This window comes from Lycium barbarum, chromosome 1 (assembly GCF_019175385.1).
Source record: "Lycium barbarum isolate Lr01 chromosome 1, ASM1917538v2, whole genome shotgun sequence".
In the NCBI taxonomy this organism is placed as follows: domain Eukaryota; kingdom Viridiplantae; phylum Streptophyta; class Magnoliopsida; order Solanales; family Solanaceae; genus Lycium; species Lycium barbarum.
In genome coordinates, this window is record NC_083337.1 from 143,936,174 (window position 1) to 144,008,262 (window position 72,089).

Sequence of the window (72,089 nt, forward strand, 5' to 3'; positions counted from 1 at the left end):
CTTTGGGAAAATTAAAGTTAAAATTAAAGATATAATTGTCATCCATGAATGGAAATTTTTGTTTTTTGTTTTTTCACTAAGAAGGGAAAAAGGGTACATAAGAGTAATACTTTTAGATTATTCCCAAGACTATATGCGGAGAGGTTTGACTGGTGCAGTTGATTGGTGCGCTCATTAGCAACGTACAAATAATTTATACTCCATAATTGGTCTCAATTATTTATAATGGGAATCAAATAAGATATAATTCAAAAGAACTTATTCTCCGTCTACAACAATGGATGAGAATTGAAGAAATGCATGTGAAGAATTTTTTCCTTCCATCTTTTGATCTAAAGGTTCTCTTTTAAAGAGAGAATTTAAATATATTATTTTATTTTTCAATTGCTTTACTACTACTATAAAAATGTTAGTTCATTGCTCGAATTGAACATCACAAACTCTTCAAACTCATAACAATATTGTTCCTGCTCTATTTCGTTTATAAATTCTTGTTAATTCCTTCGTATAAGGAATTTGAATTGCATTTGTTTCCTCAATTCGGGAAGAAGTTCCTAAGGGAGGAAAGAAATTAAATTATGACGGTAAGAAATTTGTTTTTTTTCTTCTTGTTGTTGGTATTCTTTGGTCTTTCAAGACTTTCTTTCATTCTATTTATTAGTCTACTCGCGGTACACAATATGTTTCATTTAAAACAGTCATTTCTACTAAGGTTACTAGCTACTTATTTTATTCGAATTTTTTTGGTCTAAGTTGATTACACTAGTGACTAGTCAAATATTTACTTAAACGAAATAATCATTGGGTTTCACATGCATGATCCTTCTAACTTACAGTAGTTGTTAAATTAGGTTAAAAACCAAACCAACGAACATCCACAACTAGCACTTAGGGTCGTTGATTGGGAAGACAATTATTCATGCATTGGAACTTGTATAATTAATACCATGCTTCTTATTTTTTTAGTTGCTTTTTGTTAAATTTAGTACACCAAGTGTGGTGTGATTAACACTTTATAATCCCACATAAATAAACAGATCTACATCACTAAGACCTATATATTTCTAACCAGCTATCAGACCACCTACTAGCTCATCACTCATTTACCTTTTCTTTATCCCCGGACCCAAAAGTATAACAAATAGGCCAAAAAAAATAAAATGGAAAAAGGAATTTTTTTGAATTAGCTACTTTGAATTCTTCTTAAAGATCACGATCTTTTATGACTATGATATTATTTCACTTTGAACTATCAATAGATATTTGTTGATAGTGAAAGGGGTGAAAGTTGGGGGAAAATAGGCCAATGTAGGGAGAAACTTTAGGCCATGATTCTGTGCTGGAGAATAATACTTACCTAAACACGAAGTATATACTGAATTGATAGTTGCAAGATATAATGTCTTTTAAATAAAATTTATTCTTTAATCATGGTTAAATAATACTAGTAATTATTTTTACCTTTATTTATTACAACGTATTTAATTATAATAACTTATCATGATCTTATACATATGCAGGTCGGATCAAATTTAAAATATAACTACGTCTATTATGTTGGATTGTATATTATTGAAATTATCCCTTTTTTTAGAGGTATCTAAAAAAAAAAAAGGATGATATTTAGAGGTCCAAATCGAGTCAACCTAACTGAGGTAGGTGGGAACGTTTTTGGTAGTACATAGGTCCGATATCTCCAAGAGATCGTTGACTAACGCGTCTCCTGTTTTTTGTTTTGTTTTCTTTTTCTATCACGTGGCTTACCTCTATAATGTTCCTTTTTTTTTTTTTTTTGGTTTACACTTTTAAAGTTTATATTCTTCAATTTGTGAGAATAATGGTCATGGATCGGAGTATTAAAGTTTTTAACAAGTACTTTAAGGAATGAGATTATACTTTATAGAATCTGATTAGTTGTTGGATTTTCGCTGTTTACTCCAAGTAAAGTTAGTCTATAAACTTTTTTTTTAGTCTAACGGTGATATTAACTTTTACCTAATCTTTTTCCATTAATATTTTAAGAACAAAGAAATCCGTAATTAATTTCTTGAAAAGGAGGTTACGTGATAAAAGTTTTGTGCAAACATATGTCATGTATGTATTAACTTGGTATATACACAAAATATAAATAAACTTTTCATGTAAGTTTGACAAGACCACTCAAATGAAAGGTGAAAATCTTTTCTAATGATAAGAAAATGAATGAAAAATGAAGCGAGCTAACTTACGGATATTCTGCTTTGTAGTACTCACTACGTTTGTATTTATGTGATACTTTTCATTTTTCAAAAGTCGATTTGATTTAATTTTAAAACTAAATTAGATTAGATTAACTAAATATTGTAAGATTAAAATTTATATATTGGAAAACTACATGAAATACTATGATAAGTTGTAACTTTTCTCATATCAATTTGGTGAAAAATAAAATTTAAAATGTTGATCAAAGTTCATGCCGTTTAAATCTCGAAAAGTGAAAAGTGTCACATAAATTTTTAAGCTAAAGAAAATCACTTACACCATTTTCCAGCCTATCAGAATAAAATAGAGAATTTTCTTGAAAATAAAACCAGTTAAACAAAAAAAAAAAAAAAAAAAAAAAGGAATATTTTTTAAATTTCTCCAATAATAGAGTTTATGGCCTACTTCCCCACTTGCTTGTGTAAGTTGTGTAAAACGCGCGTGAACCATCACTGCCTCCTATTTATAGCCCCCTGCTTGCATGTCTCTCATTCAAACACATAAAACTCTGTTATCTACTTTTCAAGTTCTTCTCAGAATACTCCATAACCAAATCATTAAAACCCCCATTCCTTTTTCGTGTTTCACGTTATAAAGAAAAAATATTCCACTCGGGTATTTGTAAAGTCTTTGAGAAGTGTGAAAATTAAGTTACTCTCTTGCTCTGTTCTTATGCAGTAGTTTAAAGTCACTGTTATAATCAGTTCGAGTTAGAAGTCAGTTTGTGGTCCAAAAAGAACCATTTTTTGGTAAAACATTAGAAGAAGACTAATTAAATTTCTGTTTCTTGAAAAAGATGACAGACAAAGGACACCAAGTATTTGATGTTTCCCTCAATGTCTATGGTGAATCCAAATGTTTTGATGATGATGGTCGTCTCAAAAGAACTGGTAAGTTCCAAACTTAATTACTGGGCTGTTGCTCAAATATATGAAACCTATACGGCTATACTGATATGTATATTTAAGCATAAATATACAAAGCCTCTATATTTGCTGGCTATTTTGTAAACTAGATAACCGAAGTGTATTGAGCTGTAATTTTCCTTTTTTGATTGAAAATTAGTTCTTTTTTTTTTGGAATTTTGGGCTGATTTTTTTTTTTGTTGGATTAATTTTCAGGGTCTGTTTGGACAGCAAGTGCCCACATAATTACAGCTGTGATTGGTTCTGGAGTTTTATCATTGGCTTGGGCAACTGCTCAGCTAGGATGGGTTGCTGGTCCAACTGTGTTGCTTTTATTTTCATTTGTTACATACTATACTTCAGCTTTGCTTGCCGATTGTTACCGTACTGGCGACCAAGTTTCTGGCAAGAGAAACTATACTTATATGGATGCTGTTCGAGCCAACCTTGGTATGTAAATTTAATGCCATTTTTTTTTTGGGGATTGTTTCATGTTTTTGTTTATATTGATTTGGGTGTTTTTTGGAAAATTTCAGGTGGTTTTCAGGTTAAGATTTGTGGGGTTATTCAGTATGTAAATCTTTTTGGAGTTGCAATTGGATACACCATTGCAGCTTCTATTAGCATGATGTAAGTACTAGCTTGGTAGTATTTGACAGTTACTGCACTACCTTTTACATTTTGGGTCACTAATAAAAAAAGAATTAGCGACGAACAAATTCTTTAGTTAAATATCAAAACCCATTGCTAATAGGATTATCAAAAAAGTATGTCAGCTATGAGCAATTTAGTTACGGATTAGTGACAAAATTTGTAACTAATTCCACTTTTTTTGGGGGGGCTAATTTTAACCTGTGAAATGATTTCTACAGGGCTGTGAAAAGGTCTGATTGCTTCCATAAGCATGGTCACCATGCTGCTTGCAATGTTTCAAGCACTCCATACATGATCATGTTTGGTGTGATGGAAATCATATTCTCACAAATCCCAGATTTTGATCAGATTTCGTGGCTTTCTATTGTGGCTGCTGTTATGTCCTTCACTTACTCTACCATTGGTCTTGGTCTAGGAGTTGCCCAAGTTGCAGGTTTGTTCAAATTTAATACTATTACCTTTTTTCTATGTTGCTCGGACTCTTCAAAATTAGTGCCAGGTGTGTGTCGGGTAAGATAATTTTTTGAGGGTCTGAGCAACATAACATTTTTTTACCTTCAAGTTCTTGCAATTTTAGCTACTGTTTTTCTCACTCTTTTTTTTGAATTACAGAAGCAGGAAAAATAGAAGGAAGTCTTACAGGGATTAGCGTTGGAACTGAAGTAAGTGAAATGCAGAAGATTTGGAGAAGCTTTCAAGCTCTTGGAGCTATAGCTTTTGCTTATTCTTACTCCCTCATCCTTATTGAGATTCAGGTAAAATTAAGGCTCTTTTCATTTTTATTCCGTCAGTCGAAATTAATTACGACCGCTAGCCAACATATACAAAACATATACACTGATTATGTATATTATATGTATATTATATCTATATTTATATATAATAATACCAAACGCATACATTTGTTGGTTATTTTGTAACTTAGATCACCGAAAGGCATTGGACTGTAATTGACCAATCTAATTCCAATTTCGATAATATATATTCATGTATATTATATCTATATTTTTATATAATAATACAAAACATATACATTTGTTGGTTGTTTTGTAACTTAGATCACCGAAAGGCATTGGACTGTAATTGACCATTCTCATTCCAATTTCTTGAACTTTTGATATTTACTTTCTTACAGAGATACTGACTTAATGTTTGAATAATATAGGACACACTGAAATCACCACCAGCAGAAGCCAAGACAATGAAAAGGGCAACACTAATTAGTGTAGCAGTAACAACAGTTTTCTACATGCTTTGTGGCTGCTTTGGTTATGCAGCATTTGGAGACCAATCCCCTGGAAACCTACTAACCGGATTTGGATTCTACAACCCTTATTGGCTTCTCGATATCGCGAACTTGGCCATTGTTGTCCACCTAGTTGGTGCATACCAAGTTTACTGCCAACCCCTTTTCGCCTTTGTTGAAAAAACAGCAGCTGATTGGTACCCTGACAGCAAAATCATCACGAAAGAGATCGATATCCCAATCCCCGCATGTAATAAGTCGTTCAAGCTCAACCTTTTCCGTCTAGTTTGGAGGACCATTTTCGTGATCATTACAACAGTTATTTCTATGCTGATGCCTTTCTTTAACGACGTCGTTGGCATTCTTGGAGCTTTTGGATTTTGGCCTTTGACAGTATATTTCCCAGTGGAAATGTACATTGTGCAAAAGAAAGTTCCAAAATGGAGTGGAAGGTGGATTTGCCTTCAGATACTTAGTGGTTGCTGCCTTGTTATCTCAATTGCTGCAGCTGCTGGTTCATTTGCTGGAGTGGTTTCTGATTTAAAAGTTTACAGGCCTTTTAAGACGCCTAATTAATTAACTGAATGACAACAATTCATCTGCAGCTTTTGGGAGACCAATTATTGTTGATGTTCATTAAAAAAGAACAAGGCCTGAAGAGGTGCTGACCAGCCAGCTGTTATGTGTAGGTTTTAAAAGTTTTTTTTTTTTAGTTCCATGACAAGAAAAAAAGAAGGCAGGTCCTTGTATGTATTTATGTGGGAGAAAAAAAAAAGAATCAGTCTTTATCAATTATGTGGAACTCTTATTTCACTGCAAAGATGAAATGAGAATCAGTCTTTCTCAATTATGTGCAACTCTTATTTCACTGCAAAGATGAAATGAGAAATTGAATCAAAAGTTTCTGTGCATTTCAACCTTTCTCTTGAAGTTTTGTCCTATATTATTATTATTTAGATAAACCCTCGAGGTCTTTATCAACTGCCCAATCACAATATAATCTCACGTTTTGACAAATAATAGAAGCTATTAATTCCTCGCTTCCTGTTAACCAAGTTAATTGAACACTAATATCTATCAAAACTTTTATGTAGAAATAAAATTTCATTTCTGCTAATTTTTCTACCTTTCAACAAGGCAGAAGATACAAAGTTTTAAGTGAAACGAGAGAAAGGGAAAGGAAAATTTTGAGAAAACAAATCTCTTGTCAATTGACTACTGGATAGACAAGTATATTATCCAAAATGGATCATTACAGATGTTTAAAAGGTCCATCTATCTATAATGGAATTGATGGTCAAATATAATCGCGATTAGATAATAAAATTGTCTTTTAGTAACCCGTGAGTGGTTTTCTATAAAACTCTAATGAAAACAAATAGCACATGGAGCTATTGGACAAAGCTTAAGGGTTCAAATTTGGAAGCATATATTAGGGCTCTGCACAAGTCCACATACTGTATAGTAGTTAATAGATCTGTTGACATAGGCAACTAGTTTACGTATCACTAGAGACTTACAGCTTGTTTGGATAATTTGGATGGTTGTCACGTATGTTTCTAACGAATATAATTTTTGAATAGATAATATCGTCTCCCCCCTTACATGATATGCCACACATCAACAATTTGATAAATAATCCTACATAATTATTAAAAATATAATGTACGAGCTAGGTAGAGTTATTATATAAAAAAAGTAGGATAAAAGATAAAATAGGATTATTGCATAATAAGCAAAATCAAAATGAGGAAAAAGAAAAAAAGAAAAAAAAGGCAACGATAGGATCACACCAAATTGGTCGTTACATAAATTGAGTCTTTCTGTAACGGTACAATACAATAAAATTTAAATAACTATCAAAACAAATATTGTATTTAAAATAACAATACCATGCAATATAAATGATTGTGCATTTGAGGTTTTATATGCTCGGATATGATGACATTTTTTTGCTCTTTGACTGAGTTTTATCATGTAGGATATTGCCTAGTCATGTTTAAAGTGTGGCTTATTTTTAGTCTGGATACGGCAAAATCATTCTATTAGATCAAATAAGTACATTTGATCTAATAAGTACCTTGTGTTAGAATTAAGAAATTCTATGGCTCGGATCTTTAGTATTCTCTTATTTATTACCTGTGTCTACTATTTAGGCAGAATACCCTCACCCATTCTTACTAAGAAACTAAAAGAAGCCTCAAAAACAGAAGAAAGGGTGGAAAGTGAGGAAGAAAGAGATGTAGAAATAGAAACTGCTTCCACCAAAGTACGAAAGCCAGGATCTTTCAGAAAACAGATTCCTATTCAAAGAGTGCATAATGGCATGGATAAGCTCACACTAACCCGTCAATTTGGGATCCAAATTCGAGATTTTCCTTGGAAGGTATCGGGAAGGATTTGGAATGGAATAATATCGATTCAACAAATTAGCTAGAAACAAGAAGGAAAATGATGGCAAGTAGCTAAAATAGCAACATTTAACAGCTTTAAAACCAACACATACATGAGTCTAACATATAGGTTACTTCTTCTGCCCTAATTCATGTGATGCATTTCAATTAAGCACGAAATTTAAATAAGTAAAAAAAAATGTTATAGATATTTATATGGTTATAAATTATTTTATTAAAGGTAAATAGAGAAAGTTAAAGTCAAATTATTTCTAAATATAAAAATGTATCATTATTTTTTAAACAAACTTAAGAAGTAAATCACACAAATTGATTGAGGGAAAATGAGTTATTATGCTTATGTTCCTATAAAATGCATGACGTGACCATACACAATTGTTTTCTTATTAAGCATGTTAAGTTAGTATATCCTTTGTTCGGACTTTTGAAAAATTTCACAACGCCGGATATAGTCGATTTCTTTAAACACGCATAGTGCATTCTTAAAAGACTCGTTTTGGTTTTTTTTTTTTTTTTTTTTGGGGGGGGGGGGGGGGGGGGGGAGCACGAGGGGCAGCTATAATAATATTTTTGGAAAATTCAAGCAACACAAACTATATTCATATTTCTCCTTGGTTCGAGTTTCGACTTATTGAGTCGGTGAATTCACCTCTTGTACCGTGAGCGTTTTATTTTATGTCTGTTTTTTTTTTATTCGAAAGAGATAACTAATGGTCAAAAAACACACATGAAGTATCACCTTTTTGCGAGTTTCCTATCTGAATTATCAAGTGTCTGGGTTTCTCACCTGAACTATGCACCAATTATTCATCAAGACACACCTCGACTAGTATCTGATGGTGCGTGGTGTACACTCTCATTTTTTGATTAAAAATGATGCCAAATGACACTCCATGTGGACAATTAAAGGAATTGATTGAAAAAATTTCTTAAAAAATTAAGAGATAATAGTCAAAAACACACCTGACGAATGACTTTTTTCGGATTTTCCTACTTGAACTATCACCAGTTATTTATCAAAACACACCTTGAAATTAATGAGTCAGCCGCCATGTGAGTTTATGGGCAAATTAAGTTGTTATGGGAGACCGACTTCCTACGAGGGAAGTGAAAATTCACCAGTCCTATCAATTATCAAATCTCTCGATCGCCTTTTGGCAATTGTATTCAAACACTTGGTCTAGTCAGCTTCGAGGTGTGTTGATAAATAGTTCATAATAGTTCAGGTAGAAAAAATAAACACCTGATAGTTCAAGCAGAAAGCTTATAAAAATATAATACTTCAGGTGTGTTTTTGCCATTATCTCTTTTTTCAAAATGGAGCGGTACTAAAATTCCTAGAGTTGTGCTCCAAGTTACTTTTGGAAGATCATTTTTGCTATAGACATTCCAGTGTTTAAGACATTATTGAGTACTGTTCGACATATTATTACTTAATGTATGGATGTTAAAATGAGGGTGTTAGATTGGTGGTTTATACTCAAACATTTGATACTTCGAATATGGTAATATGAATATGATTTAAGCACTAAATACTCTAAAAATGTCAATTAATTGAACTCTAACATGATTTTGAATTTTGACAACCTATTCTCAGATGGGGGAATTTCAAAGAAAAGGGTGGTGACTCTTTACAATTGTAGATATGTAGTGCAGACATTTGGTACATTTCCATGAACCCTCCAAAGTGCTCTTTTGACTAACACAAGAAAACAAAAAGAAACTATAAGTAATTGTAGCCAGCCCATAACATTATATTCCATCGTCCATCCTGTAGGGGGATTATGATTTTCTCTTTTTGATAAAATCCGATTTGATGATTGATCTATGGGTGAGGAAAATTTGTCACATTGGGAGATTTTGTACACAATAAAAAAGATTGTACTTTTTGGAAGGATGCTAAGAGGAAAGTTCAAAGGATCACCTTTTTTTTTTTTTTTTTTTGGTTAAACTAATCAAACAAGGCCAAAGTGCCCATGAACTATTGAAAATTGAGCAATTATGACCTCCGTTTGCTATTTGGCACGAAAATGTGAAAATGTTCTTATCTCTTGAGCAAATGCTTAGAATAATTTTGTGCCAAAAAGCAAACAGAAGACATAATTGCTCTATTTCTAATAGTTCAGAAGCATTTTTTTTACTCTTTTCTCTAAACTAAATACAAATAATGAAGCACTTGGCATGGGTGACAATCCATCTACTGATCTACATCAAGAAAAAGGGACAAAACTTCCAAAGAATAATTCAAAGTGGTTTTGGAGATGGATGGAGGAGGAGGAAGTACAAAGTTTTAAAGTACTATATCCATATATGGAGAGTAACCAATAGAAGTGACAAGGACCACACACTGTAAAATCACAAAGGAAGAGAGAGGGGAATGAGGTGCTTGAAAAGCCTCCTTAGATCTTCAAAAAGGATTTGATACTCACATGATATTCAATTGCTTTGTTACTCCTTTTCCGTTTCTTTTATGAGTTTGTCCTTTGATATGTGCCATAAGCTATAGTAGAATTTAGTAATTTAGCATTTTTTTATTACCGTAGATGAATATTAATAAATATTAATTATATTTGATTAATTTGACTTCCACATAGCTTGAGATAGTCATGTGGTTGCTTGAGGAGCTATGAGAACAACAATCTCATCCTTATAAAGTCATAATTGTGATAATTAGGCAGCTTTATATATTGCATCAAATTTAGTTTTTCACGAGCAAAGTACATTGAAATTGATTATCATTGTGTCAAAAAGAGTTGCAAGTTAATTAAGCCCATGACATTATGACAATTGGCAGCATTTAATTTATTGATTCAAATGATCAACTTGACAAATTTATTCACTAAGCTAATTAAAAGCCCGAAGTAGATTATATCAGTAACAAGCTAGGTATACATGGAGAGGTTTAGCATGAGAAGAAACGATGCACGTTTAATGAGCTAAGCTTTCGGTCATATTTTAGTGGGAAGTTGATAAGTGGGTATGCATAGCAACTTCCACTTAATAGGGACCTACGTTTTCCAAGCATAGGTTTAGTTTTTTTTTTTTTTCCCACCCGATGTTCGATATTCGCTTTGAAACTTGATGAATTAGGATTCGCTATTGTAAAGACTATTTGGAACAGTAAAGTGCTTTCTATTAAAGACGACTCTATATCAAACCCGAGATTTATAATTAAAGATAAATAGGACTTATTGTTGGGTGTGTGTGAACAACGTTTCACATGAAAAATAGAAAAGAAAAAGAAGTCACTTATAAGGTGTTGAATACTTTTAATGGTTTGGAAATTTTTCAAAAAAAATAATTGCGGGGGATTGGCCTAAAGCAGAATATATCGCGATATTTGGGTTGTTTTGCCTAACAATTGATATGAGAGCCATAGTTTCGGCGAGATAAGATAGTATGGAGATGGTAGAGCGTTGACATGGAGCTGTCTACAAGTCAGTTTGTTACTTTTACAAATAGCCTTGAAAACTTGTCCACATAAAAGAAGTCAATGTACTTTGGTGGCCATAAATACTCGAATGAGGTGGGTGACATACACTAAATCTCCAAATCAAACCATATTTGGTGATGGATATGTGAAACTTATTTCAAGAAGGAGATTATTGAGTCTGTGTGAACAAAATCCAACATAAAAAATAGAAAAGAAAAGAAGACACTTATAAGGTGTTGGATATATTCTTAACGATGTGAGGTGTTTTAAAAAAATCATAAAAACTTGCTCCAAAACAAACAATATCGCATCTTGTTTAGAATACTTTTAAGCGTTTTAGCCCAACACTTAACCCTTCCATGACAATCTTTGATGTTCCTTTACTTTGTTAATTGCTATATCAAGCAATTGGTGGAGGCAGAGGAAGGCACGTGCCCGTCCAATGTGTTGTGTGCACCAAATAATAATCATTAGGAGGCCATGAGTGCGTTGATAATGAGCTTTCTATAAACTTCTTCAACTTTGGTTGCTTAAAGTTCCCCAATTTATTAATCCTACAGTTAACATACCTAGTAAAATCCCACAATGTAGGATCTGTTGAAGGTAAAGTGTACGCAAACCTTATTTCTACCTCGGAAGGTAGGAAGACTGTTTCCAAAAGACCCTCGACTCAAGAGAAAACATGACCAAAAAAAGGCCAGATAAGGACAATCAGTATGAAAACGAAACTAACGAAAGCGAAAAATCCATGATAAAGCAGTCCAGACAAAAAAAAAAAAAAAAAGAGCAACAACTACCACAAATAAATAATATAGATATAGTACAAAAAACAACAAATAATAGCAGGAATCAAAGGACAATAAACTATTGAGCAAAACTACGATTACTCGTACAAAGAGATAAGCCGGATTACCTACTAGCCTACTATCCTAATTTGAGTCCTTCATAACCTCTTATCTAAAATTATGTCCCTAATTTATTAGTGGTATTTAGTAATAATAGTTTATATGCATAAGGGAGCACTAAGAAGAATCTCCAAGATTCAGGGGAAAGTAATGTAATATTTTTTATATAAAGGTGTTCGGTTGCAAAATAATGCTCCTATAGTTTTTTGAATAAATTAAAGTGGCACTTGAATGGAGAGATTCTTTAATATAAGTGGTGGAAAATTTGAGTCAACCTATCTATGGATTAGGATAATGGGAAAAATAATAAGTAATTCAACATTGTATAATCATGTGATTTGCAGATTTAATGTCAAAGACTATATAGTTTATAAAATTTGCTCAATTCCTCATCACTTTTAGATTTTTGTATTTCATTTTATGGTTGATATGTAGTATATGTGACTAGAAAACGGATATAATTTGGGGTTGCAGAGCTTAAGTCGGCTACCAAAATTTAGGTCATACTTATTTCGAAAATAACTTTGCAAAAGGTTTTTTTTCTGTTTATGAATTAATATTGATGTCTATCACTGTTAATAGTGATACATTCATCCTGATAATACGAACCTTAACTCATGTAGAGTCCTAGTTATTTAGGATATCTAATTAATTAAGATCCTAACTAATTAGGAGTCCTAACTTGATTAAATATTTCAATCTTTTGATAATTGTTATTTATATTTATAGTTATCCAATAATATAGATATAAATCTAAATTATATTTTAACCATAAAATAAATTCCGATTACATTATCGAAATAATGCAATAACAGAAATACAAATTTATATATTCATAACATATAAATACAAATTTACTAAAATAACCCCAGTCCGTTCATTGCATTCTTGATGTGTGACCCAATAGGTTTATACTACATTGGCAGTAGAATTAATACTATATTAATTTCACAAATCGTAATTTCTCTCTAGCAAGACATTGTGACTAACCGAAGTAATAATAATTTAAAGTTCGTAATAACCTAATTAAATTGTATATGTCATAATCCTTTTGTCACACGATATCTAATTCGAGCATAAGGCATGTATAGTGTCATCCTTATATTGTTTAAATATAATTTCTCGATCCCTTAGCAAACTGATAAGTCAAATAATACTGATAACTCTTTCAGTTTATTTGAGCACTGCCATGCATTTCTCAGTCTTACTCGGGAGGCCCAAAAGATATTTCCCTCAAAGAGAGGGACAAATTCCCTCTTGAATATTCACTATCCTCCACATAGTTCATATTATGTTCAATCATGCACTTTATGATTATCCGGTTAAAGATAACGTTTGTGAATGTCAAAACAAAATGTTCCTTATGTAGGATACTGTGATAATCTCAGGTGTGGGGATTAATGGACATAAATATTATGAAAATCACTTATAACACTAATTCATGCAGTGATCCCATAATGGGTCTATCCAGTATTTTGTTCTCTAACAAATACCTATGAGTTTAATTTGTACCGTACACATAATTATCTCATAATTATCGATTAAGCTCGTACCAGTCTTTTACCATTATAATTAAATTATAAATGATTAACTAGGGATATATATTATTACATGTAACATGAAAACAACATAATAATGAGAAATATAAATAAAACTTTTTTTATTAATTAAAAAAAAAAAAAAAAAACATAACTAACAAATAAGGTCCATACAATGACCTAGAGCATAACCACCGACACATTGATATGTAGTATATAGAAAAGCGGAAACAGAACAGATTTACAACATATTACATTTTTATCATTACATTTGAATTTTTAGGCGATACTAGTAATGCCTCCAACCTAATACATTTTTTGTTTTGTCATAGATTTATTGATTATTTCCCTCTTTCTACCCAAATATTATTTTCATATATTTGTTGTTTAAAGAGAATATTTATCGTTGATAAATCTATTTGTTGAGTATTTGAAAACATTTTTCTTCCTAGTTGTTACTCAAATGAAGAAGCTTAACCAAGTTGAACTTTTACCAAAATCGAGCTATTGAGTTGAAAAAAGAACATTATTTTTGCAAGAGGTCGTTTTCATGGCTCAAACTCATGACCTCCTGATTACATGACAACAACTTTACTAGTTATACCAAAACTTTCCTTCAAATTAAAATTAAACCGAGCTAAATACAAGTGACTCCAGCCGTCTTCAGTGCCAAACCTACTTGCACATCCCTAAAAGAACAGGTCGTAATAGTTTGTTTTCAGGTTGTCTATAAAAAAAAGAGTAGCAATATATCAATCAAAGCAAAACAACAAACTAGAACCATACGATTCAGTTGATAACCTAAAATCACCAAAACAAACTCCAAAACAAGTTAATAGCATAAGAGTGCATTTGTGTTAGCATGTATTCTTTGAATTCAATTAATAATGATCTTTAATTTTCGAAAATAACCAACAAAAGTGTGAAGCATACTTAAGTGCATCTTAAATAAACAAATCTTAGCACGTGCAGTAAGACCAAAAGTTGATGGGCTCGCTGGGGTAGTTATAATTATGGGCACAGTATATAACTTACCCTATAATGACTTAATTTTTCTACTTATGTCATAGGTAGATAAATATAAATATATTTTGCATGCAACATAACCATCCATATTTCTACTATTTAAATGGAAGTGGAGATGCCTAGTCTATTGAGGCGGCCACTTCTAATGGTGGATCTTGTGGCTCCTAATATAAAATAATATACTATTCTAAGGAAAATTTGCAATTATAAGTTGATGGGTTTCGGATTTTCGGCTAGAATAACGACTAAGTTCAAAATAAATCATTTATACATATTTAGATGAATTTCTTTACCCAAATAGAAAAATTTGAATCAAAATTATTGAATTACGTGAAACTCGTAATTTGTGGTGCAGATCCACCCTTCCTTTCAGCTCTTCTTTTTTCCTTTTTCTTTTCCCTCCATCTTGCCTCAAACATTCCCACTGCAATGTTTAATACATTTCCTCTTAAAAAAAAAAAAGTAGTGGGAGAAAAAGCTAAATCCCATGGCCATGCGTGGTTGCTGGTTGGAAGTTATTCAACTTTAACAACTCTATTCATTAGTTTGCTTTACCCCACGAAGTGTAATAAATTGACAAAGGAAAAGATGGTCCCTGGACTTTTATTTTATTTTATTGTTGTAGAAATAGTTGTGAAGCTAAGCGCACATTAAACAAGAATATTTCAGGTAGACGGTAAAAGTAAATTACTCCCTCCTTTTCAATTTATGTTCTCTCCTTTTTAATTTATGTGATACAGTTTGATTAGACACAAAGTTTAAGAAATAAATGAAGACTTTTGAATCTTGTGGTCTAAAATAAGTCAAAGATATTTGTGTGGTTATAGATCATTTCGTTAAGCGTGAAAAATAAAGTTTAAAGTTAAATTATTATTAAATAAGAAAACGTATCATTCTTGTTGAGACAGACTAAAAAAGAAAGTGTATCATATAAATTGAGACGGAAGGAATATTTTTTTATTACAAGGTATGAAAGTGTAAAATTAGGGGAACAGCATTTATAAGGAATCGGGAATAAATATTGTGGTGAATTTCGCTTAGATCAGAGTTATTCTAGGATATGAAAGGGGTTAAATTTTGAGTCAACATTTACAATTACAGTCAAGAAAGACATAAAGTGATGCTTCAAATAAATCATAAGAAGTGTCCAATCACTGTTGGTTATATATATTGCAATTGTTGTGTGAAGACTTACTATTTACTTTTGAAACTTGCTTTAACTTCAGGACTTGTGCATCTGATATTTGCTAATTCACCAGTTTTTGTTAAAAAAAAAAAAAAAAAAAAAAGAGTAATCTCATCCCATCTTTAATTTAAAATGGGACCAATGAGCATTGTTCAAATAATTACAATACGATATCATAACAAAAATGAAAAAATGCCTGGGCTTTCTCTAATTTGATATTGGTAATTTGATATCTGTAACATCATTGGTTCATTATGGTTAGATGTTACTCTCCTTGATTTCTTCGTTTGACAAACAAAATTTGAAACTTGATATTGTTTGAGATATTTATTTATTGATCTACTCACCACTCTCCCCACGAGAGGGATCATCACAACTCGAGTCAGATAAAAGGAGCCAAACAAGATAGAAATGAAGTCAGTATACTTAATTTGAAGGTTGAATTTTTCATACGTTGCATGCTAGAAGAAATTATTCAACTTCTAGTCATTTTCTTCTATTCAAATTGTAAGTGGCTATAAGAGACAAGTTTCTCCCTATCCTGTTATTAAAGTGGTAACTGATTTAACGTCCGATCTCAGTCCACTATATTCATATTTAACCCTCAAACTTAAAAGATATGATATGCAGAAGGAAAAACAATTACTACTTATATATACTGGCCAACAACACAAAAAGAACCACAGTGAGAAGTACAAAACAAACAGTACTAATAGCTTGCAATAGAAAAAACTTATAAACCCAGTTCCCTTATAATGGCTTGGCATGACAAGAAAAACTTGAGGACGCAAAAAATCAAATGTGGAAACCACTTTCCTCATTTGATGAGGTAAAAAGAAGATTATGTTCGTGTCTGTGAGAGATATCCTTCTGCTTCATTTCTCAACGTCTAGCCATAGAAGTTAATACTCGAAGAACTCAAATAAGCAAAGTACTACTTTCCAGATTTTAGTTCGAAAATTATACCGCAAAGTAGATCATCAATTAACTACAGAATACCAAATATAAGAAGGTAAATAATGATATCAACAGGGATTCCCCTAAATCTCAGAGTCAGATAGAAGAACTAAGATTGACTCCAATCCAAGCCTCTGCTTTTAGCAAACAATTTCATGGAGATTACTGGTAACTTCCAACCTCAATTGGAATACAATCCTTGAAATCTAACATGGTATATATATTCATGTTCATGCACAAATGAGCAAAATATCATGACCTCCGATAGGTAATTAATAACAATATCACATGCAACATGTTACCAACCATGGTGTTTCACCTAAATCAACGAATTATGCACAAAAACCTAGGGCTGCTATACCCATATGTATGTGATAATTGCAAAACACAAAAAGAATCACACAAACAAAAGCTACTCGGTTTTAAATACATTGCCGGAGATTGTAAACATGCACACTCGTGATGGCACTAATTCCCGGTGAAGCAACTAAGTATCATGTCAGTCCACCAAAACAGCAAAGTCGAGCCAATTCGCACAGCTATTACAGCACTCACACATCGTTGCTTCACTTTCAAGCAAAGACAGGTCATCATCCGCTTTCAATAAGGAGACCTTAAAGCAGTTCGAACTCATCTTAGTTCCTCTGTGTTGAATTTATTCCATGCTTCCTGTTGTCAAATTCAGAATCTAAATTTAGAACAGTATCAATGATGGTTCCTGTGCATATTAATACCATATGACAGATAACAGTACTCACTCCACACTAGAGAAAGACAATACCAAACTGAGACACCGACTAGCAATTGGCAGATCTGAAACGTAGTACTTGATCCTGTGACACACGAGCGTATATGCTACAAACATAGACTGCTCATCTACTCTTTTTTTTTTTTTTGGCTGGATTCAATTGGTACAAAAGAAAAGATGTAGTAGCTACTTTCCAAGAGATATGGAAGTTATGTTAACCAAGGGAAAGATGTCGTAGGTACTTCTCAAGAGAGATGGAAGCACAATAGAAGTGATCAGTGATACTTCTCTTTTTATTTGTCCTCCTAATCATATAAAGGATTTTTTTTGGTGTACAACATAACTTATGAGGGAAATCATGCATGATAGAATATGGAATAACAATATGTATCATCAATTCATTGTTGTATAAAGATTATCTAAACACAAAATGCTCTTAAAGTAGCAATCTTTGCATAACATGATATTTCATGTAATATTATTCCCGCTTAACAATCGGCACTTCATTATTTACTGCATACACAAATAACTAATACGTAAACCAAATGGAGAACATATACACGTGAGAAATGAGGATTGAAAATGTGAACTTCACCACTTATTAACCATATACACGTACCTTGAGAAGATCAAAAACCTTCTCAGCAATATACTTCTGCCTAACTGTGGCCCCTTTTTGTTGAACTTTGTCTGGGTGGACACATAAAGTTGCCTTGTGATAAACTTTTTTCACAGATGTAGAAGTGATCAAATCAGTCAACGAAACTGGCTGCCAACCACATTCAGGCCACAATACCTGCACCACATTCAATAGTTGCAAAGGACTACTTCATGACACTAGATACAATATCTTCAAAACAGCAAAAACTGTCATAACTATATAAACCTTGTAAAAGCCCATAACTAATGGCAATATTATAAGCTATCAACAGAAGAGATGTGTATGATATATAATCGCCTTCTCATATTTCAGTGCAGCTTTACGCATGAAGTTCTATGAAATACTGGATTTAAACTGGAGCATCAATTTCTTACAGCAACAGTTCAGAAATCAGATTCAACCAGACCAGATGGCATCACATATATAAGGTAGGTAATCTAATGAATGCTCAAATGATGCAAAAGCTAGACCAAACATAAAACAGGCAATGGGTCAAAAGACTAATTCACAGAATTTTATAGCAGTGAAAGGGAAGTACTCCCATCCAAAGTTGTAAGAAGCAAATCTAGAGCAACTTCACCCAGCTTAATTCCATTTTTACCCAACATGAATCCAAGTGGATTATGGATAAATCAAACTAAATTGAGAAAGCATCTGAACTGGCTTGATCGAAAAAAGTAAACTCAGATCTAATTATGTCTTGAAAGTTTCCTAACAGGTCTAAAATGACTTTCAGAGTTGCTAATTACATACATGTTGTAGAGACGACAGCAATGCCCGGAGGTTGCCTTCCTTGCCAGTAGCCCAACGTTTTATATCATAGTTCAGCGTCTCAGCAAGCCTCTGCAACAGCAGTTTGTTCAATATCAAAGGGAATAAGCTATACAGAATCTTCGAGCAGGTTTAATGCGTGGTCTCATTTTAGATCAAATGATAAAGCAAAGTAGAGATGGGAAGACAGGAGAAATCCAAAAGGAAACTGGGGGAGGACAATTTCCATGCCCAGTCAGTTTCCTTTCTTTTGATTACTTCCCCAGAAGAACCTGTGCAACCTGTGAAAATCAGTTATTGGCAGCTCTAAAAAATCAGCAGAAACTTACATGCTTCTCTTCCTGCTCATTCAGTGACTGAAGATCACGCTGAGTCTTCTCAGCCAAAGCCTTAGCCTGATCACATAAAGAAAAAGAATCAGATAATGTAAAAAGTCACACAATGCAACTTCACTTGAATATAACACCTTGGAATAGCATTCCATTCTTTTATATATGCACCCCGTGTTCTGAGATGCAAATAACAACTGGACCAGAAGTCAGATTTGTCATCACCTACACTTAAGGATTTGGGATATGAATAGAAGTATGGTTCTGGACTTACTGGTGCTTAGATACAGCTAAAATTTATGTTCAACTCCTAAGACAGAGAGCTGTTAAAAATGTAGCAACAAATATTGTGTAGACTGAAGCGATTAATTACACTCCCCTTGATTTTCTCTAGTTGAGCTCGACAGCTCGTTTCTTTACTTATCTATTTCCAGTGGTTTTCTATTTTCCTTGGCTTAAAATGCAGATACTGGACTTCTTTACAGAAAGAAAAAAGGACTTCCTTGAGCCTTCAGTGGCTTCTAAAGCTAAACCCAATAAGATATATCAAAGCATGCATGATTGTCAGGGGATGTGGTTCATGTTGGCTGAAGAAACATTTTTTAACCAAAACAACAGTCAACGCCATGTCCAGAAGAAGGGCACATCTGTTCCAACTCGACAACTTTCTTATCTGTAAACCACATAAAAAAACTCTCCTCGTATTTCCATTCATCTCCCTAGCTCTTCTTTCTCAAGAAGGTTTCACGATTCTTTGGTCTCAAATTCAAAATACTTTTCATACAGAATTCCTTTCTTCTTCCTTTTCTTAGAGATTTTGCGTACTGTAGGTGCATAAAGGCTGCAGAAGTGCAGAAGTTAAGGAGGCTATCCGTAAGATGAGGAGGGGAAGAGCGACCGGACCTAATGAGATCCCGGTAGACTTTTGGAAGAGCGCAGGGGAGGCACGTATGGAGTGGCTGACTAGGTTGTTTAATGTCATATTTCGGACGGCTAAGATGCCAAAGGATTGGAGGTGGAGTACAATGGTCCCGTTGTACAAGAACATGGGCGATATTTAGAGTTGCAACAACTATAGGGGTATCAAGTTGCTAAGCCACACTATGAAAGTCTGGGAGAGGGTGGTCGAGATGAGGATAAGAGGGGATGTGTCGATATCCGAGAGCCAGTTCGGATTCATGCCGGGCCGATCGACTATAGAAACTATTCATCTTGTCAGGAGATTGGTGGAGCAGTATAGGGACAAAAAGAAACTTGCACGTGGTGTTTATTGACCTGGAGAAGGCATATAATAAAATCCCTCAGGAGGTCCTTTGGAGATGCTTGGAGTCTAGAGGTGTGCCTGTGGCCTAATTCAGGACAATTAAGGACATGTATGAGGGTGCCAAGACTCGAGTAAGGACAGTAGAAGGTGATTCAGAAAACTTTCTGGTCATGATGGGGTTGCACCAGGGATCAACCCTTAGCCCGTTTCTATTTGCCTTAGTGATGGACGAATTGACACGACATATTCAGGAGAAGGTGCCATGGTGTGTGTTATTTGCAGACGACATAGTTTTAATTGACGAGATGCGTTGTGGAGTTAACGCTAGGCTGGAGTTTTGGAGAACGACCTTAGAATCTAAAGGTTTCAGGTTAAGTAGGACTAAGACGGAGTACATAGAGTGCAAGTTCAGTGACGTGACGCAAGAGACCGATGTGGAAGTGAAGATCGAGGCACAAGTTATACCCAAAAGAGAGAGTTTCAAGTATCTTGGGTCCATAATACAAGGGGATGGGGAGATTGACGATGATATCGCACACCGTATTGGAGCAGAGTGGATGAATTGGAGGCTCGCCTTTGGGGTGCTTTGCGATAAGGTGTCGCCTAGGCTGAAAGGTAAGTTCTACAAAGTGGTGGTTAGACCAACTTTGTTGTATGGGGCAGAGTGCTGGCCAGTCAAGAACATTCACATTCAGAAGATGAGATGCGGATGCTTAGATGGATGTATGGTTATATTAGGAGAGATATGATTAGGCATGAAGATATACGGGACAAGGTCGGGCTGGCCTCCGTGAAGAACAAGATGAGGGAAGCGAGGCTGAGATGATTCGAGCATGTGAAGAGAAGGTCTGAGGATGCGCCAGTTAGGAAGTGTGAGAGATTGTAGGTGCTACGAAAGGTAGAGGTAGGCCGAAGAAGAACCTGGAGGGTGGGGGGGGGGGGGTGATTAGTCAGGATATGGCACATCTCCAACTGACTGGGGACATGACCTGATAGGAAGATTTGGAAGTTGAGAATTAGAATAGAAGATTAGTAAGTAGTCGAGTTGGTTGCACTGTGTGTGAGAGAGGTGGGGGGGCTAGCCTTTCCATCTCCTCTTCTTAGTTATATTATTTTGGTATCGCGTAGATCATCATCTTTATGTGTGCATTACTATGTTGCGCCATTTTTTTTGTATCTCGATATTTTGTTGTCTTATTTTTCTTACAATCCTGCATCGACTACGTTTCTTTTGAGCCCAGGGTCTATCGGAAATAGCTCTCTACCCTGCAAAAGTAAAGGTAAGATCTGCGTACATCCTACCCTCCCCAGGCCCCACTTGCAAGATTACACTGGGTGTGTTGTTGTTGTTGTACTTCAGAAGCCATCAAGAACCGTGATACCGGCAGATCTAGAGTTTTGGCTTAGCTACCTTCAGGGATGAGGAAGCCGGAGAGAAGCGATTAAGGTGATAAATGGCCAAACAAATGGCGAAAATGGACCAGGTTTGTATTTTTTGTTTTCTCTTATCATCTTCTTCTCCGACAGTCATCCTTCCATTTTCAACTCTCTGCCTGTCGAGGATCCTCTGGATACTGAGAGGATCTTATGCGAATCCCGTACAAGCACTGATGTAATGTGGATGGACCCCTCGTCAGTGAGAGGAAACTACGGATCCGTGTAACATAGGCACATAGCAAATAACTCAAACATATCAAAGGAAACTAGACATCACATTGGCAAAAATCCAAAATGGAACTCCAACTATTAGTGAAAGCCCATTTCTATACTCTATATTAACCCACAGTGGTAAAAGGTCAAGGTCGGATGTACTGTATATGGTGTGGGTTCTGCAGAACCTCGTAACTTTCGCCCGAACCCTGAATTTGTTTTTAAACATCTATTTAATATGTACTTCTTGTCCATCGATTTCTGCTATTTGTTGTTTTTGTATTTTGATTATCATATTAATTTGTGGTAGTTACGACTCCTTTTTTTTTTTTTTTTTGCTTTTTTCCAAGACAGCTTTATCATGCTTTTTTTAAAGTATTTTGCCATTGCTTGTTTACACTGATTTGAGTTGCCTGTCCTTGTGCCGAAGGTCTACCGGAAACAGCCTCTCTACCTCCCAAGGTAGGGGTAAGGTCTGCGTACACTCTACACTCTACCCTCCCCAGACCCGACTTTGTGGGATTTCACTGGGTATGCTGTTGTTATTGCTATTTAATATGTACAATTTATAAATTTAGAACCCAGAAACTCCAAAGGGCTAGAATCCATTAACTTCAAATCCTAAATCCACCTCTGGAAAATGTAGGGCCCGTTTGGCCATAAAAAAATTTCATTTTTTTCCGGAAAACGTTTTCACTTTATTTGAAAATCAGCATTTGGTCATGAAAATTCCAAATAGAACTTCAAATTGTATTTGAAATTTGAAAAACACCTAAAAACCTACTTTCACTTTTTTCACTTTCAGCACATTCAAACAACCAAATATTCTTTGCAAAAACTATAACCAAACACAACTCCAACTTCAAAATTCCAAATAAAGTGAAAAATATTTGGTATGCTGTTGTTGTTGCTGCTATTTAATATGTACAATTTATAAATTTAGAACCCAGAAACTCCAAAGGGCTAGAACCCATTAACTTCAAATCATAAATCTACCTCTGGAAAACGTAATATAAAAGCTGTACAGAAACAGATGGAAACAAACTCAAGCATTTACCTCATTAAACAAGATACATTGCTTGCATTGGTTTAGAATGATTACTTTGTAATTGAACTTAGAACATCTCCCACTTTGCCAACCAACTCCTAAAAAATTGATTAATTTTTTTCCTTTCTGCACTACAAGTCCCAAAGGAGGATAAACCATTAGGCATCAAGTAGCCAATGTATTGCAGTACTTGACACCCAAGGAGTTCTTCACACTGCCTTTTCTAGTGTATCTAGTACACCTTTGAAGCTTCCCTGTTTAATGAGAAGCTCAAGCAAACATTTGACCAACTCACATACAGATTTTTCTATTCTAAATGTAGCTGAATTTCTCAAATAGCCACACATCAAAACCAACTTAAACACCATTCACTTTCAGCAAAATCATGGATGAATTGCGAGTTATGCGAACATGCTAGCACGATATAAGAAGGTTGTTGCAAGTAATGAGGATAACATTGCACAACACTCAGGTAAAAGGACAGTTATAAGAAAGATTACCATGCGCTCTTGGGTCTTCATATGCTGTTTCAACCTAGCATTTCGTCTTTCGTCACTTTCTCCCTCAACTTCGTGAAATACCTCAGAGGAAGTAGCAGAGTCTGCATGTACAGAGACAAATAAATAAAAACAGGAAATGATATAATATATTAGAATTAAGACAAATGTGAAATGCTGGCATTAATAAATTCTAATGCATTATATCCTCAAAAAATATAGTATCTTCTTTTACAGAGGAGAAGTCACCTCCAAAAGACATTAAGTCATCGACAAAGTTTTTCACAGGCGACACGTTCTTTTTACTGAATGACGACTTCTTTTCTTCGGGCCTTCCCTTCTCATGGAAACCTGCAGACATACGGCCCTGAAAGAGGAGGGGTATAGGGGAGAAACATGACATGGGAACCAAAAAGGTTAGTTCATCAGATCAGTACACAAAAAATCTTGGAACCCAGCAGTCTTAATCTAATACCTCAGCTGCAGATTTTGGCTTTGTCGTCTTGTTCGGTTTGTTGATTGTCACTCTCACATTTTTGGACTTCTCTTGTGCTCTGTCCACAGGCTTCTTTACAGAGAAGTCCTTTTTAGGAACATGTGGTTGTTTTGTATCACTCTTAACCTTAAAATTGGCGAAATCTTCAAGTTCGTCAATGGAAGATGTTACCGAGCTAATTCCAGGATGATGTTCCGATGATTCTGAAATTGGCCAAGAAGAAGTATTTGCCTCACTGGTGGATGATTCAAAAACTAAAAATGGATCATCTGCTGAAGAGGAGCTTGATTTAGAAGAATTCGACTGCTGAGGACTTCTCGGGTCTAGTTTTTTGCTGTACAAACAGAAATAGGTCGAGTTTTAAACTATGCTTCTGAGGATGAATAGAGTGATAAAAATAATGGATAAAAATCAATAAAGTGCAATTCAATAGGATAACTACTTTTGGCACTAACCAAAGATATGCATGGATATCAAATAGCAGACACATTAGGCATGACAGAGCTAGTGCGCAAAAGCAGCTATATTATGTTGCCAAAGTTAGTTGACTCTATTGGTGGCTTCCCCTTACTGTAGGTTTAAGTTACACATCGATACAGCTTTGTGCATAAATTTGAAATGTTCATTTGGCAATGTTAGTTATATCATAAGATGGCCACATCCTAACGTGAACCACTTGGGTATTAAGAACGGTAATCTCTATTTTTTCCCTTAACACAGATGGTATCACCTGAAGCAGCTCCAAGATCAAGATGCCTATGAACTAAAGTAGTTATAATTTGATGGACACATGGTAATCAATCAAACACTTGAAAGACATTTGCTGAGAAAAAGATAGTAAAAGCACATCTATGCAATATAGTTCATAGAAACTGTAAGCATCCCTCTATACCACCTCTGTAATTACTCATATCTCAACGTTCAAATTTGCAAAGGCCAAATACATTTTCAATGTTATATTGAGCTCTCAGCAGTGGCGTATCTAGCATTATAAGTGGGGGTTCAATTGAACCCCTAACTTAAATTTATGCGTAAAAAATTATTAAAATAGTAACAAATAGTAGATATGAACCCATAACTTTAAACAAATAATGGATTCAATACTAAAAATCTTAAGATTGAACCCATAAAATTTAAATTCCGGATCCGCCTCTGGGCCTCTCAGCTCATAGTAGAAATCCATATAACAATTTCTAGCCTAGGATTCAGTTAACAATTGCTTTAAATAATGAAGCAAAAGAACCTTTTTGCTTTCAGTTTCAGGTCACAGTTATATATATATATATATCAACATACCAGTAATAAATTTAGGGTCAACTGGAAAAGAAAATTGACAAATCAAATAGTAAACAATTGAACTACTACTACTTCTCAATAGTGCTCAATTCTCAAGAAAAAAGTATTAAATAGGAGTAACTTAGTAAACTATACATTGCATTTATTGTTTAGTTAATGGTCAAAAACACACCTGAACTATCGTTTTTTCGTGAGTTTCCTACCTGAACTATCATGTGTGCGAGTTTCCTACCTGAACCATAACCAACTATTTATCAAAACATACCTCAACTATTCACGAGTAACTTAGTAAACTATACACAAAAGTGATAGTTCAGGTGTGCTTTTGACCATTATCTGTTTATTGTTTTTTTCTTAACGGACGTGAAATGAGCCAAAACAGACACTTACTTGAAAGAAAATTGAGAAATCAAATATAATAAACAATTGAAGTAAATACATACCTATAACTTGGGGATGTAAAATCACCAAATCCAGGAATCAAATCATCACCAACAGGATCTTTCTTCAATCCCAAATTCCCAAACAAATCATCAATTGAATCACTCTTCTTTTTTTCCATACCAAACAAATCAAAATCATCATCATAGTTATTTTTAGGTCCCTTATTTTTATTAATTGAACCTCCCAAAACTGATTCAATATCCACATTATTATTATTATTTGAATTTGCAAAAACACCACCAAAAATATCATCATTATTATCATAATAATGATTGTGTGAACTGTTAGACCGGAAAATACCATCAAGATCATTATTAGAAAATGGATCGGAGGTGTAACCCGAATTTTGACCCGAATTAAACCCAAGATTTGAAGGAAATCCATTACTGGAATTGTTTTTATTAGCCTTTAAATTGGCCATTGGCGTTGACTTTCCACCTTGAACTTTGACCCCGTATCTCTCAACCAAAACGCCAAATTCATCCATAATTTTTTGGTAAGAAAATTACGACTACAAAGAAATAGAAGCAATTAATATATCTAATAAAGATATTAAAGAGGAAACACAATTGTGTGTGTGTATGTAAATGAGTATATTACAAAAAAGGAAGGTGCAGAGTAATGAGCTGAAAATTGATGATGAAGAAGAAGAAAGGTTTCCTCTTCAAAAACACAAAAAAAAAAAAAAAAAAAGTTAATAGCACTTTTTGGTCCTTTAATTATTAGTAAATTCCAATGATAATTTGTGATATCTATTTAGCACATTTAATCGTTAATTAATTTAAACATGCATTGTTGATCCCTAACAATGAATATTAAAAAATTTGGCATAGTTATTAGTCGTTTCAGCACTTAATTACTCCCTTCGTCTCAATTTTTGTGATACAGTTTAATTAGGTATGTAGTTTAAAAAGAAAAGGATTTTTTTTTATTTGTGCTTTAAAACAAGATATAGATATTTTGTGGCCGTAAAACATTTCAGTAAGGTTAAAAGAGAAGGTTTTAAGTGAAATTATCTTTAAATATAAAAATATATCATTCTTTTCGAACAGATTAAAAAAAAAAGTATATCATATAAATTGAAATAGATGGAGTAGTAATAATGTGTTATGTTAAATTTGTGTTTGTTACTTCATATTTGACTGTAATATAGTTCTAAAAGTAGCTCGATTTCAACATACTTCATATATAAAAGGACTAAAAACATATATTTCGATTAATTAAAGGCTAAATGTATTTCGTCAGATACCATAAGCATCAAAATTAAAATTTATCAATAATTGAGGAACCAAAAATTGCTATAAAACAAAAATAATAGTGCGTCGGTTGGTGGGCTACGTACGTACGTGTATGGGTGCAAGTATGAGATGTCAAATTATTGGCAAAATGCCAGTGGATTTGAGATGGTCCTTGCCAAAAGTATTTAACACGTTGCTTTACAATTTAATTACTGACACGCATTCATTTTAGTTTAAAAATAAAGTATCAACTTTGTATAAAGTGTATAATATCATATAAAAAGTGTTTATATACAAATGTTGTCTAAATAAGATGTTTATACACAAAACATGCGCTATGCGGCGTAAATATTTTCAAAAATAGACATAGAACATAAAATTACCTATTTAAAGTCTAGAATATCGTATTAAGAGTAAAATAAAAAAATAATTAAATTACTTAAAAATATAAAATATATATTCTTATTGAAACAGACTAAAAAAAGAGTATCACATAAAAAAAGATTAGGGGGTATAAAACATATAGGAGGATAATGCACTTTTAAACGCATGTTATTATAGATAAATAGTATAATATTTTAATTTTAATATATTTACAGTACTAGTTAAATATAGTATAAATTTTTTTATGGAGTTTGTTTGAATACGGGAAAACGTTTTTTTTTATTCCCATTCGAAGTTCAGTATCCGTATTAAAATTCAATTAAAACTGAATTCACACCGTAAAATCCACGTAATGCTTTCATAGCTAGGACTCAGGATATGTGGCTTGCCTTTGCCGTCCAAAGCAAGCTACTATTCTGTGGACGGAGAATTCTTGCACTGAAAGAGTCTTTGTAAAAGAACAATGAATTGTTGTAGAGAGAATAAAAGAGATAAATAGCAACAAAACAAAAAGATAAAATAAGATGATAATTTTTGCTATATTTAGATAGTATTAAAAATTACCACGAGCTGAACTTTTGTTGTTCAGAACAATTGGAATTCTTTTAAGAAATTAATCGAAGTTTTAATATGACTATCTTTTTACGGAACAATAAAAAAGAAAAAGCAAAAGGCTGATATGAGTACTAGTGCTGAAGGTAAATATTATGAAATCATCTCATTTTAAAGAGCATTGTTAATATTATATCTATTCTAAATTATTTGTCTTTATCTTTATTATCACAAACCTATTTTTGTTTCCTAGAAAGCTAAGACAAAATCAGGAAATGAGGCTTTCTTTGTTGAAAAAAGAATTGGATTCGGAAAATAAAGGTTAAATCGTCTAACTATTTTGCTTTTACATTTGAAGAACGATTCTTCAAATGTTTAAAATAAAATTCACATATTAGAAACTATGTAAAATTTATAGTAAAAGAATATCCAAAATAATAATAAAGGTTATATAATTGAAATAGACCGCATGAAAAAATTTCAATTAGGCAAGACAAATATGATTTAGGTTGGTAAGTGGGCATAGCTTTTTGCACCACTAACCAAATGACGTTTTAATTATACGAGTGCATTTTTATTTGTGAATGAAAAATCACTTCATAAAATTTACGATCTAAAAGTGCTAAAATAGTGTGTATAGCACACAAATTCAACATAAATAACAAGCGTCACATATAAGTATATGTCTTAGGTTGATAATTGCAGTGCAACTCAATTTCCAACGTAATTTAATTATCGATTTCATGTCATTTGCAACCCGCATTCTTTAGCTCTATCAGTATAGTTTACAAATTCAAAATAAGTCATATGGGTTTATTTCCCTTCTTAATATTTCTTCTTCGAACTTTAATTGCTTCAATGCCGCTCACCTATTTTAATAAGGTGATCACAATTTGATTGGATAGCATACATGAAAAATGCCTTACCTTCCTCTTTCCAGCTTGGACTTTTCCACTGAACTAATACTATATATAATGCACGTTATGCTTATAACAAACAATTTTTTTTAAAAAAATGGTTTTTATGACATTGTGAATTGTGATGATACCAATATTATTTTTAATTTTCTATAACATAGTGTATATAATTTACATTAATTCCCAATGGTGAAAAGATTTGATAAATTGTGATCCTCTCTGCAACATATTACGCCTTTACCCACATTTTAAAAGCGTAGCTTCAAGCCTTCAACTATTCAATCTAAGGCAACAGTACTTCTCAAATGGCCTAAATAAGGGTAATATTTATTTTCCTAAGGCAGCACTTTTCATTGATCAAGGTCACACTTGTAAGATATAAGTTTACTTGCACATCCTGTTAACACCAAATCAATCAATTATAAAACATGTGTTTTTGTACGCACATTTATCACTTTACTATGGTCAAGCGACAGCATGTATTTTTTTTATTTTTTTTAACTTTAATTTTCAACTGCTAAAGTTAACATCATTGAATTTTGACATAAACACAATGGCTTGTACATATCCCTTACAGGGATTGCTTTCAAGTCTTAGGACAACACTTCCAAAGAGTGGTCTTTGTCACCTTACAGGACTTCCATACATTGTTCTACAACAATTCTTAATAAAGTCATTGCATTGCGGTCTATTTCATAGCTTTGCTTGACGGGACATTCCATTATTTCGAGTTTTCAGACTTCTACATTACATTCATCAAGATCCTAAACTCGCAATTAACTCCAAAATCATTGATTGCTAAAATGAAAATAACGAAGTAGTCTTTGTTAAAAGAATCACACTTTTTGAATATATATCCCGTAATCACATTAACTTTTAGACGTATCATATATATTGAGATCATTGGTAAAGTATGAAGATGTCAAGCACTACATATATACACTTGTAAACCCCAACTGCTATTCCCCTTAGCTACAGGGTCTGTTTCAGATATTAACTAATTTAGAACTCTTCACATTCATTTCCTAATTTTGTAACTGATATGCTTGACCTCCCCATCAATCTTATTAGCAGCAGTTGAGCTTTCCTTGTTCAAACCAGTAGAAACTTCTGTAATTTATGGGCCTTAAGTTTCCCATTTTATATTGAATTACCACTTTTAGTATCTGCTATTAAATTTTAGCCACTATTTTAGAAGTTATTAATGTTTAGCCACTCATTTGATATGGAGAAAGTTTTGGTTAAAAAAAAAAAAAAACTAAAACACGGAACAACACAAATAGTGTTGGAATTTGTATGATTGACAAGGGAACTCAACAAACGATTCATGAGGTTCAAAAATTTGTTGGAGTTTCAAACCCAATGACTGATTCATGGGGTTCAAACCTTTATAAATTCCTCTGTATTTTAAGTAGGGGCATTTTTGTCAGAATTTTGTTACAACATTAATAATATTTGGCTATATATTTCCCTATTATTTTTCAAACAGTGACTAAAAATTCATGGCACACCCGAAAACTGACCATTCCTCCTATTTTTTACTCCAAATACTAACCTAACTCATTCCTAAGCTGATAGTGATCAAATTTTTTTTTCAACGAAACTTATAAGGTCGTCAATTTTTTGGGTAGACAAAAACTTTTAAATTGTAGATATGAATAAAAAATATGTTCAAGCATATATACTTTGAGTAGGCCTTCAAAATACTAATCCAACTAGTAGGCTAATACTCATTCCTAGGCTAATACTCATTTCCCTATTATTTTTCAAACAGTGACTAAAAATCATAGCACACCCGAAAACTGACCATTCCACCTATTTTTTACTCCAAATACTAACCTAACTCATTCCTAAGCTGATAGTGATCAAATTTTTTTTTCAACGAAACTTATAAGGTCGTCAATTTTTTGGGTAGACAAAAACTTTTAAATTGTAGATATGAATAAAAAATATGTTCAAGCATATATACTTTGAGTAGGCCTTCAAAATACTAATCCAACTAGTAGGCTAATACTCATTCCTAAGCTGATCTCGTGTTAACCAGTAGGCTAGTCTTTCATATAGTTTTTCCAAAGGAACTTATAAGATCGTTAATTATTTGGTAGGATACAGCTTTTAAAAAGGCAGATATGAATAAGGTTTATATATATCAACCTTTACTTGTTAAAAAAGAATATGTTAAAGCATAGTATATACTTTAGTAGTAATATTTAAAGAACTAAAGCCGTCACATTTTACCGCAGAGACACGAGGAAATAAGATCTCTTGACCTCTTACAATTTGAATAAAAGAAAATGACTTTTTCGGATCTCTTATATGTTTTTTTCAAAATCTCTTATGTATAAAAAATGAAGATCTCTTGTAAAAGGGTCATTGTATGGGTAAAAATCAAAATTGCAAAAATAAGTCTGGTAAATCACAAAAGAAGATTAACGGTGATGCCGACAAAACCTTAACAGCGCAACGCCGACAGATCGGCATTAGTATAATGCCATGACGAGAAGAAGTCAAGCCAGAAGATTCTGACGATACATGGAAAGAAGGAATAAATGCTAATTATTACCCAAAACGGAAAGCGGAATCGAGGCATTTACTACCACGCATTAATTGCACATTTATTGACGGCCATTACGCCCTGACGGGAAGACTCACCCAATAGCCTATAAATGCCAAATAAATTGTATTGTATGGCATCGAACACTTCCTTGCCTGCATTAAGATTTCAAACTCAAACTTGTCGTCAAAAAAAGGGAATCATTACTCTTGCTCACTTTTCTTACTCATATTATCATAATATTGTATTCCCAGAAGATCATTACTAAGGAAGATTTGATTACGTCTCATCACAAAGCAGCAGAAGCTTCCTTCACCATTTATTATTTAATTCAATTATTCATTTATTTATACTATTTAGCTTGTACGAGTGAAATCACCTTTATCAAATTACTATCAACTGTGGTTAACCTTATTTAACTTTTAATTCAAATTTAACTATTTGGGCAAGGTACGATTTTTTACTCAAACAGTTTGGCGCCGTCTGTGGGAATTCTACAGTTGGCGTTGTAGTTTGATTTTCTTTCACACAAGCGTTATTACTTTGGTATATTCTTTGTTTTTGCATTCAGATATGACAGGAGCTAAACCTACACCCATTGACGAGAATAGAAATGTCAATGATGAAGGATTGGTTGACACGACTAACGGAACAACAGGAAACATATCAACGATGGATCCAAATCAGGCTTTAATCCAGATAGGTGATTTGCGAGAATTCTTGAAAGGGGAGATGGCGGAGGTGATGAAACAAATGATGGTGGAGTTGCGGCAAAATCCCTCAAGACCGCCCCCACCGAACAGGATTGCTACTTCAAGTCGGCCAGTGCCTCTTGAGCAAAGAAACTTAAACGGCGAGCCAACCAATACCGGAGATCTCAGCGTAACACTAGAAGCAAGGGAGCACGACGATGCTGATCAATCTAATCATACCCGAACCAATATTGCAACAGTTCGAGCAGCATATGAAAAACTTTAGAGAACACGAGGAGAGAATCAACAGAATACCTGGGGCACCTCCCGCTATAAAAAAAAAAAAAAAGGATGATAGTGACTACATATATCATCCATGGAAAGATTCTGCAGATTTGGAACACGTTCCGGAAAGTTTCAAATTACCAAAAATAAAAAAATATGACGGAACTACTGACCCTCAGGATCATATCACGGCCTATACATCCGCTATTCGGGCTTGTGATCTTGGTCCAAAGATGACCTGGTCTGTTATGATCAAACGATTTGGTCAAGTGTTGACGGGAGGAGCATTAGATTGGTATGCGAGTTACCAACAAATTCGCTTGAATCATTCGCAGATCTAGTAGATAAATTCAAGAAAGCACACACTGGAGCAAGGAAAGCAGAGAAAAGAATGGAAGATATATTTAACATCAAACAACGGAGAGATGAAACTTTACAATAGTTTGTCCACTGTTTCCAAAAACAACATAACACCTTACCGTAAATCGAAGACAAATGGGCTGGAATTGCACTCCGACATGCATTACACCCCGAGGGAATGCCGGCAATAAGGGATCTCGCCAAACACTTAGTTGAATATCCGGCGAAGACAGAGGACAATATATATTATCAATATTGTTTAAAAATTCGGATAGAAGAGGATATCATCAGACCAATCATGAGGAAAACATCACCATCTAAGGATACATTGAGTAGAAACAATCCCAAGAGAAATGATGGAGATCGAAGGTATAGAAGAGAACGTTATGATCCATATTATTCACGAGGAGGCCGTGAAGATACACGAAGAAATAATCAACATAGGTGTTGCACCCTATTTTAACCGAAGGCTAAACAAAGCACAACTTATGGAGCTCTGAAATAATTAATTATGTACAGAGTCGCCACCTAGCATTTAAGGTATACTAGGGTACCTATAAATTATTAATATATGCAGCTTAACATGGTCTACGAAAATAAGTGAGATTCTAGGTAAGGGTTCAAATTATTCCGAAGGGAAGGTGTTAGGCATCCTTCAGAATCCACAAATGTGGTTCCCGGCTGGACCAATTTAACTATACGAGGGATGTGTAAAAAGGCTTGATTATTATTTACAAAAATTAATAAAATTTAGACTAAAGAATAACTAATATGACTATTCACATAAATAATCATGCAATACGTATTTTATACATATGTGATATAATAATTATTTAAAAAAAAAAGAAGTTATGTGCAACTTAGAAGCTTGGGTATGTGACAAAGGTATAAAAAATGGGCATGAAATTATTTTGCCCTCGAAGTGAGTTAACTAATTTAACTAGCTAAGTATGTACGCCTAATCAATTAATTATGAGAGTATATTCTAAAGCCTAAATATTGAGGCAAATCACCCTATTTATTCACTTAAGTGTGCTAAGCTATTGAATTAAAACTCTAGCAAAACATGATAACTATAAGAATATTAATTACAAAAATAATAAATGTCTAATATTAATATGTCTAAAACACATAAAATTTAAATCGGCTAAGTAGATCATAAATAAATACCACCAACCTACACCCTAAAAAATAAAGTTGCACTATATTTTATGCTTGCATAATTTAAGAATGTAAAATAAATATAAACAAAGAATCTAAGAAGCTATTTGAACTTCTTTTGAGTGTCATCTTCAAAAAATAACTTCGGATACCTGCATGAAACTTAATAAAAAAATGTTGTTAGTAAGAGAATAAATAATTATCGGATGAATTAAAAAAAATAATGAATAAACTAAAAATAAAAATCCGTCTTTGTACATGGAAGGCCTTGGAAATCGACGGAAATTTCTTCATCAGCCACGTAGAGATCCAGCATTGAGCTGTTTTGAACATGCTATACAAGTCAACATTCTTGAATTTATAGCCTTAATCTCCGAGCAAGATACCCACTGAGAAGAAATATCCTTTCCAGCAAAGCAGAGTAAAAGACAAGCCTGTGCCAAACAGAGTGCAGCAGAGGCCTAATGGTATATACTAGACATTAACTTAACCTAAAAATCCGTGCCATTAATACGTGTTAGAATAAAAATAAAAAATAAAAAAAATCATTGAAGACAGATTTAAATCTGAAACCAAACAAGCAAATGCAAATGCTAGGCTTCAAAACAACAGCTGAATTCGAATAAGCAATGGAAAAGAAAGAGAGATTGAGTTTGTGAAAAGAAAGAGTAGAATAGTGAGGAGGTAGCGACTAGAGGGAAGGTCATGTGGAGGTGTGGTGGCGTTTGGTGGTACTGGGTGGTGGTCAGAGAACGGAGGAGAAGAGCAAAAAAAAACATGGTGAAGGGTGGTGCGGTTGCTCGCTGGCTGCTCCGGTTCACCGGAGTTTGAAGCTCCTCGCCGGAGCAGCGAAGAAGATGAAGCGGGGAGTTCACAGCTGGTGGTCTTGACGGAGAAAAGGATGTTTTTTTTTTTTTTGGTGGTGGGCAGCGGTGGTATGGTGGTTGTGGAGCTCGTCGGAGCTCTGGTGGGAGTTTATCGGCAGTGGAGATCGCTGGTTGCAGCGATGGAGAAAGGGGAAAAGAGAGGAAATTGTGTTTTCTGTTTGTAGGGGTTATAGTGGTTTCGCGGTGGTTGGCGGAGCGGTGGCGATGGGAAGAGCAAAGGGAAAAATGGGGGAAGGGCGGCGTGGTGTTTGGGGCGTCACTGGCAGTGGGGTGGTGGTCGGCGTTAATGGAGAGAGAGAGGGAGACGAAGTGGGGTTGTGCGATGGGAGGAAGATGGTGGTGTAGTTGGGTGCGTCGCCGGAGCTCCGAGCTCCGGCGTGGTGTGGCGGCTGTTGGAAGTGGGGGGTGGGGAAAGAAAAATGCTTAGGGTTTAGGGGAGAGAAAAAAATCTGAAAAATGTGCTTGTGTCTTGTGCAAATATGTGTAGGATTCCCGCTAAAATTAAACTCCTCCCCTTATTTTATAACATAAAGTCCAAAACAAATGTGGAGCCATACCCCCTTGTCCCCTTATTTATTTTAACTAATCAAAACCTAACTCATTACCTCAAAATGTTCACTTTTAACAAAAAATGACGAGACCTTGATTTGATTGAATTTCGCTCCGCGTTTATAAATTAATTGCTCTGCACTGTCAGACTGTACTAAAATATAGTTAATTAATACATGTATAAATAATAACGCAAGTATAAAATATAAACACTAATATCTATGATATGAAAATGTATTGCTATAAATTAAAAAATAATTATTAATTGCACAAAAAATGATAGTATTACGCTGTACATGTGCAAAATAATGATTCTTGAAAAAATGACAATAAATTGAGAAAATTCCTAAAATAAGGATAATCATCAATAAATTGTTGAAAAAAAAATGTACAAATGTGTAAAAAATGTATTTCGTGCTTTTTAACGAATCAGGGCCCCCCAAAACGTTAATTTTAAGCACGTCGAGCCAAAATTAGGTGTCAACAATAGGCAGAAGTATCCACCAACAGTAGGGACTTCATGAGGAAATTACAACCCCGGAGCTCCAAAACTCATAGAGTATAATTTATGTGTTTTAACGTCAAAGGTAGTTGCGGCATTAGACAAATTGGGTAACAGGCTCCTGGAAAAATGAAATCAAATCCCATTAAAAGAAATCCAGAACATTTTTGTAAATTTCACAATGGGCATGGTCACAAAATCGAGGATTGCCATGCATTGCGATTGACAGTCACAGATCTCTTAGGGCAAGGGCATTTGACAAAATTGCTTTCGAAGAAAGGCAAACAAGCATTTTATCGGAACAGGGAGCAAGAAGCACCACCACCACTTCCCGAGCGGAAGCGAGTAGTTAATTTCATTGCGGGTGGTGTAGATGTCAACGTCACAGGAGGATTGGACGTCAACAAAGTCACTTATACTTCAGGCGTGAAGTTCAAAAGTGTAACAACTAGAAATGAAAAAAGGGATAGGCTGGCTCTCGTCGAAGATTGTATCACCTTCGACGAAGCTAACGCCGATGATATGCAATTTTCACATAATTATGGGTTAGTAATTACTTTACCCATCTTTGATACTGATATTAAGCGTTTTTTTTGTTGATCAGGGAAGTGCTGCCAACATCATAAATATTAGGGTCATAAAAGAGATGCAATTGAGAAGCAAAATAATCCATAAATCCATCATGCTCACTGGGTTCAATAATTTAACAGAAAGAACTCTGGGTGAAATCATTTTACCAGTAGTGGCAGGTGGAGTGGAGTTACAAATTGTTTTTTCAATCATGTCCTCTGAAATGGCTTACAACATGATAGTTGGACGTCCCTGGATTCACGCCATGAAAGTAGTGCCATCAACATACCACCAAGTGATCAAATTTCCAACACCGTGGGGAATAGGCAAAATTCGTGGAGAGCAAAGGATTTCCCGAGACTGTTACGTCGTGGCCCTTAAAAAAGGCGTGCCAAAGGTAAAACAATTTGAACCGGTCAGTGAAGGTAAAAAGGATAAACAAATATACCAAATACTGCAACAAACAGAATCAAGCACCACTACTGATTCCGACAAAGAAACTATACAAGAACCTTTAACGGAGGAGAAACCAACAGCGGTAGTTGAGGATCTCAATCCAACGCCGTTTGACGACGCATCTCCTGAAAAGCGCACATTCCTTGGATGCAAACTAGATCAACCAAGTAAGTATATTTCATTTCTACGTAACAATATGGATGTATTTGCCTTTGCCATGCTGACATGACAGGAATAGCACCGGAGATGGCGATGCATAAGCTGCACATTGATCCTAATCACCGACCTGTAAAATAACCCCGAAGAAGATTCCCCGAGGATAGAAGTAAATTCATAGAGGAAGAGGTACAAAGGATGTTAGATGTCGGATCAATCAGGATAGTGGAACATACAGAATGGTTTTCAAATGTGGTTGTGGTACCAAAGAAGAACGGGATTGCGAATGTGTGTGGATTTCACGGACTTGAACAAAGCATGCCCAAAAGATCCATTTCCATTCCCCCATATAGATCAAATAATAGATGGAACAGCTGGCCATGAATTGTTGAGTTTTCTTGATGCGTATTCAGGATACAATCAAATCAAGATGAACCTTACGGATCAATCAAAAACAACATTTATAACATCAAGGGGTTTACATTGTTATAATGTAATGCCGTTTGGACTCAAAAACGCTGGTGCAACATATCAATGGTTAGTGGCAACAATGTTCAAAACCAACTGGGGAAAACAATGGAGGTGTATATTGACAATATGGTTGTAAAGTCAGAAAGGGCTGAAGATCATTTGATTCATTTAAAAGAAGCCTTTGCAATATTAAGGCAATTCAACATGAAGCTGAACCCTGAGAAATATGCATTTGTGGCCTCAAGAAAATTCTTGGGATTCATGGTTTCAAAGCGAGGAATAGAGGTAAATCTAGATCAGATAAAGGCGATAGAAAACATTTTTGATGACCTCAGCAGCAAAAAAGAGGTTCAAAGCTTGACAGGTCGAGTGGCGGCACTATCCCGATTTATTTCAAGGTCATCAGAGAGATGCCACAAATTCTTCACGGTACTAAAAAAGCAACAACATTTTGAGTGGATGTCGGAATGTGAACAAGCGTTGCAGGAGCTCAAAAGGTATCTTTCAAGTCCGCCATTGCTGTCAAAGTCCAACCTCGAGGAGAAGTTGTTTCTATACCTTGCCGTTTTAGAGGTGTTGGTAAGCGCAGTTCTAGTACGGGAAGATAAAGGTAAATAATCTCCAATTTATTATGTTAGTAAAACACTTCTAGATGACGAAACAAGATATCCGCACCTAGAAAAATTGGCTTTAGCTTTAATACATGCTGCTAAAAAATTAAGACATTATTTTCAATGTCATCTAATTGCCATGGTAATAACATTTCCCCTACGGGGCATCCTCTACAGACCGTAATTATCAAGTAGATTGGCTAAATGGGCAATTGAACTTAGTGAATTTGATATAACTTATCAACCCAGAAATGCAATAAAATCACAAGTTCTTGCTGATTTTGTAGCAGACTTTAGTTCAAAATTAACTTTAGAGATAGAAAAAAAAGCCATCGCAAATTCAGGGTCATCCTCCGGGATATGGATCCTATATACGGATAGGGCATCTAATGAAAGTGGGTCAGGATTAGTCTTAGTACTTAAAGTACCTAGCAGAGAAATTGTTCGTCAAGCTATTAAATGCCCTAAAATTACTAACAATGAAGCCGAGTACGAGGTTGTTATTACAGGTTTGAAACTTGCTTTAGAATATGGAGCGGAAAGCATCAAGGGACATTGCGATTCGCAGTTGGTGGTTAATCAAGTGAGTGGAACTTTCGGTATAAAGGAACCACGAATGGAGAAATATCAAACGCAAATATCGAACCTCTTTGCAAAATTCAAAGACTGGGGACTGTAGCAGATTCCACGGGAAAGTAACGCTGAAGCCGATGGTTTAGCAAAATTGGCATCAGCTACTGATCCCGCAGAGCCAGGAAGCAGAATGTGGTCTATTTGTTACATCTAATTGGTTTCAAAATTGAAGTGCGTGCCACAGGATCAACACATGTTTGGAGAAATGAGATACTTGATTATTTGCAACAGGGGACTCTGCCCGCAGATAAAAAGGAAGCACGAAAACTACAGGTAAAAGCAGCTAGATATTGCTTAGTATACGGGGAGTTATATAGAAGGACATTTGGAGGACCTCTAGCCAAGTGTTTAGGCCCAACAGACACCGAACTCGCCATCAGCAAGTGTATAGTGGATATTGTGGAAGCCATTCAGGTGGGAGATCATTAGCCCGATGTTTATTGCGAGCAGGGCATTATTGGAACACAATGGGTAAAGATTCACAAAACTTTGTACGATGATGCAAAGAGTGTCAAACATATGCATCTGCGCTACATCAACCCGCAGAGCCTCTCCATTCAGTCATTACCCTATGGCCATTTATGAAATGGGGACTCGACATCATGGGACTATTTCCACAAGCTAAAAGTAAAGTTAAGTTTTTACTTGTTGTAACTGATTATTTTTCTAAGTGGGTTGAAGCAGGGGCATATGCAAAAATTGGACAAGAACAAGTTATTAATTTCCTCCGGAAAGACATCATATGTCGATTCGGAATTCCTAGAGAAATAAGCTGCGATAACGGGAAGCAATTTGTTGGAGCGGAGATAACAAATTTTCTACAAGATCTCGGGATCAAGAGGATAACATCTTCACCATATCATCCATCCGGCAACGGACAGTCAGAATCAACAAACACAACAATAATCAAATTATTGAAAAGACGAATCAGAAGCGCAAAAAGAAGTTGGCCTGATGTCCTCCCCGAGGTTCTTTGGTCTTATCGAGTTACGCACAAGACTAGTTCCGGAGAAACACCTTTCTCATTATTCTATGGAGCGGAAGTGTTAGTACCAATCGAAGTAATGAAGTCGAGCATAAGATATTGTTACATCCCGTATTTTTGAACGTCGGATTATTTGTAAGATGGGGTGGGACCCACACATCGAGATTTTTTTGAAACATCTGAAAAGTCATATGAATCACATATGTAAAGTTAAACACAACTCATGAAGGACCCTTGGGCCAAATCAAGGTGGAAGCCCTCCAAACGAATATTTTTAAGAAAACGTTTTCGGGTGACCTGACTTTGAGGGGCAAAAACGGTATTATAAGTTTGGAATTTAGAAAAATACCAAGAAATAGAAGTTGTAGATAATTGAATTAGCTTTCCAACCATAGGTTGTGGGTTCTCAGGTGACGTCGGTGCAAGGAGATATGAACGTTTTAAGGTCGAAAGGTCAGTGAGCTAGGTCCAACTCGGGACCAACCGGGTTGGCCCAAAACAAAAATGAAAAGAAAAATTTAGGCCCAAATTTGCAAGGGGTGGCCGGCCAACATGGCCAAGCCCAAGCCCATGGAAATTATCCATGTGGTAATTAAATATAAGGACCATTTAATTGTCATGAAACATTAGAAGTTTCAAGACAAAACTAGAAAGAGAGAAAACAAGAAACAAGAGCAAAAGATACATGGCCATTCGGCCAAGACCCAATTTTTTTGCCCCTTTGAAATATTGTTCCAAAAATTATTTTCTTGTGGTATTTCCACTAATTTAAGGGTCCTTTACAACTTGGTGTAGTTGTTTTGGAAGATAGAGAGCTTGTTTCATCAAGTTGACAACTTGGTCAAATGAAGAAGATTGGAGAAAAAGGTAAGAATCAATTCCTTTTTATTATGTTATGAAGGTTTGGTTGTGTTGTAGTATATAGAAATGAGTAGAAAATTATGGAAATATGAAAGTTTGCAAGTGGGTGTGCATATATATATGTGGCCGTGTGTGTGTGCTAATGTGTAATTGAGATGAGTTGAATTTTATGTTGTATTCTAGTTGAGGTTATGGTGAAATTTATATTGGAAATGAAAGTTGAATGAATTTGGTTGAAGTTGGAAATATAGGTGTTGGCCGTGTGGTGTATGGAAATTGAAATGGGAATGAATTAATGTTGTTTAATATGTTAGTTGTGATCCTTGCAATGTAAATGAAGGCAAAATGGTTTAAGTTGGCATTGAAATGGAATGTAGAAGATTATGTCATTTTAGTATGATTTTATGATATTATGGAAATGAAGTTGTTAAGGTGCAAATTGTGATGATTGTTGATGAAATTAGAAGATGGAAACATGTTATGAATAAGTATGTTAAAGATTAGAAGTTTTGGAGGAATTATGGCTTTGGTGGAAAGTTTGTATATTTTGTATATCTTGTGAATATATTGTAGAAATGAGATGAAATGCTTCCGAATTATATTGTAATGATCTTGGTTAGTAATGAATATGAGAATGTTGGTATTGATTTGAAAATGTGAAGTCGGAATGAAAGCTATTGCATTATGTTGGAAAGAAGACTAGTTGTGTTATATTGTGTTTTGTAGTGATTGTTGTTGTTGTTGGTGTTGTTGTTGGGTTGTTGTTGAATTATTTTGGCCGAGTTAAATTCTCGGGGATGCTATATGTATAGGGGAGATGCTGCCCAAATTTCCGTAGACAAGTATGAATTAAGATTGAATTCTTAAAGGCTTGAAATTGATATTTGGTAATTGTGACCAATTGTAGATTTTGAAGGAAACGGGAATTGAAATTGGAAAGGCGTAAAGGGCGAAAAAGGCATGTAAAGCTACCCCTATTCTTCTTTTGGCATGTCCTAGGTGTACTAGGATCGGATTTGAATCTCGGGAAGCGTTCTGTTCATCAGAATCCGCGTTCGAAAATGCCCCTTTATCATTCAATGGAATTGAATCCTTTAAGGATATTTTGGTTGAAAGAATTATGTAAACTTTTACAAATTGTCTAGAAAGTTATGGAATGTCCCTAGGACCTCTATAGGTGATTCCATAGGCATAATATACGTAATTCGAGCCCTTCGCTTCGGTTGTCCCGAGGTGGACCACTATTTCCGATTTTACCCTTTGTATCTATGATTTGTCTTCGAGCGGTTCTAAAGGAAATATTTTAACTACTCTTCTAACTACTAAATAAAAATTGTTTTAAATGCTCCCTTAAGTCTTATAAACTATTTTGGAACATGGAAACGATCGTAGAAAGGTTATTTCTCCGTAATCCATTATGACATCCGAAATACACTCACTATGATTTTGTCCAATTTCATTATTTCGATTTGTCATCCGATAGGTCTTATTGAGTCTCTGGAAATATATGACATTCGTTTGAATTATTTTGATAAGCCCCATAATGTATTTTGAAACATGAAAATGATTACAAAAAGCTTATTTTGACATATGCTATTGGGATATCCGAAATGCATACACTATGATTACTGCTCCGCTTCTGTCATATGGTTTGTCATCTAAATTATGCTACTGAGTCTCCGTAAATGTGTTATATTTTATTTTGCATTAGTTTCTCACTACTCCATTCGTGGATGCCTCAACGTTTCCTTCACTGAGCCCGGGCCAGGATATGTTATCACGCGTATTCCACTGCATTATTCGCCGCGCCTCGATGTGAGGGGGCAGGTATACATGTACATGGGTTGTGGAGTATGCTGTGCCATGTACACACATTCTGATATATGATGATATGATATGATATGGCCATCTGATATGTTTGACATGTGCACATTCTGATATGATATGATATGTTACGGAGTTATTCCCTACTCTGGAGTTATGCTGTGTTGTGGCGCCAGTGTCGGGGTGGCGACCACGTTCTGTTTACCCAGTCCCGTAATGGGACCAGATATGACATATGTTTTCTGCATGCACTATTTATGCTTTATGATCAGCATTTTGATATTCTGGATATTCCGTTTATTTTCTGTACCTTCTGCTTCGGTTATGACTTTGTTCACTATGTTCCGTGCTTTACATATTCAGTACATTTTTCGTACTGACCCCCTTTCTTCGGGGGCTGCGTTTCATGCCACGCAGGTACAGACGATCGATTTGTTGATCCGCCCGCTTAGGATCCTATTCTGCTATCTTGGAGTGCTCCCTATATTTTGGGTACAGACTTTTCTGTTGCACATATGTATGTTATTCAGGGGTATGACGGGGCCCTGTCCCGTCTTATGATTTGTTTGTTGTTCGTAGAGGTCTATAGACATACATGTGGGTTGTGTGTATGTTTTGGGCTGCTATATTTTATGATAGCCTTATCGGCTTCCATGCGCTATATCTGTTTTACTACGACAATTAGTAACGTCATTCGACTTATGTATGTGTATATTCTGCTTACATACTGGTTTGGGTTATTGGGTACGTACGGGTGTCCAGCACGGACACTAGTCACGGCCTACGGGGTTGGGTCGTGACAGATATGCACATGCTACAGAGACAGAAAACATAGAAGCAATGAAGGATGGACTTGATTTGCTGGAAGAACACCGAGAATTGGCTCTGATCAAGTTAAAGGCACATAAGCAGCAGGTGGAAATATATTATAACAATAAGATCAAGTTGCGTCAAATTAAACTTGGGGATTTGGTCATGCAAATGGTAACTCCGGCCACTAAGATTCCGAACGAGGGCAAATTAGGAGCAAATTGGAAAGAAACCTATAGAGTTATAGCTGATGCGGGAAAAAGAGCATTTCAATTGGAAACTTTGGACGGGAAGGTTGGTTCCAGCAACTACAACATAAGAAATATAAAGCTCTTCCATTCCTAACTTCTAGTTGCATTCGATGAGCTGTACTCTTTTTCTCTTACTCGGGTTTTATCCTGTTTGGGTTTTACCAGGAAGGTTTTTAACGAGGCAGTAAGTAGGATGTACGGGAATGGATTACGAGCATCATTGTTTAGTTCTTCATACTTCACAACAAAGGAATGGGGGACTATCACTAGGGACGCTCCAAACATGTATGGAAAAGGCCTACGGGCTTGATTTGTAAATTTGTAATCATATTAGCAATAAGATTGATTACTACGTCATCTCTGTGCTTTATAAAATTATATGGTATATTATGATTCCGATCATATAAACACAGCACCGATTCTGATTGTACAAATGATGTATCTATGATCCCAATCATATACGCACAATAGTAATGTAGATCATATAAGATAGATTTATAATGACGGATATATACATATGGTATAAGATTCCGATTAGTGACATCTCCGGATTAACAATGGCGGAATTCAATATGTAAGTTTGGTTGCAACATCTTATATTCTAGTCGTAGTATTTCAAACTAAGATTTCTTGTTTGTGTGGAAATCCACTAACCAAGACTAAGATTTCTTGTTTGTGTGGAAATCTACTAAATAAGATTTCTTGTTTGTGTGGAAATCCATTAATTATTGAGATTTCTTGTTAACGAAGAAATACATCAATTAGGATTTCTTGTTTATGCGTCATCTTTGAATAGTACCTCTCAATTACCTGTTTAGATAAGTTCATAATCCGATAAGTCATTTGGGTTACTCGGCAAACTATAGCAAACTTCCCGGGAAGGCAACATCAAAATTACAAGTCTACTTACAAGAATTCTGATGTTAAAATTCTTAATCGGATTGATCACCCGGGAAAGGTTTTAATTGAAGAAATCTTTCAAGAGATTGTTGATGATGAAGGCAAAACATGAATGAAAGAAATTTTATTCATAAAAACAAAGCCTCACGGGAGAAAGACACGAAGTACAAACATTTAAACAGGAGGAGAAGAAACAGTCGAAGAAGAAGGAAGGGAGACATATTTGGAAATTTGCTCAGAAATACTGATAAGTTGGTATTTTACCAACTTATCTCTTCTTTAATTTTATATTTTTGTTATGTTTGATTGATAAAATAGTGCATTTAATATCGTTTACATCTATTTTAAAGGTTTTATGTGATTTAGAAGTGATCGGAAGAAACCAAGTGAAAATAAAGTTAAAAAGAGGTCAAATTGGACAGTTTTGCAAAACTGTCAAAACTGGATAGTTTTGAAAAAACGGGACAGAACTGCAAAAACTGAAATCTGGGGCATATTTTGTCATTTTTGGACTTGGAAAAATTGGGCAACTATAAAAGCATGATTTGGTGAAATTATTCATATCTTTGGCATAAAACACAAGTTCTTGGAGGCTAGGGTTTACACCACACTTTGAAGTTGAAGATTTGGTTGAGCATTTTCTTGAACCTTTACTTCATTTCTTTAATTTCTTGCTTTGTAATGAATATCTAAGTGTGTAGTATTTCATTTCTATACTTGAACCTTGTTTATCGAAGTACACATTGTTAAAGTTTGGATTGAAACTCTTGTTTTGCTTATGTATTGAATGATTTTTATTTCTAATAAAGTGGGTCTTTGTTTCTTTAATTAATCTCGTTTTGAATGATTCTTAAGGGAGTAGCTAACCCTAAAACTCGCCCATTTACTTTGATTGAGCTCAGAAGAGGAAATCTAAGTTGAGAAAGATTAATTAACAAGAATTTGGGTCATTAAACCCATCTAATAACTTGAGCTCGGAAGAGGATAGTTGCTTGAGGTTAAATTGATTATGCCTAATATCACACTCTAAGGCTTGGAAAAGCTTAGAGTGAAATTCATTGATTTGGTTGGAAGACTTTCAATGAGATTTTTGAAATCATTATCTATTAACATAAACCCGCTCTTAGTTGTAAAATCGTGAAATACATTGGATCGTTACTTAAGCGTAATTTCCTTTGTATCCAAACTTGTGGCCATTGATCATTTTACTCGCTTTCTAGTTAGTTTTATCTTTGTTAGTTTTTAAATCAAAAACCAAATATTGAAAAAGTGTTTGGCTTAGCTTAGAAAGTGATAATTCCTTACTTGTTTAAATCGCCTAGTATATTATTCCCTGTAGATTCGACCCCGACTCATAGTTGGGTAAATTATATTGCGACGACCGTGTACACTTTCTCTTTGAGGAGTGGATTTGGACGTTATCAAGTACCCTCGGGAATAACCCTGGCATTGGGATCAACATTTGGATCCTCCCTGATTACAACATCATCAAGGGTAGGAATAGATACATCCCCGGATATCCACTTCATCTGAGGTGCCAATATCATCTTCTTCTTCAGTCGAGTCCTTCTCCGCTATGGATTCATCCTCTGCATCATATCCGAGGATCTCATTGGCTTCTTTCATGTTCGGCTCGGCAACGGCGAGAGCCTGAGTATAGTCAAAAGAAGAAGGATTGAAAGTCTTCAAAAATTCATATCGAGCTTTAATAACAGCCCAACTGAGAATTTTCTGCTTCTCATCCTCAAAGCCCTTCTCCAAATCTTCAATCCTTTGTTTGTACTTGTCTTTCCGACTCTGAAGCTGCTTTGCGAAGTCACGCAATTCCTTAGCACGATTCAAAACCTCAGAAAACTTTTTGTGACTCTCCTCCAACATGACACTGTGACTCTCATCCAACATGACACTCTTCTTTTTAAGTTCACGATCTTTATTCGTGAGATCTTTTTAGAGAGCTTGAATGTCGTATTTGCTTTGAGTTAGATCAATCAAAGCCTGGGCAAGATCTCCGAAGTCCTTGACATTTTTCAATCTCAAATCATTGGAGTCGGATTCAAGCTTGTTGAGTTTAGCATTTTGATCGCACAATTTATTTTGAAAATGAACTTTTAATTGATTTGACTCCACTAACTTTTGCTTAAGATCGCCGATGGCCAACTCTTCCTGTTTGGCTATACGAAAAGCTTCGGCTTTTTCTTTTTCAAGATCAGAAATTTGCTTCAGCAAATTCCTTTCCGTAGCCCGATACGCCACAATTTCGAATATGGCTCTGTCCAACTCCTCGAAGGAAGAAGTCTGTTCCACCTTCAAGATCTTCACTTCCTGAGTGAGTACGACATTTTCTTCATGAAGTTTCTGAATGAGTTTAGCCTTACCCTCGAAACGCTCAAGACTCCCATATAAATATGTTTGAGCCTATATCAAAATTAATGGAGGTCAGAATATACAATGAAAGAAAATAAGAAGAAAGGAGAAGAGGGGAGAGAAAACGTGTACCTGAATCATGAGCCTGAGGGCAACCATGTCCATTTGGTAAGTGAGCATATCTTTCAAAATCATATTCTCCTTGGGGCCAATATAATTATGAGCAAAACAGCTCATTACGTGAGGGTTGGCCAAAAGGTTATATTCATCTGATAACTTAAACGAACGGCTACGATTAACGGTGAGGGGAACAAAAGACTTCATCCACATAGTTGCAGGATCATCCGTTTGCAGAAGTTGTGCTCGAGGATCAACCCCGTGAAAAATATTGCCTTCCTTCCAAACAGTTTTCCCTTTATCGGCTTCGGTGAAGTGGGAAACAGGTTGAGCAGTACTGTAAGGAACAGTAGGGGTATTTGTTCCTTGTCTTTGAAACGGAGAAGCGGAGGTACCAGTAGGAGTGTCAACAACATTGGCGTCAGTGGTTTCGGTATTAACCAAGTTCTCCATATCGGCGACAGTAGCTTCGTGAGAAGGAGCTTCAACTTCGGTTTCACCGACACCACCGGCATAACTGATCTCAGTTTCATCGACAACTCCGGAAGTAATATTATCGGTGATACCTGCTTTGGGAATTTCAATATCACCTACATGATGGCCCTCATTTCCAGTCATTAGTATCTCCATCTCCTTCACCGAAGATTCATTTTAAACGACAACAATGTTAGAAGAAGCTGGAAACTCAACCCTCCCTTTACGATGTCAAACTAGAGAGGAATCTTCTTCTGAGTCAGTACTCTCATCAATTAGCCTGAAGTCACTTTGCATACCTCCTATATTCTTAGGAACAACATCAGATGATTCTGCAAGAAATTGCTTTCTTAACTTCCTTTTCTTCAAGGCAGGCTCATCAACAGCCTTGGACCCCCTAACTTCAACATTAGATCTTTTACTGGTAAGAGATCTTATCTTTTCTAATGCCGACCTTTCATCACTCGAAAGGGCCAGTTGTTTTTTCACCACATGCTTCACCTTTTTTGAAGGACCTGAAAGAAATAAAATGGATGTAAGATAAACTCTTTCACCATAACAAAGCAACACAATTTTTTGATACCTCTACCCTTCGCGGAGGATTTATCTGGCTTCATGTCTTTAAGGGTTCGAATCCCCTTCAAAACGGCATACGTTCCCCAAGTTCGAACACTCGCCGAAGCTTGATTCACCGTTTCAGTAAACTCCCTCATATTTGAAGGTTTAACCAAGCTAGGGTTGAAAGATGTTAAACAAAGAAAAAGGGTAAGATGAAAAGAGTGAATAAAAAATGAATGAAGGAAATTAAGAAAAATTATAGCACCTCTCTGGTTCCACTTCTCCGGAAAGGTACTAGCATCGCTGCTTATCAATTGAGCAGTAGGAATAAAGACAGATTCATCAAACCAACGCCGATCATGGCCATTCTCGGGATCCTTAAACAATTTACTAGATCCCCGAGCTCTAAACATAATCATAGAGCCTCGGATAAAACGGATCGAGTTCAGATACAGAATATGATCAAGGGTAATATTTACTCCGGCAAGATGAGCAACATGCTCAAAATAGTTGAAACAATCGCCAAACCCCGGGAGTAATTTGTGCCATACAAATTTTCAAACGACGGCAAAATTCATCTATTAACGGCGAAAGAGGCAAGGTAAAGCCGATAGTGAATGGATAGATGTACACCACAGAGTATCCGGGAAGATGAGTATTGCAAACATATCCTCTCCGGGAACTATGATGTCGAGATAACGATAGACCCAGTGGCACTTTTCGCGAATAGAGAGAATTCTTGGTGACACGAGAAGCAATTGAAGAAACTAAGGTCATCCTTTCCTCGTCTAATTCTGAAATATCACAGTCATCACCTTTCGAAAGAACAATCTTCAAATCAGTAGTATGAGAAGGATTCTTAGGGATCACATTATCAATAGAAGGAAGAATCACCATGTCAGCTTCATCATCTCCAATATCAGAAGTTGGTGAAGATGAGGTCCTGGAAGCAGCAACAACAGCAATGGCGTCGCCCATAAATTTTTTAGGAGGCGGTCTGCTCTTAGGTTTTTCGATGACTCCCACATTTGGAGGAAATGCATCAACAATAGCAGTCTTTTCTGGTGAAATATTTTGAGGGGAAGACATGGTCGAAGATCGAAGAAGTTGAAGAAGAAGATGAAGAAAATTCAAAATTGAGAAATTGAAACGAGAGTGGGAAGTGGAGAATGCGAGGGAAAATTTGCTTTTATAGAGGAATCATCATTACCTCGGGAAACGGCGAAAAAATGAAGGGCATGCTAACGGCCACGTGTACCACGTCTGACTTCGTCATTATAGCAAGTCTTTTCAAGTTCCTTCATTATGCCACGTAATCATCACGATTAGTGGCCCACGATCTAACATCGGTTACTGTGCTTTATATTCCACAGTGAAACAGTTTGAATATTTGACCAAAGAAAGATTGATGCAAATCGGCAAGACAATTTCTTAAGAACATCCTTGTGATGAACCTGAAAAATTGAGGGACTATCTGTATGGTTAAAAATCTAAATTGCAAAAATAAGTCTGGTAAACCACAAAAGAAGATTCACTACTAAAAAAACTGAAAAAATCGATGCCAAAAACCGACGGCCCACGTCGGTTTTTTTAATGAAACCGACCGGAAACCGACCCTTTACGGTCCGTCGGTTTACATAGCCTCGCTTTTCGAAAATCGACGGACCACGTCGGTTTTTTCCGACAGACAGAGTCGGTTACGTAGTCCGTCGGGTTTTATTTCAAAATTAAAAAAAAAAAAAAAAACCGACGGACAGAGTTAGTTTTTTAATTTCTGATTTTTTATCTTATACAAAAATAATATATATTTTATGAAAAAAATGACGCAATGCGTCGGTTTTTTATTTAAATTTTTTTATTTTAATTAAAAAACCGACACAGTGTGTCGGTTTTGTATAAAAATTAAGAATTAATTTCCAGAAAACCGACGGACAGAGTCGGTTTTCTGGAAAATTTGCAAAATTAATTTCCAGAAAATCGACGGACTGAGTCGATTTTCTGGAAAATTTCCAGCATGCAAATCCTGCATTTTCTGCAACCACACCTGCACAGAAACCAGTACCAAAAGCTGCTCAAAACTAGCATTAAAATGCTCCAAATCAATTCTAAAAGAGCTACAACACAAAAAATCACCCTAAGTAATAATAAAACACATCAAACATTATCTAAACACATCAAATACGATCTAAATAGACCTTCAAAGTTCAAAAATATTTAAATGTCCAACCAAAAGTACCATTAACTAGTTCTACATACTTTTAACATAAGTCCATAAAGCATAAAACATAAGTCCATTATGAAATTCAAAATAAAATTAAAAAGCACAATCCCAACCAATTCTAACTTTGAATTCTCAATAACAATTCTAACTTTAATAACTTATGGATTCTAACTTTAATTCTAAAAATTAAAAAGTAAATCTAGTCAAATAAAGTCTATATATTAGTTTTGAGGTTATAGAAATATTATAACTTAATAATTCTAACATAACTTAATAATTCTAACTTTAAAAAGCACAATTCTAACCAATTCTAAAAATTGAAAAGTAAATCTAGAGAAATAAAATCTACATTTTAGTATTGAGGTTATAGAAATACTATAACTTAACAATTCTAACTTTGAAAAGCACACTCCCAACCAATCCTAACTTTGAATTCTCAATAACAATTATAACTTTAATAACTTATGGATTCTAACTTTAATTCTAAAAATTAAAAAGTAAATCTAGTCAAATAAAGTCTACATATTAGTTTTGAGGTTATAAAAATATTATAACTTAATAATTCTAACATAACTTAATAATTCTAACTTTAAAAAGCACAATTCTAACCAATTCTAAAAATTGAAAAGTAAATCTAGAGAAATATAATCTACATTTTAGTATTGAGGTTATAGAAATACTATAACTTAACAATTCTAACTTTGAAAAGCACAATCCAACCAATTCTAACTTTGAATTCTCAATAACAATTCTAACTTTAATAACTTATGGATTCTAACTTTAATTCTAAAAATTAAAAAGTAAATCTAGTCAAATAAAGTCTACATATTAGTTTTGAGGTTATAGAAATATTATAACTTAATAATTCTAACATAACTTAATAATTCTAACTTTAAAAAGCACAATTCCAACCAATTCTAAAAATTGAAAAGTAAATCTAGAGAAATAAAATCTACATTTTAGTATTGAGGTTATAGAAATACTATAACTTAACAATTCTAACTTTGAAAAGCACACTCCCAACTAATTCTAACTTTGAATTCTCAATAACAATTCTAACTTTAATAACTTATGGATTCTAACTTTAATTCTAAAAATTATAAAGTAAATCTAGTCAAATAAAGTCTACATATTAGTTTTGAGGTTATAGAAATATTATAACTTAATAATTCTAACATAACTTAATAATTCTAATTTTAAAAAGCACAATTCCAACCAATTCTAAAAATTGAAAAGTAAATCTAGAGAAATAAAATCTACATTTTAGTATTGAGGTTATAGAAATACTATAACTTAACAATTCTAACTTTGAAAAGCACAATCCAAACAATTCTAACTTTGAATTCTCAATAACAATTCTAACTTTAATAACTTATGGATTCTAACTTTAATTCTAAAAATTAAAAAGTAAATCTAGTCAAATAAAGTCTACATATTAGTTTTGAGGTTATAGAAATATTATAACTTAATAATTCTAACATAACATAATAATTCTAACTTTAAAAAGCACAATTCCAACCAATTCTAAAAATTGAAAAGTAAATCTAGAGAAATAAAATCTACATTTTAGTATGGAGGTTATAGAAATACTATAACTTAACAATTCTAACTTTGAAAAGCACACTCCCAACTAATTCTGACTTTGAATTCTCAATAACAATTCTAACTTTAATAACTTATGGATTCTAACTTTAATTCTAAAAATTATAAAATAAATCTAGTCAAATAAAGTCTACATATTAGTTTTGAGGTTATAGAAATATTATAACTTAATAATTATAACATAACTTAATAATTCTAACTTTAAAAAGCACAATTCCAACCAATTCTAAAAATTGAAAAGTAAATCTAGAGAAATAAAATCTACATTTTAGTATTGAGGTTATAGAAATACTATAACTTAACAATTCTAATTTTGAAAAGCACAATCCAACCAATTCTAACTTTGAATTCTCAATAACAATTCTAACTTTAATAACTTATGGATTCTAACTTTAATTCTAAAAATTTAAAAGTAAATCTAGTCAAATAAAGTCTACATATTAGTTTTGAGGTTATAGAAATATTATAACTTAATAATTCTAACATAACTTAATAATTCTAACTTTAAAAAGCACAATTCCAACCAATTCTAAAAATTGAAAAGTAAATCTAGAGAAATGAAATCTACATTTTAGTATTGAGGTTATAGAAATACTATAACTTAACAATTCTAACTTTCAAAAGCACAATCCCAACCAATTCTAACTTTAGAATAATCAATAACAATTCTAATAACTTATGGAATTCTAACAAAAAGCACAATAATAATAAAAAAAAAGACTAGTCAAATAATTAAAGTATACATTTTTGCACATATTCAACATCAATAATATTACAAAGAATGATAACTAAGCTAACACAAATACATTGACAAAGAACATGAAATATAGCACAATCTTAAGCCAAAAAAAAATGACAACTAAATTAGTCAAATAAAGTTTACATTTTTTTTCACAAATTCAACATTAATAACATTGCAAATGATGTTTAACAAAGCTAAATAGACTAGCATTAGGCCTAAAATCTACAAATAAAACTAAAATTAAAAGAATTTTAAATGCCCTAATTTAAGAGAAACTAACCTCAATTTATTAACTTCAAAATGGGTTTGGGGTAGGTGGGAACGGGCTGCGCAGGCAGCGGCGCTGGGCGGCGGAAAAATGTGCGGCGGCGCTGGCGGAGGGGAGGGGGGCGGCGGGTAGGGTTTGGGGGAATGGGGGTTTTAATTTGGAAGAGGGAGCAGAAATGGGTATGAAACCCGTCTGCTATGAATTTAAAGAAAAATCGACGGACAAAACCGACCTTCTCCGTCAATTTTTTCCGCACGTTTGACCAGATTTGACCCAAAAAAATTTTAAAAAAAGAGGAAACCGACCCTGTCCGTCGGTTTCCTAAAAAAAATTGTTTATTATTTAAAAAAAAACAAATTGAATGGCATATTATTTAAAATATTTTTTAAAATAAAACCGCCGTGGGACGTCGGTTTTTTTTTGCGGAAAAAACCGACGTTGTCCGTCGGTTTTTAAATTAAAAAAAAAAAAACATTAGAAATACACAAAACCGACGCACGGAGTCGGTTTTCCATCGGTTTTTCAAAGCGACGCAGTCCGTCGGTTTTTTGTCCGTCGAATTTTGCCAGTTTTTTAGTAGTGATTAACGGTGATGCCGACAAAACGGTAACAGTGCAACACCGATAGATTGGCATTAGGCAGAATGCCGTGATGAGAAGAAGTCAAGCCAGAAGATTCTGACGATACATGGAAAAAGAAATAAATGCTAATTATTACCCAAAACGGAAAGCGGGAATCGAGGCATTTACTACCCCGCTTTAATTGCACATTTATTGACGGCCGCTACGCCCTAACGGGAAGACTCACCCAATAGCCTATAAATGCCAAATCAATTGTATTGTATGGCATCGAACACTCATTAAGAAATACATTACTTTTACTCTTGCTCACTGTCTCTTTCTCACTGTTCTTACTCATGTTATCATAATATTGTATTCCCAGAAGATCATTACTAAGGAAGATTTAATTACGTCTCATCACAAAGCAGCATCTCATCACAAAGCAGCATAAGTTTCCTTCACCTTTTATTATTTAATTCAATTATTCATTTATTCATACTATTTAGCTTGTACGAGTGAAATCACCTTTATCAAATTACTACCAACTGTGGTTAACCTTATTTAAATTTTAATACGAATTTAACTAATTGGGCAAAGTACGATTTTTGACTCAAACAGTCATAAAACTAAAAAAAATAAAAAAAAATTGTAAAGAGCCAAATAACTATTTCTCCTCAGAGGCACCATATTTTTGGAAATTTTGAGTGCTAGACGAAATGTGTATGACGATATCCCCACTTTGGAATCTATGTACCTTAAAAATGACACCATATTTTTGGAAATTTTGAGTGCTAGACGAAATGTGTATGACGATATCCCCACTTTGGAATCTATGTACCTTAAAAATGAAAAGGTCTGGGGCTATTATTATAGTTATAAGTGGTCAAAAATTGCAATAGTAAAAGCGGAAAACTGGCATATTTACCCTTGTACTTTCACAAATAAGCTATATTCCCTTATATTTTTTTTTTGATATATTTGCAATTGTACTCTAAAAAAGGGTCATATTCACCCCTCCTCCGTTACATCCCTATGTCCCCACATAAAATTACATACGCCAATGTGGCATTTTATTTTCCCAAATTAAATCTGATTATCATTTAAATCATTTTAACCCGCCCACTCAATTAAACCCTACCACTAACCAAAATAAACCCAAATGGCAAATCTTTTATTTCTTAATTAGCACAATATATATCTTGACTAATTAAACTCAATATAGTTTTGTTTTCTGCTGTCACAGACACAATTGTATATATTGCAGGGGCAAAAATATATTTGCAGCACAAGTAGCATTAAACATGATATCCGGTTATCCACCAACTAAATACATTTAAAAAAAAAAAAAACTGCCAAACACCATAATTTGCCGGAAAATCCATGACGGCATGGTACAAATATTGTTCTCAAGGTAGAGATGATTGCATTCCTTATTCTACGTACTTGTAATGAAAAAAAATAGGGAGAATAAATTATTGAAGCAAATAAGACTGATCTTTTTTGACGATTGTCAACTTGACCATTTAAATGTATGATGTCGAGTTTAGAACTTCCCTCGACTGTCCTAGATATTTCCAAATTCAGAAGTTCTAACAAATATTAATTTTAATGGATCGGGCAAAAGAATTTAGATGAGTGAGTAGATTTAGTTGAAAAAAAAGTGTAACCTAAGAAAATTTAGGTGGGGATATTGGATTTAACCGATGAGGAGTAAATATGGCTACAAAGTTGGATGTCAAGGATAAATATGGCTTTAAAGTTGGATGACAAGTCCAAATATATCAAAACAATATAACGAAAGATAAATATAACTTATGTGTGAGAGTACAAGAGCAAATCTGACACTTTTCCGTATCAAAAGCTTCATACATTTGGAAGCAATAGGAAAAAATGTTTTCAGAAGTTCATTAAACCCGCTTCTATGACTCAATAATAATAAAAGGGTCAATTACTGCCATTTTTCCTTTCAAGAAAATGGATACTCAAAGGTTTAACTCCATCGCTATCAGTTTCTCATATATTATATTTAACTAGTTAGATAGTCGAGAATGTGACACGGCTCACCAATGACTTCTTACATATATAAGGATCGTAACTCAATATTTCCAGCATTTTCTTGTGCATGATGTATGTGTTTACAACATTTCTCCTATTTAACATACTACTACTATAATTATATATATCCATTACTCCTAGAGAAAAGAAAAAAAAAAGAGAATAAGATGTATAATCAAGCTTTTAACGAAGAAATAAGTATGGTTGAGTAGTAACGGAAAAAAACAAAGCAGCTTGTCCAAAAAATAAGTGCTTTTAGGGGTCGTTTGGTAGCTGGACAAGAGGTAAGTTATTCATATATTAATTTCTGCAATCTGCATTAACTTACACCACGTTTGGTAGCTAGTAAAGAAACACTTTATTCATGTATTAATTTCTGCATACTTATACAACGTTTGATAGTGAGTTAGGAAGTAAGTTTTTCACGTACAAAATTAATAGTGAGTTAGGAAGTAAGTTTTTCATGTACAAAATTAGTACGACGTTTGGTTTGCAATTTAGAAACCCGTATAATTAATATATGTATAAGTTATGAGGGAATCTATGTATTATTTTATACGGGTAGAAGATGAAATAACTAATACATGATTAAAAATCTGAAATGACAATATAATATTACTCTTATCACTCCCCACTAGAATACTTTCCTTTTCCAAACAATTTTTTTTAACATATATTTTACTATAATACTTTCACCTTCTAGGATTATACTGGGTATGTTGTTGTTGTTGTTGTTGTTGTATTCTACTGTAATATTTTAATATTTCATAAAAAAATTTTTATTGTAAACAAATATTTTAATTTTAAAAAGTATATAATATTTATTAAATTTTAATATAACAAACCAACATCCAAAGAAATAATTTATACATAACTAAACCCTGCATAACTAATACCTGCATAACTAATACATGCATTACTAAAACCTACATTACTAATACCTGCATAATCGTAACTAGCTACTAAACGACCCCTTAGTTTTTTATGACAAGATTATCAATAAATGACGGACCAAAAGTGTAACTATCCCAAAACAAAATTAATAGATGTTTGCAATGCGACAAATTGCATCGTTTCTTTCCCACCTAGTTAGCAACACAATAAAAAAAAAATCAAATTAGACAACAATACGAGTAAACATGAGATTAATGTAATTAATTACTCCCTTCGTTCACTTTTACTTGTCTACTATACATTCCTTAAGAAATAATATATGAAGTGCTTAATTTACCATGCTATCCATATTAATTGGTGCATATTTTTAATGAATTTGAAAGATGATTTGAAATAGGTAATTAATACTATGGGTAAAACAAAAAAAAATGTTTTATCTTGATATGCTCAAAATAAAAATTTATTTTTAAAATACTAGACAAGTAAAAGTGAAAGAACTCAATTGTAATGAGATTCAAACTTTGACATTATTCACAATTGAGTTGTTCCTGAAGACGCTCAATTGCAAAAGTCATAGAGAAAAGAAGAGTCAATCCGCATTTGGGCTTCTCATGCTCCCAAGTCCCAACTTTTTATTTTTGCGCGGATTGTCCCTCATGCGGACTGGTCTTTAATTTTTGCCCTTGCTTCTTATTTAATGAAAATTTGTGGGCTAAAGTATGCTTATTCATTGGTCTACGAAACTAGATATTCTGAGTTCGATCTCCAGCAGAGGCAATGAATTCGCTGTTTTCTTACCCAAAAATAAAATAAAATTCGCAAGGCATAAGTTTAGAGAACATTTGCCTTGTTCGGCATAAGTTGTGTAGTAACTAGTTCACAAGGCACAAGTTTATAGAAACTTTGCCTTGTCCGACATAATTTCTATAGGGATTAAATTTTCCGGCATAAGTTGTGTAGTGCCGAGCGAATTAGTTACTACACAACTTATGCCGAAAAATTTAATTCCTACAAAAATTATGCCGGACAAGACAAAATTTCTATAAACTTAAGTCTTGCAAAATTAGATGGATAGCCCAATTTTTTTTTTTCAATGTCAAGGGTGTTTTGGCCACTTTTTTATTACCTAAAGTGCCCGCGGCAAGCGATTTGAGGGACAAAAATTAAAGACCACCCCAAGATGCGTCCCCCCAAATCCCAATGAGATACTTCTATGGGTCTCTTTAGGAGCCAAATACACCCAATTCGCGTGAATGCCCTTCAAATGCGTTGGTCTTTAATTTTTGCCCCCGTAATACGTGGTTTTTAATATTTGCCCTTCTAAGTTAAAAAATAATAAGAAAAGACGATACTATCCCTACCCATCACATATAAAAACCTGAAAGTCTGTAACGAACCCCAAACATCCAATTAAACCTATCCATCATTCCAACAACAAACCTTTCAATCGTTCCAACATTTCACCGAAGAAATCTCCATTGATTTTGCTGCTATAACATCGGAAAAGATAAATACATAATATATAGCGTTTCAATTGAATGTAATTCAACTCAATTTGATGCTTTATTAAGTTTAGATTTGTTAATATTTGAAAATAACAACAAATCATCTTCTATGAACTAAACAACTGATATTCAGTTGAGATTCAACATTGCGAATCATAATTTTACTCAACAACATAGAATTGATCAAATTTATTGCTTTGTTCTGATTTTGATTAGTTTATACGTTCCATTTGATTAGTATACAATGCTCAATGACTTAGACTTGAAATTATAGTAACTTCAGTTGACAAAAAATAATTAGGCAAAGTTCTGAACAAGTATGCCGGAGGAGGCAGAAGTTCACCTTGCAAAAGAACAAAGTATGCCGCTAGAGTCAAACTTTCATTTTCATAAGCAAAACATCAAGTATACAAGTGTTAAGAACTAGAAAAATATGCCGGAGGAGGCAGAAGTTTACTTTACAAAAGAACAAAGTATGCTGTTAGAGGCAACTTTTATTTTCATGAGCAAAACAAAAATTTACGCAAGTGTTAAGAACTAGAAAAGTATGCCGGAGGAGGCAAAAGTTTACTTTACAAAAGAACAAAGTATGCTGTTAGAGGCAACTTTCATTTTCATAAGCAAAATAAAAAAGTACATAAGTGTTAAGAATTAGACAAGTCTGCCGGAGGAGGCAGAAGTTCACTTTACAAAAGAACAAATTATGCTGTTAGAGGCAAACTTTCATTTTCATAAACAAAACATCAAGTATACAAGTGTTAAGAACTAGAAAAGTATGCCGGATGAGGCAGAAGTTTACTTTACAAAAGAACAAAGTATGCTGTTAGAGGCAACTTTCATTTCATAAACAAAATAAAAAAGTACACAAGTGTTAAGAATTAGACAAGTCTGCCGGAGGGGGCAGAAGTTCACGTTACAAAAGAACAAAGTATGCTGTTAGTGGCAAACTTTTATTTTCATGAGCAAAACAAAAATTACGCAAGTGTTAAGAATTAGAAAAGTATACCGGTGGAGGCAGAAGTTCACTTTACAAAATAATAAAGTATGCTGTTAGAGGCAACTTTAATTTTCATAAGCAAAACAAAAACATTATTAACAAAACAATACCAAAAACACATAAGATTGCATAAAAACCAAAATTATTAACAAGACAACACCAAAAAACCAAGCACACATAAATTAACTTAATTCATGAAGTTATGCCGGAACAAGCATAACTTTATGCCGGAACCGGCATAACTTCAGTTTACAAAATTACAAAGTATGCCGTGAGAGGCAAACTTTCATTTTTCATAACCAAAACAAAACATTATTAACAAAACACCAAAAACACATAAGATTGCATAAAAACCAAAATTATTAACAAGACAACACCAAAAAACCAAGCACACATAAATTAACTTAATTCATGAAGTTATGCCGGAACAAGCATAACTTTATGCCGGAACCGGCATAACTTCAGTTTCAAAAACCAAGAACTCTGCCGGACCCGACATATGTTGCCTCAGACAAACACATTCTTCACAAAAACCAGATTATTAAATAAAAACAGCAGCAACAACATAAAACAGCTGTTCACAGACAAAACTTCAACGATTCAACAAAGAGAAAACCAAAACGCATATTAAAATCAACTAAAATATATTACGACATTCATAATACGACATTCAAAAAATCAAAATATATACATGGGGAATGAAACTAAAGTTCAAAAAATCATACAGACACTATAACAAAACACTATAATTTTAAATAAAAAAGGATCAATTAAATATAAAAAACGATGAAGACAAGGATATCAATTCAACAAATAACAATTTAACATAAAAATAAATATTGAAACGAGCAAAAGATCCAAATTCGTACCTAAGTTTTAGAACAGATGAGACAAACACAAAATAGAGGAGGAAAAAAGAAGCAAAAAAAGAAAAGAAAAGAAAAGGGCAAATGAAGAAATAAAAAGGATTTTAATGGGGTAAGGGTAATTTTATTAAAAAACTTTCATTAAACAGGCGGCAAGGGCAAAATTTAAAGAAGACATAAATGAGGGGCAAAATATAAAGACCAGCCCAAAAGAAGGGCACTCCGCGCAAAAAAATGGCCAAATACTTGAAGGTGAGTAGTCCAGTTAGTTCGGGCCTAGTCCAAACAACGAGCAATTAACACTAAATAGCGAACTATCAACTGTTGTTTCTTGGAAAATTAAGTTTTTATTTCTTCTTAGGGCAGCATAACTTTTCAAAGTTTATCATAATGCAAACTTTTGCATTTCTATCTTACAGATTTTAATTGTTTTTTTTTTCTGTACTTTTCTTTCACAATCTTCCTTTTGTTGCGCTTTCAAAATAATTTTAAGTTAAAAAAATAGATAAATAATTACAAAAGAGTTGCAGTTAATTTTGAGATTAAATACACTCACATGGAGTATGGCATATCACTGACAACTGAAACTCCATTGCTCTAGCATAGCCTCAAACTAACTTTTCAGACCAAGGTTCACAATAATATCAAACATATTCTTTTGATTACTCACTTCGTAGGTCGAGTATTTGCTTTGAGTTTGATTAATATAGATTCACGCCGAAAAATTCACTTTGAAAAAGTAAAGTGTTCTCTATCAAAGGCGAACTTAATTACCAACCCATCACAACCTTTTGTGGTACCAATGTCAAACATCTGATCAGCTACTTTGTTTACAATACAAAAAGTAACCATAACTTTAAGCTACAATATAGTAAACATAAAGTTTTGAAAATCAAACGAGAATCAGTAATTAACTTAACCTTATTATTAAGTACTCGATAGAGGAAACATGCAAACATCAAGCAAAATGGAATAAATACAAAAGTGAATCCAGTACGACAAAAACCAATTGTGAATCAGCAATTAATCTCATCCATCACTTATTAAGTCATTATTGTTTACCCCGAATTTGGATAATCAATTAGATTTGTGAGTGGGTATAAGATATGTGGTTAAGTCTCAATCTACTTGGTGAAAAGAAGGCAAAAATGTAATACGATATGAAGAAAGCAATGATAATCGGCGACTTGCTATATACTTATATATTTACTAATGTATGAGTGCTACTAGATTGAAGAAGTGCAAGAAATAACACAACGGATATGACCGAAATTCGGTATTTGAGAGAGAGATTTTGTATATAAATTGCTATTACAAAGTGTTCTTGATGTGAGGAAGCCAACCCCCTCAAAGGAGAGGGATGAGCTCTATTTATAGTGTTGCCTCTATGGGCCTCATACAATACAAATCATTAAAAAATAAGAGGAAGGACAACTCTGAGTGGGTTAGGTTGACCGTACTGTCTGACAAACGCATGGTTGGTGGTTGACCATGACAGGACGCTACCGACGCGTGGCTCATGCGCAACGGCTCTACCGGACCAATAGCCACGGATATTCGGACTAACGGCCCCGACCGACCCGATGATGAAGAAACCGGACCAAACGGTCCCCCTGCTCAGCTCCGGTCCGAGCGTTCCTCCGGTTCAGAATGAAAGTCTTCACCTATGTTCTTGTAACCTTCTTCCTTCGGTCCCCCGTCTCAACGGTTTGACTCATATCCGGTTTTTACCGTATACAGATAGTCCCCACACTTCCCGGATCACCGATCTACCGGAGTAACGGGAAGTGGATGAATCACGAAACCAGTGACTCCGTTAGCTTGTTGTTATTTTCTCATTTTGGTGGGAACAGTTGCGTCACGTCTCCCTTTTCAGCGGCCACGTGTCCTGTCCCGGATGGTCCGTTCTGACAACCGCCGCATGCACGTCGTTTCGAGTCGCTTCTCATTAATTATGGGGACGCGTGGCGTCCCCTGATTGGCCGGCGTCGGTAACCGCTCCATTCCCCTGCCTATATAAGGCTCTTCACCCCTTCATTTCAACATTTTTACGATCCGTTTCCTCTCCTCTTTCACTCTTTGCTGCACTTCTCGCTCCTACAACTCACATTACCTGTTGATCTATTGCATACACTTACGCAAAAAGGGAACGATTTGCACCAATTTCTCCACCAGTCGTTCTTGTGTGCTGTTTTTGCTCGAGTGTTACTACTTCTTATTCTGCCATTTTCTTGTTCCGTTTGTCCCCTCACTCTTTTTTAACTTCCTTTCCGAACCCACTCGGTCTCTTATTTTCATATTTCAAAATGTCTGAAACCACTTCTCATGACATTCCCTCGGTTTCATCCCTAGGGACCGAGGCTACATCCCCAGCCAAAGCAAAGAGCACCTTCGAGCCTACTGCCTCGGACATTATACCGGCCAAAACCAATTTTAACAAGGACTTAGAGGCTGAAAAACCTTCCTCCGTATCCGACAGAGGGTTTGACGTGGGACGATACCCCTCCTCCATTACCGAGGATAGGCTTGACCTTGTCCGGTCCGACTGTGGATGGGACAATCGCCCTGTCCGAGTTTTTGCCCCTGGGCCTGATGAGTCAGTCACCGACCACCGGGAGGATTTTTTGTACGTCTATACTTATCCCTTCACCCTCAAGCTCGATCCTCCGATAGATCCGGTCATTTTGGATATGTGCCGGACCTACGACGTGACCTTAGCACAAATTGGCCCGATCGTATGGAGGGTCGTAGCATGTCTCCGGCTATTAGCCAATAACGCCGGGAAAGAGCTCACGTTGGCCCACTTGATACGCCTATATTCCCCGAGATTGTTCCGGGGCGGCGTAATGAAACTAGCAAAATGTAGCCGGAATCCCTTTTTCTCGAAGATGGATGAAGATAGAGATCGATGCTGGTTGGAGCGATACGTCCGGGTGCGGACCTCGGACATCATTCCGGATGATCACATGCCCTTTCCAGAAAAGTGGAACAATAAGCGTAAGCCTGAACTTCGAGCTATTGCCTTCGTATGTTTTGTCACTTTTCGGTCCTACTTTCTCATTGCTTTTCTTACTTTTATCAGCCAACGGATACATTCCTCCGGTCGTCCGTAATCTAAATGAATGGGTCACTGCACTCCTCAGCCAGTAGGACCACGACAACTGGACGTGGGCCCACCTGTCACGTGGCCGATGGGCCGCCCAGAATCACGGTAGTGCTCTGCTTCTACCCGTGTTCACTGCTTCTTTTACTATCCGTGGTCATTACACCCTCCAACCTTTGCTAACATCTTCGATTTTCAGGTCTGCCTAAGGGCTCAGTGGTCCCTAGACCGGAGTCGGCGAGTGTGCCCACAGCATCAGCATCCGAGTTCGACACAGCAGTCTCGTTTCGTATCCTGGCCGATGCTGCAAAGAGGAAAAGGCCCTCAGATAAAGGGCAGAGTCCGAAAAAGAGGGCGAGGAGCGTTGCTCGGCCCTTAAGGACGAAACAAAGCCCGATATTGTCATTCGGAGAGTCGGCGCAACCCCTTCCGTGGCTCCAATACCGGAGAAGGCTCTCTCCGTTCCGCCCCTGCCTTCTGCTGGTGAAGGTCTCTTGGTTCCCGCTCCACACTCAGGTGCGGAAGAAATTCTTTCCCCGGCTCCTCTTCGGTCGGTTAACTTCGTCGACATTTCAGGTGAAACTTCTTCAGAAGATACTCCCCTGCAAAGGACAAGGAGGCCCGGGGAGGCGGCCGTTGCTGAAGCCGAACAAAGGATTGGGCCGGAACCAAAGATCGAAGCCCCCATAGACGCTCATCCGACTCCCGAGCATGAGCCTGCTGCAACTGTGGAGCCCCCGACCTTTGTCGAAGATACTGGGGCCGCTCCAAGTTCCTCTACTCCTGCTCCAAGGGCGGATGAATTTGAGGACATGTTCGCGGGCACTCCTCCTGCAACCGGCGAAGCTGCAGGATTCGGGCATCTCCCGATCCCTCGGGCCACAAGATCAGCTAGCCGGTCCTCCGAATCTGGAGCCAGGGACAGCTTGGTGAGTATCTTCCCTGCCCCAAGCGTGGAGCCGAGAAGGACAAGATTGGTTGTGGTCACCGTCCCCGAGGACTGCAGCTTTCTTTCGCGCCCGGTGGGTGTAGTGAGCTATCTGCAGCCTCTTGCCTCGGACTCGGACAAGCGGAAGATGACCGGGGTCACTTGGCATTGCCTCATTAATGAGGGTATGCACGCGGGCAACCGGGTAAGGTTTTTTAGCCGTCTTTGTACAATTTCAGTGAGAATTTCAGCCTTGCTTTGTTCAAGTTTCTAACTTTGCTTCATTTGCAGAGTGTGGTGCTTGTCAACGAAGCCTTCATCCGTGCCCAGCAGGAGATGGACGATCTTAGGGGCCAACTGGATGCCCAGGGCCGGGAAACGGAGAAATATCAGCACCTTCTTCGGGAGGAGGAGTTGAACCGGGCGGCTGCTCTTTCCAACCTCTGACATGAGCTTGATGCGGCCAAGGACGAAAACCGTCAGTTAAAGAGTGAGCTGGCCGCTATGGCCGATTACAACCGGAGTCTCGAAGCTGACAACATCGGCCTTAGCCGGGATAATGCTCAATTTTCCTCGAGGCTAGATGAGCTCGAGATCATCGTTTCTCAACTCCGGGGGGAGCTGGATTTGGTGAAGGCCGATGCTACGAGTTCGGCCGAGAGGAATCGGCTGCTCGAATCTGAGGCTGCCCTGTACAAAGAGCGCATGAGGACGTTCGAGGAGAAAGCGGAGAAAAGGGCCCTGATGTACGATGCCCTAAAAAGCGAGCTTGCAGAAGCGGTTAATGCCAATGATGCCCTCAAGGCCGAGCTCGAAGCGGCCACTCGAATGCAGGGTGCCCTCGAAGAGAGTCGGGGTGTTCTGGCTGCAAAGTTGGCCAAGGCCGAGGCCGATTTGGAGGAAGCTTTGAAGAGTGTGGAGGCCACCGAGGCTCATACTATCATAGTTGCCGAGTATGAGAAGTGGAAGTCTCGGAGGATCACCCTCGAGCAGGTTGAGCACGGCTTTGCGGATCTTCCGGCCTTGATACTTGAAGCCAAAAGGATCGAGGAGGAAGCCAATCGCGCTCTCGGGTCTGAATCAGATGACTCCGAGCGGACCGAGTCCGAACACTTCGCCTCCAATCACGCCGGATAGCATAGGGTCCGCACTTGGGCTTTTACTTTTTTGCCTTTGGTTTTGGTGTAAAACACCCTTTGTACAAATTTACATGAATGAGAAATGCATCTTTCTTGTTTCCTTGTTTGAATGTTTGCTATTATTTTTCCAGAAGTGTTGGTCCGTTTTGAGGGCGAGCTGACTCGTGGTCGTTAGTTCACCGTGCCCGTAGGACTTACCCGATGCCTTTTTAAAACAAGTAGACTCGTAGTCGTTAATTCACTGTGCCCGTAGGACTCACCCGATGCGTTATGAATTCAGATGTCTCCGAAACACGATAGGCATTTCCTTAGGGCCGGTATTTTTTCGGCAATATTTTAGGGCCGGTATTTCTTCGGCCTTGGCTAAATTTTGACGTAACAGTCCCCGTTTGCGGAAGTTTATCACATTTTAGCTCGGATCATTGTGACGTCATTACCTCAGTCGAATTTTCAACGATTTTGGCTCGGCTCGCTATGACCTTGTTGCCTTTGTCGAATTTCGACCATAGTGCCCGATATAGGGTGTGTGAACGAGGCAGTGTCGAAATACGGCGGTTATCACCGGGGTAAAGTCCATTTACCAGAAAGACACCCGAGATACTGTTATCCGAACTTTCGATAGTTTTGTGCTTGCAAAATGTTTGTTCATATGAGAATTTTGAGAATTTTTATTCCTTCTGCCTTTGTCGTAGCAAATACTAAATGGGACACGATTCATTATGATCGTTTGGTCCTTACATCGAATGTTACATGGGACACGATTCATTATGATCGTTTGGTCCTTACATCGAAGGCTATGGCCGGTGGCAGGGATAATTTTGCCGTAGCAAGTGTTGAGTTTCTCCGTCTTCTTTGACCGGGGTAATATTCGATGCGGGCATAGTATTCCCCTAGCACTTATCCGAGCTGCAAGGTCGGGTGAGTGCTATTAAGTCCCCACTCGGAGGGCGTGACCTCGATGGTCCGGGCGTTCGTCCTTTATTTTTGTTAGGTAGCACGTTGTACTTGTTGCCTCATTAAAAACCTTGTCGGAAAACCCATTTTGGGACAAAACCGTACTAAGAAAAAGAGTGCAACACGTGTTTTCAGATTTGGGTTCCTTTCTCTGCCTGGTACTCGGCTTTCTACAAAAAAGAAAGGTCACAAATGGAGAAAACATGGGGCATTCTTACCTCAGCAGTAGTATCTCTTTAGATGAGCCACATTCCAGTTATTGCGCAGCCGTTGCCCATCCATGGACTCCAGCTGGTATGATCCTTTGCCCGTTACCTCGGTTATCTTGTAGGGTCCTTCCCAGTTTTCCTTCGTTGGGATTCTTGGTGCTCAAGGTAAATTTTTGGAGCACCAAGTCCCCGACTTGAAAATGATGAAATTGGCTCTCCGATTGTAGTACCTTTCTACCCTTTGTTTTTGAGCGGCAATACGAACCAACGCGTTTTCGCGAAGCTCGTCCGTGAGGTCGAGTCTTACGGCCATGGCCGCTCGTTTGATTCCTCGGTTGCATATCGGAACCGGAGGGTCGGTTCACCAACTTCTACGAGGATAAGAGCTTCAGCCCCGTAAACCAACGAGAAGGGAGTCTCCCCCGTGCTTGATTTCGATGTAGTTCTGTAAGCCCATAATACCTCCGGTAATATTTCTCTCCAATGATGCTTTGATGCTTCAAGTCTTTTCCTCAGGTTTTGGATTATTGTCTTGTTCGTGGATTCCGCTTGTCCGTGCACACGGGTGATATGGAGTTGATATAATTTTCTTGATCTTCAACCCTTCGAGAAATTTGTTGACATTGCCACCTACGAACTGGGGCCCGTTATCACAAGTTATCTCGGCGGGGATGCCAAAGCGACATATGATGTGATCCCATATGAAGTCGATGACCTCCATTTTTCTGATTTTTTCAAAGTCTTGCGCTTCAACCCATTTGGAAAAATAATTAGTCATAAACAAAATAAAACGGGTTTTACCTGGTGCCCATAGTAACGGGCCAACGATGTCCATTCCCCACTTCATGAAAGGCCAGGGTGACATCACCGAATGCAACAACTCTCCGGGCTGATGAATCATCGGAGCATGCCTCTGACACCCGTCGCATTTACGGATAAATATTTTTGAGTCTTCGTCCATCCGGTTCCAATAGTAACCGGCCCTGATAATCTTTCGGACCAGAGCATCAGCACCGGAGTGATTGCCGCATGTCCCTTCATGCACCTCTCTCATCACATACTCCGTCTCTCCGGGGCCCAAACACTTGGCCAGTGGTCCGAAGAAACACCGCCGATATAATTGGCCGTCTACCAAGCAAAAACGGGCAGCCTTGGTCCTTAGTGACCGTGATTCCTTTGGGTCATTTGGGAGATTACCATCACGCAAGTAGTCGATGTACTTGTTGCGCCAATCCCAAGTCAAACCCATTGTGTTTATTTCGGCGTGTTCGTTTTCTATGGCCGTGTTTGACAAGTGCACCGTTGCCCCGGGGTTGATTTCCTCCCCTTCGACCGAGGATCCCAAATTTCCTAATGCATCGGCCTCGCTGTTCTGCTCCCTCGGTATGTGCTGCATGGTCCATTCTTTAAATCGATGAAGTACCACTTGGGTTTTTTCAAGATACCTCTGCATCCGTTCGTCCTTGACCTCGAAGATGTCGTTCACCTGGTTTACGACCAAAAGCGAATCGCATTTTGCCTCGATTATTTCGACCCCCATACTTCGAGCCAATTCCAAACCTGCAATCATAGCCTCATACTCGGCTTCATTGTTAGTCAATTTAGCAGTTCTAATGGACTGTCGAATGGCATCCCCGGCCGGGGTCCTAAGGACGATCCTTAGCCCGGAACCTTTGAGGTTCGAGGCTCCGTCCGTATGCAGGGACCAAATGCCCGAGGCCTTTCCCGAGGTCAGCAGAAGCTCTTTCTCGACCTCGGGGACCATAACCGGGGTAAAATCTACCACAAAGTCAGCCAAGATCTGGGATTTGATGGCCGCTCGAGGTTTGTACTCGATATCATAACCGCTAATTTCTACAGCCCATTTAGTTAATCTACCCGATAATTTCGGTTTATGCATGATGTTTTTCAGAGGGTAAGTAGTTACTACACATATTGGATGTCATTGAAAATAAGGCTTGAGCTTTCTGGAAGCGCTTACCAATGATAACGCCAGTTTTTTCCAAATGGGGATAACGGGTCTCCGCACCCCCCAAAGTCCTGCTTACGTAATAGATAGGGAATTGCGTACCTGATTCTTCTCGGACCAAAACGCCACTCACCGCTACTTCGGAGACAACAAGGTAGAGAAAAAGCGGCTCGTCCGCCTTCGGTGTGTGCAGCAATGGGGGGCTAGACAAGTACCTCTTCAACTCTTGTAAAGCTTCTTGGCACTCCGGTGTCCAAGCGAAGTCGTTCTTCTTCCTTAATAAATAGAAGAAACGGTGACTCTTGTCCGAAGATCTCGATATGAAGCGGCTCAATGCCGTTATCCTTCCGGTGAGCCTCTGTACTCCCTTTGCGTTATTCACTACTTCGATATCCTTGATCAGTGGCGGAGCCAGGAATTTTATTAAGGGATGTCAATTTTTTTTTTTTTTTAAAAAAGGCCAATGACTGAAGTAAAAAAAAATAAGCATGTCGCCAGCTGGGATCGAACACGCAACCTTGTTACCTGAACCTTTGACACCCCTCAACCACTCGGCTAAGCCCTCAACTTATTACAAGATGTGTCAATAGTAATACATATATGTATAAAATCAGAATTTCACATACCTATACAACGTAATTTTCCGGCGAAGGGGTGTCGCTTGACACCTCTCGGGACCAGGTAGCTCCGCCCCTGTCCTTGATGGCCTTGATTTTGTCCGGGTTGATTTCAATGCCCCAGTTTGACACCATGAAACTCAAAAATTTACCGGACCGGACACCGAAGGCACATTTTTCCGGGTTAAGCTTCATGTTATACTGGCGGAGTACATCGAAGGTTTCCTGCAAATGGTTCAAATGGTCCTCTGTTTCCAGGGACTTAACAACCATATCATCAATATAAACTTCTATTGTTTTTCCTATTTGTTCTTCGAACATCCCATTAACTAGGCGTTGGTAAGTTGCACCGGCATTTTTTAGGCCAAAAGGCATTACATTATAGCAGTAAATCCCATACCGGGTGATGAAGGACGTTTTCTCTTGATCCCCCGGGTGCATCCGAATTTGGTTATACCCGGAGTAAGCATCGAGAAAACTCAACATCTCATATCCGGCCGTCGCATCGATCATTCTATCGATGTGAGGCAACGGAAATGAGTCCTTCGGGCATGCTTTGTTTAAATCCTTGTAATCGACACGCATTCGAAATTTATTACCTTTTTTGGGCACCGCTACAACATTAGCAAGCCAATCTGGGTACTTTACCTCCCGGATAGAACTTATTTTTAAAAGCTTTGTTACCTCGTATTTTACGAAGGCGTGTTTTGCTTCCGCCATGGGCCTTCTTTTTTGCTTCACCGGGGAAAACTTTTCCCGTCCAAGCTGAGCTTGTGAGTTGCTACTTCCGGTGATATACCTGTCATATCTATATGCGACCATGCGAAGCAATCTGCGTTAGCTCCAAGAAATTTAATTAACTTGTTCCTGAGCTCCGGGGTAAGCCCCGTGCCCAGGTATACCTTTCTGTCCGGTAGGTACTCGAACAGGATGATCTGCTCCAGCTCCTCCACAGTTGACTTGGTTGCGTCCGAGTCATCCAGCATGATGAACGATCTGGTACCTCGAAATCATCCTCTTCATGCTCTGGATCCGACCCGACGTGCTTTGATTGCTATTTGGTGTCCTCTCCTCCGGTTACGTCTCTTTCCTTCTGAACCGATCTTTGGGTCGAGGCGCGGCTTCCTCTACTGCGAACATTTCCTTTGCAGCGGGCTGTTCACCCCGGATGGTTTTTACCCCTTCCAGGGTGGGGAATTTCAGCAACTGATGTAGTGTTGAGGGCACGACCCTCATGCTATGTATCCAGGGTCTGCCCAGTAATGCATTATACTTCAAGTCCCCTTCAATCACGTAGAACACCGTTTGTTGAATGGTGCCATCTACGTTTACAGGCAATGAGGTCTCCCCCTTTGTGGTTTCGCTCGCCATGTTGAACCCGCTGAGTACCCGGGCCACCGGTACAATCTGATCGAGCAGCCCTAGCTGTTCGACCACTCTCCATCGGATGATGTTGGCCGAGCTACCTTGGTCAATCAAAATACGTTTAACCTTAGTTTTAAAGATAAGTACAGAAATTACCAATGCATCATTGTGCGGTTGAATGATGCCCTCTGCGTCCTCGTCGTCGAAGGAGATAGAGCCCCTGGATAAGTGATCTCGGATGCGCTTTTCACGAGCAATAGAAACCTTGATCCGTTTCATTACCGGCCCTCGAGGGGCATCGATACCCCCAACTATCATGTTGATTGTATGCTGGGGTTCTACCGGCTCGGCCCTTCGATGAGCTTCCCTTTCCTTGTAATGACTTTTGACTCGTTCACTCAGCAGATCTCAGAGATGACCGTTCTTCAGTAACCGGGCTACCTCTTCTCTCAACTAGCGACAATCCTCGGTTTTGTGACCATGGGTTCCGTGATATTCACACACCATGCTCGGGTCCCGTTGGCCCGGATCCGACCTTAGAGGTTTCGGCCATCTTACATCCGGGACGCGACCGATGGCCGAGACGAGGCCCGAAGTACTAACGTTGAAGTTGTACTCCGATATATTTGGCAAACCCTTGTTACCGGCAGAACTTCCGGCATCGCTCCTGAATGAGAGACCCCGGCTGTATGATGGGCGTTCGACCCGTTTACTACCCCGACCTGAGAAACGACTTGGGCTCACCCTTGAATTTTCCGACTTAAAACTTTGCCTCTCCGAATGGGAGTAAGGCCGATACCTTTCCTTCGATGATTCGGCCTTTGTTTCGTAACCCTTCCTTGATTTCTCAAAACTTCTATCCACATTTATTGGCCCCGGGGGGAGCTCGAATTGATCATCCTCAACCCGAATCTTCGACTCGTACCGATTATGGACATCGGCCCATGTCACAGCCTCGTATTCCAGCAAGCTTTCTTTCAATTTGAACGAAGCTGTTGAACTTAGAACATTGAGCCCCTTTGTGAAAGCTTGCGCGGCCCACTCTTCTGGATCTGGGGGGAGTTTCATCCGTTCCCTTTGGAACCGGTTGACGAACTCACGCAGTAACTCATTGTCTCTTTGGGTTATACGAAAAATATCGGCCTTGCGGGCCTGCACCTTTTTGGCACCGGCGTGGACCTTGATGAAGGCATCGGCGAGCATTTCGAAGGAGGTGATCGAATGCTCGGGTAGATAATCATACCACGTCAATGCTCCTTTTGACAGAGTTTCCTCAAATTTCTTCAGCAGTACCGATTCAATTTCTTCCTCCTCCATATCATCACCCTTTATGGCACATGTGTATGAGGTCACGTGCTCGTGCGAGTCCGTTGTGCTGTCGTATTTTTTTGGATATCCGGCATTTTAAACCTCTTCGGGATTAATTTCGGGGCCGCACTCGGAGGAAAAGGCCTTTGTATGTACCTCTTCTAATCCGGCCCTTTCAGCAAAGGCGGAGCCCTCGGGATTTGATCCACCCGAGAGTTGTACGTTTCGACCCTCTTCTCGGTCGTGTTTACCCGTTTTGCCAAAATTTCGAGCATTTTTAGAACCTCGGTTGAGGATCCATATCCGGATCCATTGCTCTCAATAACACGTGCTTCCTCCCTTCTGGGTTCAGCAATACCGCTCGTTTTTTCCGGGGTCGCTGTATCCCCTCCGTTCTGCAACTGGGCTATTGCGATTCCCTGCTCGGCAATCGCCGCTCTTTGCTCCTGCAACATTTCAAAAGTTAAACGTAGGTCAATATTATCATTGGGTGTACCCGGTTCTTTCCGATCCTGTGCCCGGGACAGAGTAACAGAATTATGGGTATTTAGAAGATCAGTGGTCGGTAAAGTGGCATTTTCCTGGTCTATGGTGTTTTGTTGGTTGAGGCCCTCCTTCGAATTAACGGGGTTAGGATCAGATGGGTTTGGTGGTCCTCGTGGACCGCTTCCTTCGTTTTCGGCCACGATTTCGTTGTTGTTAACGTGCCCGAACTGCCCACTGTCAGCCATTTAGTCCGTTTTTTCAAATACGAACAGAAGGTGTTTTTGATTTAGGTGGGTAAGGTAGAGATCAAGACAAAAGGCCACTATTATCCTAGCCCACGGTGGGCGCCAAACTATTTACCCCGAATTTGGATAATCAATTAGATTTGTGAGTGGGTATAAGATATGTGGTTAAGTCTCAATCTACTTGGTGAAAAGAAGGTAAAAATGTAATACGATATGAAGAAAACA

The 72,089-nt window shown here is 36.5% G+C and overlaps 2 protein-coding genes across 2 annotated transcripts; one reads left to right on the plus strand and one right to left on the minus strand.

Moving 5' to 3' along the window:
* The first annotated feature begins 430 nt into the window (after nucleotides 1-430).
* Nucleotides 431-5,963, plus strand: LOC132641530 (amino acid permease 3-like). Its single transcript, XM_060358565.1, has 7 exons — nucleotides 431-584; nucleotides 3,038-3,131; nucleotides 3,363-3,596; nucleotides 3,683-3,776; nucleotides 4,019-4,233; nucleotides 4,413-4,555; nucleotides 4,966-5,963. The coding sequence occupies exons 1-7, from the start codon at nucleotides 579-581 to the stop codon at nucleotides 5,620-5,622; spliced, it is 1,443 nt and encodes a 480-aa protein (XP_060214548.1). The 5' UTR covers nucleotides 431-578; the 3' UTR covers nucleotides 5,623-5,963.
* Nucleotides 5,964-16,690: 10,727 nt separating this feature from the next.
* Nucleotides 16,691-26,388, minus strand: LOC132641535 (uncharacterized). Its single transcript, XM_060358571.1, has 8 exons — nucleotides 25,709-26,388; nucleotides 23,949-24,303; nucleotides 23,723-23,840; nucleotides 23,477-23,577; nucleotides 19,015-19,080; nucleotides 18,668-18,757; nucleotides 17,873-18,049; nucleotides 16,691-17,174 (listed from the first exon to the last, which is right to left on the minus strand). The coding sequence occupies exons 1-8, from the start codon at nucleotides 26,194-26,196 to the stop codon at nucleotides 17,136-17,138; spliced, it is 1,434 nt and encodes a 477-aa protein (XP_060214554.1). The 5' UTR covers nucleotides 26,197-26,388; the 3' UTR covers nucleotides 16,691-17,135.
* Between the last annotated feature and the right edge of the window lie 45,701 nt (nucleotides 26,389-72,089).

Bases quoted from the DNA above. Each gene is read 5' to 3' on its own strand.
- LOC132641530 (XM_060358565.1), top strand. The intron at 3,132-3,362 runs GTAAGTTCCAAA...ATTAATTTTCAG, and splicing joins TGGTCGTCTCAAAAGAACTG to GGTCTGTTTGGACAGCAAGT. The intron at 3,597-3,682 runs GTATGTAAATTT...GGAAAATTTCAG, and splicing joins TGCTGTTCGAGCCAACCTTG to GTGGTTTTCAGGTTAAGATT.
- LOC132641535 (XM_060358571.1), bottom strand. From the start codon at position 26,196: ATGGATGAATTTGGCGTTTTGGTTGAGAGATACGGGGTCAAAGTTCAA. The intron at 23,841-23,948 runs GTATTAGATTAA...CTCCTCTTTCAG, and splicing joins AGCCAAAATCTGCAGCTGAG to GGCCGTATGTCTGCAGGTTT. The intron at 19,081-23,476 runs GTAATCTTTCTT...TTATGTGATCAG, and splicing joins TGAAGACCCAAGAGCGCATG to GCTAAGGCTTTGGCTGAGAA.